The 71,454-nt window shown below is 36.5% G+C and overlaps 6 protein-coding genes across 6 annotated transcripts in view; 5 read left to right on the top strand and 1 right to left on the bottom strand.

Annotated features, from left to right (window-relative positions):
• The first annotated feature begins 2,209 nt into the window (after window positions 1-2,209).
• Window positions 2,210-4,076, top strand: LOC135840723 (uncharacterized). The gene is made up of 4 exons (XM_065357381.1): window positions 2,210-2,479; window positions 2,564-2,797; window positions 2,911-3,135; window positions 3,307-4,076. Exons 1-4 carry the CDS (start codon window positions 2,219-2,221, stop codon window positions 3,424-3,426), a joined length of 840 nt encoding a protein of 279 aa, XP_065213453.1. The 5' UTR covers window positions 2,210-2,218; the 3' UTR covers window positions 3,427-4,076.
• An 8,435-nt stretch (window positions 4,077-12,511) lies between these two features.
• LOC135839093 (fatty acid synthase-like) lies at window positions 12,512-17,205 on the top strand. The gene is made up of 5 exons (XM_065354971.1): window positions 12,512-12,527; window positions 12,854-13,054; window positions 13,169-13,410; window positions 13,496-13,726; window positions 17,101-17,205. The coding sequence occupies exons 1-5, from the start codon at window positions 12,512-12,514 to the stop codon at window positions 17,203-17,205; spliced, it is 795 nt and encodes a 264-aa protein (XP_065211043.1).
• A 434-nt stretch (window positions 17,206-17,639) lies between these two features.
• Window positions 17,640-19,433, top strand: LOC135840724 (fatty acid synthase-like). Its single transcript, XM_065357382.1, has 4 exons — window positions 17,640-17,771; window positions 17,878-18,108; window positions 18,204-18,393; window positions 18,808-19,433. Exons 1-4 carry the CDS (start codon window positions 17,643-17,645, stop codon window positions 19,071-19,073), a joined length of 816 nt encoding a protein of 271 aa, XP_065213454.1. The 5' UTR covers window positions 17,640-17,642; the 3' UTR covers window positions 19,074-19,433.
• LOC135839096 (fatty acid synthase-like) lies at window positions 19,073-27,968 on the top strand. The gene is made up of 24 exons (XM_065354972.1): window positions 19,073-19,084; window positions 19,132-19,439; window positions 19,533-19,677; window positions 19,794-19,910; window positions 20,003-20,111; window positions 20,189-20,461; window positions 20,568-20,732; window positions 20,845-21,008; window positions 21,562-21,720; window positions 21,869-22,105; window positions 22,422-22,588; window positions 22,705-22,887; window positions 22,984-23,050; window positions 23,134-23,310; window positions 23,627-23,815; window positions 23,952-24,153; window positions 24,282-24,471; window positions 24,680-24,795; window positions 24,940-25,199; window positions 25,276-25,528; window positions 25,608-25,888; window positions 25,970-26,203; window positions 26,305-26,529; window positions 27,668-27,968. Exons 1-24 carry the CDS (start codon window positions 19,073-19,075, stop codon window positions 27,785-27,787), a joined length of 4,353 nt encoding a protein of 1,450 aa, XP_065211044.1. The 3' UTR covers window positions 27,788-27,968.
• A 1,360-nt stretch (window positions 27,969-29,328) lies between these two features.
• LOC135838532 (putative fatty acyl-CoA reductase CG5065) lies at window positions 29,329-49,976 on the bottom strand. Its single transcript, XM_065354202.1, has 9 exons — window positions 49,637-49,976; window positions 49,299-49,547; window positions 49,066-49,211; window positions 32,203-32,312; window positions 31,895-32,090; window positions 30,248-30,490; window positions 29,884-30,144; window positions 29,548-29,707; window positions 29,329-29,455 (listed from the first exon to the last, which is right to left on the bottom strand). The coding sequence occupies exons 1-8, from the start codon at window positions 49,832-49,834 to the stop codon at window positions 29,605-29,607; spliced, it is 1,506 nt and encodes a 501-aa protein (XP_065210274.1). The 5' UTR covers window positions 49,835-49,976; the 3' UTR covers window positions 29,329-29,455; window positions 29,548-29,604.
• Window positions 49,977-56,445: 6,469 nt separating this feature from the next.
• LOC135839972 (fatty acid synthase-like) overlaps window positions 56,446-71,454 on the top strand; it is a 25,255-nt gene continuing 10,246 nt past the window's right edge. The window contains exons 1-15 of the mRNA XM_065356259.1: window positions 56,446-56,577; window positions 56,665-56,848; window positions 56,999-57,154; window positions 57,239-57,409; window positions 62,291-62,491; window positions 63,319-63,560; window positions 63,656-63,886; window positions 65,948-66,048; window positions 67,532-67,628; window positions 67,725-67,862; window positions 67,961-68,191; window positions 68,319-68,508; window positions 68,588-68,817; window positions 68,897-69,204; window positions 69,478-69,622. Of these exons, the coding sequence (XP_065212331.1) occupies window positions 56,698-56,848; window positions 56,999-57,154; window positions 57,239-57,409; window positions 62,291-62,491; window positions 63,319-63,560; window positions 63,656-63,886; window positions 65,948-66,048; window positions 67,532-67,628; window positions 67,725-67,862; window positions 67,961-68,191; window positions 68,319-68,508; window positions 68,588-68,817; window positions 68,897-69,204; window positions 69,478-69,622 (2,592 nt within the window). The 5' untranslated portion in view covers window positions 56,446-56,577; window positions 56,665-56,697. The remainder of the gene's footprint in view (window positions 56,578-56,664; window positions 56,849-56,998; window positions 57,155-57,238; window positions 57,410-62,290; window positions 62,492-63,318; window positions 63,561-63,655; window positions 63,887-65,947; window positions 66,049-67,531; window positions 67,629-67,724; window positions 67,863-67,960; window positions 68,192-68,318; window positions 68,509-68,587; window positions 68,818-68,896; window positions 69,205-69,477; window positions 69,623-71,454) is intronic.

The raw sequence follows: 71,454 nt of genomic DNA on the forward strand, positions 1-71,454 counted from the left end.
TATCTATAAGTACTTAAGTATAGATAAGAAACAATATTTAACTAATGATGATAATTATTTTCAGAATTATACCCATTTTTGAAATCACTTTCGTTCGTCATGATTCCAAATAAAATATCAAACTTGCTAGTCAAAATATCGGCAGATGAAAAACAAAACTTGAAAGCTTTGGTAGATGATGGAATCAAAAATGGCGTAGTGGTACCGCTAGAAAGCAATGTACAAATTCAAGGAATGTCTGGCACTAATAACGAGTGAGTATTACTTACCTGCTTATACTTGATGGGAAATATTGGATTAAGTACGAGTATATCTATCCGCGGACACTCCCCAGATTTACTTAAAACTGATTATGCAGGCCAGATTAGATCGGTTCAGATCTAATCAGATCTGTTGGAATGATGATGATTAATAATTTTTCGGTTGCTTACAGGTTTTATAAAAAAAATCACATTAAACAAATTTTCAAATGGTTTCCAAACAGCGAATTGTGCCAAAATATGAATCAAAAGATACGTTTCGATGACAAACATTCTTATATTATTATCGGTATGTACTCATCTAATTAATCTGCTTAACAAAGGTACTGAGAGGAGGTCTACAAAATCAGGAATCAGCAATCTGAAGCTCTTATGGAGACGGTTATTTTTGTGGTTGAACATACTGTTCTGTGTTCTGAGCAGGCTAACAAAGGGAATTTCAATTTCGTCAATCGTCACCTCTGATTCCTTTGAAATTTGGCACGCTGAACGTTTATGTTATCAACACCACAGAACCAAATATTTAGCGAAAGAGGCTGATTATAGCGCTTTCTGGAGTGATTTCAGTGTGCTGAAGAAAAACTTATCTCTGTGCGGAGGTTCCGAATCGTCTTAAAAATGATTGCAATCATTTTGGTAGGTCGACTGCAGTATCCAAACCAAATTTCAGGTTTTTATCTCGTGGTTTAACCACTTTTAGAAAAACTTTGTCAGTAGGTAAATAGACTAGGTACCTACCTATTTCAGCCATTTTCAAAAATTCTTCAAAATTAACAGCTAAAATTTGGTTCTGAGGTGTGGGTGACATGATGAGCTTCCAGTGAGCCAAATTTCAGCCAAATCGGAGGTGACGAGTTGACGAGGTTCGGTTGCAGGCTACAGAGACGGGTCGATTTTTTTTATTATTGATGGATCCTAATTCTAAAAGCTGAAATGCTATATAAAAGATAAAAATAAACTACCTACCATAATGAAATATTATTTGAGTTGAACCTATGTCATCAATCTGTGAGCTTCGGAACCTGTACTAGACCTGAACATTTTCAAAATTCATTAGCAAACTCATGAACTGGATCATATAGGACTTTACAAAAAGTCATTACGTAGATACCTATTCGATTCCATGAGCTGCATTCTTAGAAGTTCGTTGATTCTGCTATCGATAGTTTTCGATTGCGACCTTTTGTGCTTATTTGGTTTAGTTGGTGTTTTCAAAATAGGTAATTATCAAATTTTTTGCAGGAGGTGAAAAAAAGAACCATTCTTGGATTGAAATACTGGAATGGATGATAAGCAAAGGTGCCCGAAAATTCATCGCCGCTGTTGATGATTTCTCCATAGAACCAAACATATATCGATTTTTGAACCAAAAAAAAGCTGCAATTATACTGAGTTCATCTCAACAAACAGAATCTCTTCAAGATGCGGAAACTTTGGTCCTGGATGCTAATAAAATAGCTCCTTTGGAAGCTGTGTTTTTCGCATCAATGGTAATTTTTTTAAGATTTTTGATCGTAGGTACCTTTTGGAATACGACTTCCTAAGACTAATTTCTGGTATAAAATGGTGCTCGTATTTAAAGGAATCTATTGGCATGAAAGTACAAAATATGGATATAGCGACTCGAAAACTTGATCCGAATATCCATCTTGTGAGTATATTTTCCGGTGGTCTTAAAGAATTGGAATCAAGAAGGTTGGCAGGATCGCCTGCAGTTGTGTTCCATGGCAACCGATCATCCCATAAATTATCTGCTGTTTTGCCTCTCATCGACGAGGTTCTGTCGCAATTCGATAATTGTAATTCACCTACGCTTTATCGTTTCAAAAATACAGGTTTGATCAATTCAATAATTTTTTAGTACCTACCTATTTGATCAATTTATTTTAGTATACCTTAAGAAGGTATAAAATACATCTTGAAACGTGAATTTTTCAGAAAGCAAAACAGTCAAGTCAATGTTGAGGAACTATTTACCTCGTGATATGAGTATTATGGAAAAAATAGCTGATGATTTAACGGTTAAATTGGAATTCGTCGAAGTCACCACAAAAACTCCGCGATATTCAAATTTAAAAGATAGTTTTCCTATTTTTATAATTTCCACATTTGGTCCTAAACCCTTGGAAGGTTTGATTTCCAACCTTATGAGTCCAGCATTTTGTTCCAGCATTGGTACAAGTGAATGTCCCAGAGAATCAGCATTAAAGTTGTATAAAGTTAGTACCATTTTCGATGAGCTTATAGTGTAATTATTTTCATAATTAAATATCAGTATGATAAAATATTGCTGCGTTTTTCAGTCTCTGAATCGCATCCAAAGTAAAGCAGGAGTTACTCTATTATCTGAAACCTGGTCCACTCCGATAGTTTTTGAATTAATGAAACTACTGGATAAAGATGGAAGAAAATATCGATTATTCACCTTGGAAGGCAATCCTTTGACTTGGAAAGATCGTATTCGAAGTCTTGGACCGATAAATTCGAGTCAATTTGAAAATAATCTGATCGCCGAATTATTCAATATCAGTTCGGAAGTAAGAAAAGAATTTGAATATCTGTGATTTTTGAGAATCTACAAATAGGTAATTACTAATTACCTAGATTTTGTATGCTCATTGTACCTTACGAATTACGATACATTTTCCAGATCCCATTGGATACCTTATTAGGAGTGAACAAACCATTACCTCAAAAAATATCAGATTACATGTGCAGTCGAAATTATCCGTCGATTAATATCTTCAAGATTTTAAAAATTCTTCACTCAATTCAGCTCGGAGTAGACATGATTTCCAAATACGAATGCGACGATCAATTAATCAAAAATACCATTTGCTTGTCACAGAATCCAAATGAAAGAGAAATATTGCGGGTAGGTTTGCGAAATATTAGGTACATACTCAGTTACTTGAAAAAGAGGAAGTAAAAAAAATATTGAAGAGTAAGAATTTTACTTTCTCATGCTAGTTGCTCGAGTTACAAAACGTGACGAAAATACAATGTACTTAGGTACCTATACCTACATTAGTTGATTTTTTTTCAGATGTCTGTCACGAGTGAAGTGTTTGTGCATGAAGAAGATGATTATCAGAAATTTTTAAGCAGTTATGAAGTTTCGAAAAAAATTAATAGCAACATTTTACACACCGTGTGGTATGACTAGAAACTTTTTAGCCATCCAGAGGTCCGGCGATTTGGATTCTTTTGAATGCAATTCCAGATTCTCCACTAGAAGAATAAAAAAAGAAATCGAGAGTCGTTCCTATGACTATTGTATTGTTCAATTCTCTCGATTCACCATGCACACTCTCGATTCTAAATCACCTTTCTCTACTAAAAACTACAAATTAAATACAGGCAAATGATTCGTTGAATTAATACCTACTTAGCAATGAACTGTGTTCTTTTCTCGTGAAATATTCCTTATGTGTAAGAAATACTACGAATAGAGAGAGGAAAAGATGACGATGACAAGTGTATATAATTGCACAGAAACGAAAGATGTAAGCTATAATTTAAAACAGCTAGTGTAAGCTAGCTACAAAAAGAATAAAGATAGGCAACGAATTCACAAAATCCAAGTAGAACTAAGTAGGTATGCATGATCTAAAAAGTGTAGGCGGAAACTGGATCTCTGGACAATGATAACTGAATAGCCAGGACCTGTAACAGAAATAATTACAGGCGCTTCTGAGTACAGAAACTCAAACTACAAGCACAAATGAACAATCAAATATCACATCAAATATTAACATTCCATTCTCAGGACCAATGTGAAAATAACTGGTACCTACTTACTAGCTGTACTCAACCTAGCCCGCACAAAAAGGCCTTTAGGTTGTCTAGTAAGTGTTGGTCTGGAAGCTGAGTATGAGCACATCTCAGTGTACAAAACTGAGTGCTCTCTCCCTGATGGGTCCACATTATAGCATTGGTAGGGAAACGTCTACCATGCCTAGCAGGTAGCCACCTGGTACTAGGTACCAACCAATAAGAATGCATCACAAATAAATACACAAATTACATAAATGCATATAATAAAATATCTACATAAATATGATCTAAACCTGAAAGCATAATAGAGTTATAAAAGCTGTACTCAGTGAAACACTCACCAGTATAAGGAAAAAAGCCAATCTGAGATATGTGTCTGTAACCCAGCATCATCGCGTGTGGAGGAGGAGGAGTGTGTGCACATTTGACAACCAATCAACAAGCGGGAAGGGTCAGCAAAAGAGATGGTGAGTAGAAGATAGAGAAAGAAGAGTGTGAGACAGATAAAATTGGTAAGTATTTAATATTTCTCTCCTGCATAAAATATTCTCCTTACATATGGATGAATGCATAGTTACAAAAAAGGACCATACGACCAAAAGTGAAATTTCACAGGAGGGGGGTTTAAAGTTTTGCATTATTTCCCTTGTTTTAAGGTAAGATTACAAGATTACGTATGGCTATTCCAACTTCGAAGGTCCTACATACTACCACACATTCACCCACACCCTCCAATGTTCTGTACTGGCCAAATTAGACACTACAAAGTTGATACAGTGAGCAATTCAGTTGATATTATCAAGAATTTTAGAGTCTTAGTTTTGATAAAAATCATTTGCGGCTAATGTGGCAATGTTTTTCGGTTTAACTTGTGTTTTTTATAAAGTTTCAAAATAAAATTAGTTATAAATATTATTAAAAAATACATTTGAAGGGCTAATTGTGAAAGTTGCCTCAGTCAGAAGTGATTGTTGTACAAATCAATGAAAACGTTGTTGTCCTACTTCAATGGTAATGTAAAAACTTTATGGTCAAGTATTTAAAAAACATCATCAACTATCCCAGAATGCATTACAATACTCATTTTTCCCTTTAAAATTGATGAAATATGAAAAAAAATGTTTGAGTTGTGTGAACAAAAAAATGACTAACAAGGTGACTTTCACAATTGGCCCTTCATTTCATAAGTCGATACAGCCCTATTGACAAAATTATGCATAAAAACAGGTGTGTTGGCACAATCATGCGTGAATTTGGACTTTTTTCAAAAAAAGCATGCGATTCAGCCTGCAAATATCATGCGTAAAAGCAATGTTTTCAAGCATATAAAATGAAATAGAAATTAAAAAATTTTTGCCCTGGACCGGAATCAAACCCGGACCCGCGGCATCACATTTTCCGCGTTACCTAACTCGCTTCGCCACTTCGCCGCTTGCGAAGAGTGGAGTTATTTCCGCATAAATGTTTGTGCGTTGTGAACTTGTGAACTTATCAAATTTTTAAATTTTTCTCCCAAGTCCAAAAAGTGCAAACATTTATGGGGAAATAACTCCACTCTTAGCAAGCAGTGAAGTAGCCGAGTTGGTTAGGTAACCCGGAGTATCAGAACATTCGGGTCCCAGGTTCGATTCCCACACAGGGCAAAAAATTTTTTAATTTCCATTTCATTCTATATGCTAGAACATTGCTTTTACGCATGATATTCGCAGGCTGAATCGCATGCTTTTTTTGAAAAAAGTCCAAATTTACGCATGCTTGTGCTATGCATAAAAGCATGCATTTTAGCATGCTATCGCATAATTTTTGTCAATATCTAGGGAGGTGTCTAGGTGTCTGTACTGATGGATCATGTTGCCGGAAGTCCTGGGTTTGGGTTCCGCTACCGGAAAAAATCTTTTTATGATTTTTTCCACTCACATCTTTTTAAAGTCACGAGTTTTTGTAAAATTTTCATTTTTTACACGTTTTTACGTCTTTTTTCAAATTTTTTGCGTCATTTTTCAACTTTTGTGAGTAATAAATTTATGCATGCTTCGCTTAAAAGTAAGGAAATTTGATGAAATTATGAAAATTTGGACCTATGGAAGGTTCCATTCGATTCTCTAAGAGTTCCTACAACAATTTCAGGAAAAATTTTTTTTTCATTTTTTGGTCATAAGGACCCTTTCCGTATGCGCCCTCACATATAAGAAGATCTGCCTTTAATGACAACTGGCGGAATTGTTTTCTCATCTTTCGTTTTATTCACCAAAATTGGTACATATTTTTTTCGCATTTCAGTTGACCCCCCCCCCCCCCCTACAAAACCATTAGTCTCGTCCCTTTTCTGATCTAGACTTAAGATTATATTATCAGCTCACGTCGGCTCCTTGGAATGCGCGTAGTGTATAGTGTATACCTATACTTGCTACCAATGCAGTGCTTTTGATTAATTCATGATCCAGAATTTACTAAATGAAGTCAGTAGGTATGTGTACTTGTATCACTATCAGTACAACGTGTAAGCTAATGTATTCTCCTTACTTCATTGAAATTCATCTAAACCCTATAATCAACCCGATGATAAATTTTTTTAATATTTTCTTCGACAGAAGACTAATTAGTGAACTCTCGCACTACATATTGTATTGATTACCTACGTAATTGACGCGACAGAAATTTTTAAAATGGAGGCAAAATGCGGTGAAATTATTTTATGTATAACGTTGTGAAAGTTGACTCGATTTTTTTCTTTTTAAAGTTGACAGATTTTGACCAAATTCAACAGAGACCTTCATTTTGAGTTGAAAGTTACCCGCAAAAAATATTAGTACCGGAGGTGCCCCCTGAAGAAGTTATTTGAACCTTCACAGAGGAAGCATTTTCGAAAAAATCGTGGGCTTTTCGCTCCAGTCGCTGAACAACCTGTTTTGGAAGAAATGACTCAGTTTCAAAATGAAAGTACTTTGAGTATATATTCTGGGTCGATCTATGCTTGTTTATGTTTACTTACATCAAAATCCAAGACCACTTTTGGTATTCTAATGAGTTATTAAAAATTTTAAACTCGTGTAGGTATTTTTGGATAAATTCGTGTTTTGAATATTTTTTCTTAGTAAGTAAATATTTCGCATTAATTAGGTATGCCAAAATATTGAACCTACCTAGGTAGGTAAATTATTGCTGAAACTGGGGGAATGCAACGCGGTGGTGTCAATTTTTCAATCATTTTTGCCAAGTTCAAAAAATATAAAAAATTTCTTAAGTTTTTGGCTATTTTTTTGAAGTTGTCAAAAATGATCAATAATGTTTTACATGTCGAATCGACTAAACATTGTTTTAGGACGTTTTGGATCCTTCAGCAATTTTTTTTTTAATTCTAATTTCTCAAAAATTTTTATAAAATCCGTCAAAATGAACTTCGGCATCTGTAAACGCGTTCAATTTACGTATGTTGGTGCCCTTTTTGACCCATTACGTCATACCTAATACATACCAAATTTTACAAAATATGAAAATGTGAAAAATTCCCCCCCCCCAGCCACGAATTTGCCAACGAATTGACAAGAAATACTTACTATTTTTCGTACTACATATAAGTTTATGAGTTATAGTCCGGCATATGACAATAGGAGTAATTGCACCTCCCCCCCGCCGATCCTCCGGGACAACATTTTTCTTAAAGGGGACATCCTAAGGAACATTTTAATGCAAAGTTGCCAAAAAAAAGTTGGCCTTACTTACAAAATGGCGGCCATTTTGATTGACAGGTCAGCCGAAATCGCAGATTTTGCGTTTTAACATAGGACTTGCACAAACTTTTTCAAACTTTACAAAGGTAGATCGAAAGATCATGCAAAAATTTATCACCTGTCCAAATTTCAAGTGCTAAAGTGCGTTTTTCGATTTTTGGTGAATTTTTGAAAATCGAATTTAGGCCAAAAATGAGGGAAAAAATCAAAATTTTACCAAATTGACCAAGAAAGCTGAAATTTGGGATATACCCTATTTTCGACATGCCAAATCGACTGGAAACGGTTTCAACCCGTTTTGAGCAGTTCTGGAGCCTCCAGCAGATTTTTGAAACTCGAAATTCCCACCAAATTCCATCAAATTGGAGTTGTAAAGCTAAAATTCATTCTAAAAACTAATTTCAATACGCTACGAAGTACTGCAGGTGAATTTCAAGTCGTTTTGGAGGCTTCAGCGACTTTTTGAAAATTCCTGAAACCTCCATCAGATTTTTGAAACTTTAAATTTTCACAAAATTTCATCAAATGGAGATGGAAAGCTGAAATTTACTCTACATTCCAATTTTAACACCCTCGGAAGACGACTTTAGGTGGGTTCAAGTAATTTTAGGGCCACCAGCGACTTTTTTTGAAAATTACTGGAGCCTCTAGCAGATTTTTGGAACTTTAAATTTTCACAAAATTTCATCAATAATGGAGTGATGGAAAGCTGAAATTTACTCCACACTTCAATTTTAACACCCTCTGAAGACGATTTCAGGTGGGTTCAAGTCATTTTAGGGCCTCCAGCGACTTTTTTGAAAATTACTGGAGCCTCCAGTAGATTTTTGAAACTTGAAATTTCCTCAACATTAATTTATCAAATGGAGTTTGCAAGCTGAAATTTACTTCGCAGACTACATGGTGGTTTCAAATGGTTTTGAAGCTTCCAGCTACTTTTAGGAAATTTCAATTTTCCAAAAAAACGTCATACAACCTTTCAAAAAGTTGCTGGAGGCTCCAAAAATGCTTGAAATTCACCAGCAGTCAACTTCGTAGCGTATTGAAATTAGTGTGCAGAATGAATTTCGACTCTCCATCTTGGTTTGATAACATTTTGGGGAAATTTCAAGTTTCAAAAATCTACTGGAGGCTCCAGTAATTTTCAAAAAAGTCGTTGAAGGCTCTAAAATGACTTGAAATCCACCAGAAGTCGTTTTCAGAGGGTGTTAAAATTGGAGTGTAGAGTAAATGTCAGCTTTCCATCTCTATTTGATGAAATTTTGTGAAAATTTAAAGTTTCAAAAATCTGCTGGAGGCTTCAGGAATTTACAAAAAGTCGCTGAAGCCTCCAAAACGACTTGAAATTCACCTGCAGTACTTCGTAGCGTATTGAAATTAGTTTTTAGAATGAATTTTAGCTTTACAACTCCAATTTGATGGAATTTGGTGGGAATTTCGAGTTTCAAAAATCTGCTGGAGGCTCCAGAACTGCTCAAAACGGGTTGAAACCGTTTCCAGTCGATTTGGCATGTCGAAAATAGGGTATATCCCAAATTTCAGCTTTCTTGGTCAATTTGGTAAAATTTTGATTTTTTCCCTCATTTTTGGCCTAAATTCGATTTTCAAAAATTCACCAAAAATCGAAAAACGCACTTTAGCACTTGAAATTTGGACAGGTCATAAATTTTTGCATGATCTTTCGATCTACCTTTGTAAAATTTGAAAAAGTTTGTGCAAGTCCTATGTTAAAACGCAAAATCTGCGATTTCGGCTGACCTGTCAATCAAAATGGCCGCCATTTTGTAAGTAAGGCCAACTTTTTTTTGGCAACTTTGCATTAAAATGTTCCTTAGGATGTCCCCTTTAAGAAAAATGTTGTCCCGGAGGATCGGCGGGGGGGAGGTGCAATTACTCCTATTGTCATATGCCGGACTATTAAACTATTAAAAAAATCCATCAGAGACCTAAAAAATGAATACAGTATTTTTGCATTTTTGAAATATTTCGCCAATAGTCCAATATGTAGATGGACATGTGTAAAAATCCCCCCTACCCCCTCACCATTTGCTAATGAATTTCCGAGAAATAGTACCTACTATTTTTCTGGCTACGATTTTGCAAGTGACAGGACAAGCGAAAGTATGACCTTGAAAGATCTGATTGGCAAAAATATAACAGTTTCAGCGGCATTATACTCTAATATATGTACCTATGTTAGTAGGCTAGGAGAAGTTTACAAGCAGGTCATAGGTGGTACTTTTACACGATATAATTTTGTTGCAGCAATTTTACACGCACATTACGATTTCCACAATGGTAATAAGGCTAAGATGATGTTTAAAAAGCTCAATTATGCCAAAAAAAGGTGGTAAATACAACGAATAGTTGAATACTCTGGTGAATACTGTTGTAGGTACATGCAAACTTTTTTTGACCTACCCAAATAAATTGGCCAACCACATTTTTGAATTCACTAATCTTTTTCTACTCGAGCCTCGAGGAATCCGACTTTATACTGATTGAAAATACTCATATGTATATTTTTTTCGATAGTTCAGTCTTACAGATCATTTTTTTTATTTTGAAAATAATAATTGAATCTCTTGATTTTGAATTTTATCTAAAGTAGGAACGTGTGCGGTGTGTTTGACGGCGTGATATTTTAGAAGTTGTTTTTTTTTTTTTGACAAAAAAATAACTATGACATCCAGCATGGATGATAAATTTGAAACGGTGATTTCTGGTGTTTCGGGGAGGTTTCCAGACTGTGAAAGTGTACCGGAATTCCAGAACAAACTGTATGCCGGAAAATCATTTATGTCAGTACAGCACAACAGGTGGCCGGTAAATTACAGATATCAATGTAAGTAAATTTATCTATTTAAGTAAGTAGGTACCTATGAATACAAAATACATTAGAATGAATGTGGTAGGTACTCATAATAATTAAAAGCCACGTTCTGATGAATTATTGCTCGTTTTTAATTTATTCAATATCAATTTCAAATTTAAAAGTTACAAAATGCATAAGCTGTAATCTTTAGGTACCTACCTTACTAGGTAATAGTTAGGTACCTAGGTACCTGCGAGTAAACATGTGCGCACATATTTGTATGCTTCAGACACTGAAACAGTACTTCCATCTGCAACTGGGAAGCTTAAAAGTATCAAAGAATTCGATCCAGTGGTTTTCAAAATAAATAATGCTGTAGCCGAGTGCACCGATATAATTAATCGTAAAGTCCTAGAACCAAGTTTTGAAGCTGTTATGGATGCTGGTAAATCTTTTGATTTTAAAACAATGCCTATCTAGTACCTAAGTAGATACACTTCACTGATTGAAACTGGATGAGGGGCAAACGGTATAAATTATGACACAGTTTTGGTTTTTCGGCTCTATCTACTTGAGTTTATATACCTACTCATTTTTTTTTTGAGTGCGCTATTCGAAAAAAGGAACATTTCTATGCAAAACGAATTTCGGAACTTTAAAAAAGGGTTGCTGGAAGGCTTGGCATTTTAATTTTTTTTTAAATCTCGCACAGCTTATCTGCAATTACCGACTTTTTGAGGATCTAACACTTGACATAGGTACCAAGAATACAGGGTGTCCCGGCTCAGAATAACGCCCTTTTGCTAGTACCTAACATAGGCAACCCATTCTGAGTACAAATATGCATGCTTGCCTACCCTGGGATTTGAAGGGGTCAAATTTTACTCATCACTTGAAAAATTTTTGTTTTTATTTTTGTATGGCAATTTTGACAGTTGCGCTTTGTGGTGTTGAACTGCTCGTTTTGTTCGGAATTTTTCCACGTGGTCTAACTTTACACTAGGTGATCAAGAAGGGCTATGCCAAACTAGAAATCTGAAAAAATGTGTTCAAAAGTTGATTATTTTTATTATTGTTTTTTTTTTGAAAATTTTTTCAAAAAATGACCTCTTTACATACCTAGGTATCGTCATTATTCATGTTTCTTGAAGAAAAAAATCCTCTTTCTAATGGCGCAACCCCCATTCTTCTATCTTGATTAGTTAAAAAAGGATAATCAATCTAAAAAAATACAAAAAAAATTTGCCTTAAAAAATTGAATAAAATGTACCTACTTAAGTATAAAAATGATTAAACTTATAGGTAAATGTTTTACTCATATTGAGTTCTTTTATGCGTGCATGAAATTGAATAAGAAGAAGAAAAACACAAAAATTAATCGCACAACTTGCATTCGAACCTGAAAAAAAAACAAGACGAGAAAAATTCTTAATGGAAGGGGGTAACATTTTGAAGGCTCCATTTGGTGCATCCGCCAAGGGCCACTGATTGGGAACACACCCAGTATAGCCCATACGCACTCAGTGGTGCTGATTGAGTCAAATTATCTGAATGCAGTAGGTAAGTACCTCAAAGTGCAGAAGGAATCACTAAATCCACTGGAAAAATAGAGATTCTAGTTTGGGTTTTGATTTTGGGTTTGCGCAGATCAGTTTGCTCCTAACTACCGGGTCTTATTAGATCTACTGGTATGTATTTCTGATTTATTTTTAAATATCCCAAGGTATCAATCCATATGATTTGAACGGCAGACATATCGGAGTTTACATGGCATGTGATCACAGCGATAACGATGCGAATGCAGTTACTGTAGTAGGTGAAGGTCGTCTTTGGGTGCTCGGTTCTAGCAAAACAATGATGTCGAATAGAGTTTCATTTGCATTGAATTTGACAGGTGAATTGAATACTCGTATATAAGTGATGTACTGATGATAATACATTTAAGTAAGTACATATAGGAGCACCTTTTTTAAAAGGTCAAGACTAAATAATAAAATATAAATAATTCTGGAGCCTCCAGAGATTTTAAATTTTTCTCCAAACACTTCAAATCACTCTGGAAGGGCAAAAAATAAACTTTTTGGAAACACTGAATAAGAATAGATATTATTCATCAACTTATTTCTTTTTCTTGATTCGGCTCCTTCAACGCACTGATTTGCTTTGCAGTTTTACAAGAATGCTAAATTAAATGCATTTAAAAAGATGAACTGATGTACTTGAGAAAAGAATGATCATCACGTTCCTAATGCGTTATTTTCTTGTTATAGGGCCAAGTTTCACTTTCTATAATGACCTTTTTGGTAACTTAACCGCCCTTCAGGAAGCATATAAAAATGTCTCCGAAGGTCGCGTGGAGGCAGCCATTGTTGGAGTAGCTGCAGCAGTGCAAAATCCTACCTTCGGTGTGAATTTATCTAAAATGAATGTACTAAATGTGGATGCTATGACTCGAGTATTCGATAAAAATGGTAAGTGCTTTGTAATATTATAATTTATGATTATGTACCTAACTCTGTAGGTGGGTAAGTATACGTAGGTATTTGATAATAGGTATGTCTAATGGATTATTTATTGTTATGAAGCCGATGGTTATGGCAGAAGTGATTCGTTGGTTGTTTTGTTCATACAAAGAGCCAATGACGCTAAACGAATCTACGCCTCGATTGATTTCACCGGGTACACGTATTTCGGTTCAAATCCTAGTTCATTATTGAATTTCAATGAAGAGTTGTTGAAAAATTCCATGAGTCAGTTATACGAAGAAAACGATTATGAACACATCAAAAATGTGTCATTTGTAGAAATGAGCGCTTGTGGTCTGAAAGTAAGCAGTTAATATTACAGGTATAGATCAGTTTACGATTTAGTAAACAAAATTGTGATTTTGTGTTTATTTCTTATATGTGCAGAATTATGACAGAATTGAATCAAATTTTATTGCTGATACTATATGCAAAAATAGAAATTCTCCTCTATTAGTCGGCTCAGTCAAGAGCAACGTGGGTCATTCTGACGGTGCAGCCCCATACGTTGGTTTGATCAAGGCTTTGTTCGCTCTAGAATCAGGCATCATAGTTCAAAATCAAAATCTGGATGAAATAAACGATGGTATTAGGGCATTTAATGAGAACAAACTGAAGGTAGGTACTTGAAGTATGTACGAGTATCTACGAAAATTGGAGCATTTTAACCGAATCAGTGAAGGACCTTCATTCTAAGTTGAAAGTTGTTCATTGTCAGAAAAAAAATTTAAGCTCCGATGGTGTCCCCAGAAGCGTATCGGTTTCAAAAAAAATTGTGTGTTTTTCACTCCAGCCCCCCCCCCACCTGTCTGAAAGGTACCCAGTATTTGAGATTCTGTGTCAACTTGAATGGCAATACCGATCGAAAAGTTGGCACCACTGTGTCCTAAAATATTTTCCCAGCTTCTGAAATTATGTTTGACGATGTTTTGGCCTCATTTATGCGAAGCATTTGTGAAGAACTAGTTCTTGAAATGAAATCCGAATTTACCCATAAAATAAGCGATTTGCAAATTTCCAACTGCTCAGTAGAACCCTAAGATTTTAAATACCGAGCATCTTTTGAAACTGTGTCATTTTTTCCAAAACACATTGGATAGCGGTCAGAGCGAAAAGGTCACGATTTTTATCTTCCTTCAGGAGGCGGGGGGAGGGGGGTTACCTTCGGAGTTGATATTCATTCCTGAGTGACTTTCTGACTGTCGCTTTCTTTGAAATTTAAGGGACAACCAAGCCTTGAAAAAAAAAATGAGAAAAACGTATTTTTGACCTTGAGAATGGGTGGTGCTTTGGAAACTGAACAAATTTTGCCTTTATGAATTTTTGCAAAACTTTGGAATTAAAGGGGTCAGAAATATTTTGAAAGAAAATAGTTCAAAAGAAACAGATAGTTCTGGCCCCTTCAATTTCAAAGTTGGGCAAAAATTCATAATGACAAAAATTGTTTGGTTTCCAAACTACTACCCATTCTGAAGGTCAAAAATACGTTTTTCTCAATTTTTTTTTTCTTTTAAAATGTTTATAGCCCCTTCGCTCCGCGAGGGCACAGGTTGTTGTCGCTAGAGGTAGTCTCTAGGTAGTAGCTCTGATCATCAAGAGGAGGCAGTCCCCCAGGACAGATGAGAAGGCGAAGACAACACCAGGGGTATTCTGCGCGTCCACGTCATTCGGAGTGGTAACATGTTGCTGTTCGATGGACTCGGAATCGATAAACATGGCTAAAGCAGAATTCTCCAGTTGGTGGCACGACGGGGAGGAGTGGCAAGTCGAAGGCCAAGCCTCTACATAAATACGGATTACAATCAAGAATGCATAAGATCTGCAGAACACCAACAACTCACTCATTCCAGCCCCAGGGAAGTGTAAGAGCTTCAGAGTGAGTAGGCGAATACCAGCGCCTAAAAACTGGCAAATTCGGCTAAGGGAGTAAACCCCAACAGAAAATCATGGTGGAAGGCAACGGGAAACCAACACCATTATATTTCCCTAGAATTATATGGACATCAATTTAGCAACGGCCCTAAGTCTCCGTCAGGCTGATCCTCATCCGCCAAGGCAGCCGGATAGGGTGCTAAGAATACACGGAGTCAAAACAAGGCGGAACAACATCAACGTCTCAACCTGGAATGTAGGCACTTTGTATAAAATTGGACAACTTGCTAACGTAATTAAAGAAGCCAGGAGGTTGCAAATCGGCGTGTTAGGAATAAGTGAGACCTGATGGACTGGCAGGGTTGCGGAACGATACCGATACCGAAAAACCAATACCGGCAAAACCGCCTAATTTTTGAAAAAAATTGAAAAAACCGAAAACCGATACCAATAAGTTGACAAATGAAAAACCAATTTAGAAAATACCAATATAATTTCAAAATCGGTACAAAATACCGAAAACCAATACCGAAATTATTTTAAAATCTGTATTTTGGTACTCATTTTTGCATATTTCTGCAAATGAAACAATTCCAACATCAAACAAAATGAGTTTATTCATTTCAATGATCACTTTTCTTTGTTGATTTTCCTCTCATTTCATTCTCATTTCAACTTTTATACTACTACTCTCTCAATTTCTGAATTTTAAGCCAAAGTGTTCTGTAATTAGCTTGATTTTTGGGTGATAAAATACCAATACCGAAACTGAAAACCGAAATAAAATTCACAAAAATTGGAAAAGCCGATACCGAAAACTGAAATTTTGAGGTAGAAATTATTGATGAAAACTGAAACACCAATACCGTTTTAGCCACCACATTTGAAATACCAATACCACATACCAATACTGTTTTGTTTTATTGTTCCGCAACCCTGTGGACTGGAAATGGTAGAAACCGGGTAAATGAAGAATTTGAAATGATCTACACTGGGAAAGACACATACGAACAAGGTGTGGGCATATTAATACATACCAGAATCAGAGATAAAATCAGTGCCATAATTCCAAAATCAGAGAGGATACTACTCGTGAAATTGGAGGTCAAGCCAAAACCGATTGTGATAATTCAAGTGTATGGCAGAGATAATAAAGAAATTAAATCACGGATTGGAATGGCAAAAGCCGCTTTCAATAACCTTGCCAATGTGCTGGGAAATCGAACGATGAGTGTAGATCTGAGGAAGAGAATTATGCGATGCTATGTATGGACTGTTCTGAAATATTCCTGCGAAACATGGACCATGAGTGCAGAATGTGAGAACAAAGTATCCGCTTTCGAGATGTGGTGGCTACTACGAATCTCATGGAAGGATGACTTCATTACCAACAAGGAAGTATTAGCAAGAATAGGAGAGGAGCGGAAAGTCGTAGTTGAAGATATCAAAACTAGAAAGCTAAAGTATTTAGCTCATAAAATACGAGAAAATGGTATTTTCATGCTAGCGGTACAGGGGAAAATCCAAGGAAGATCGACGAGAGGGAGGAAACGATTGGAGCTGTTAACAACAAACTCACCAGCCAACTCTCCCTGTAAGACCCTGAAAGAAACTATCAGATACGCTAGATACCGGCTAATATAGATGGACATATACGCTATCTCCTGTAAAGGAGCGCGACTACGACGACGACGATAGCCCCTTCAATTTCAAAGTTAGACAAAAATTCATAATGACAAAAATTGTTTAGTTTCCAAAGTACTACCCACTCCCAGAGTCAAAACTACATTTTTCTCATTTTTTCAAAGCTCGGTTGCTCCTTAAATTTTAGAGATAGGCAACTTGTCCATGTATAGGCTATCGTTTTTCCAAGTCGTATCCGGTTAAATCCAAATCTGAAGTTTTGATATCCCCTCACCAGACACCCTGTATAAGCAGTTTGAAACTTAATCGCAATGAATTAACAAACAATTATCTAAAATGAAATCATCAAATGGATAGGTAAACGCATATCTCTGATACCTATGTATGTAGGTAAATAACTATAGTATAGATAGATACCCATGTAGGTAAAGTACTACAACTGGAAAACTTGTGTAGGTAGTCATTTTTTCCAACAGGTTGTTACGAGGCCCACCAAACTATTGAGCAATAAAGTGATGGTTAATTCAGTCGGAATTGGGGGTGCTCTCAGTCAAGTTATATTGAGACAAAATCCAAAGTAATGTATATCTATACCTATAGACTAATTTTTAGCGAGTGAGGGAGATTTTTTCAATTTTGGTATTGTTCATTCCTTTAATTACTCGTACTTGCATTAGCCTACCTATTTAGTATTGTGTTGGCAATTATTGAGTAATTTTCACAATTTGAGCATATTTTCTTCTTTCATTAGGGAAAGTAAACTTACATCCGTTGCGGTAGATGCCATTCCGAGACTAGTACTAACTTGTGCAAGGACCGAAGATGGTATTTTAAACAATTTGAAAAAAGTGAGCATATAAATTTTTAAATATTTTTGCACACTGAATGCGTTTGCCACGCTTGTATAATAAATCAAATATTGTGGATAAAAAATAAAATTTTCATAATTTTTTTTTGCCAAAAATATTGTAAGTAGGTACTTATAATCTTACACCTATTTTGATTTCAGTATGAAAAGATGCCTTTCAATGCCGAATTTATTTCGTTGGTAAACGATGCATTTGGTACCGATATGCCCTATCATGTATTCCGTGGTTACACAATTATTTCTTCAGAAACCTACCACGAAAGGAAAACTTCGTTTGATGTATGTACGAGTAGTTTTGTCATTTTTACACTTAGATGTCAGGCTTTCAGGCTCAATATATTTAGAAATAGCTTATTACATCATATCACCACCACTGTCCACACAGACAAAAGGAAATAAAAATCGTCCTATTTGGTTTCTGTTCTCTGGAATGGGCTCGCAATGGAATACTATGGGTAGAGGACTTTTAGATTTACCAATTATTGCAGAAACAGTAGAAAAATGTCATCAAGTATTGCAAACCAAGGGAGTCGATATATATCATATTTTGACCTCCGAAGATCCCACTGTATTCGACAATATTATGCATTCTTTTGTTGGAATCATTACAATCCAAGTACGATACATAAGTAAAACATTTTCAACTACATATTTAAAAAAAAAAAAAATCAACACCTAAGACTTATTAGATAACTTTGTTCGATTCTTCAGATAGCTCTAGTCGAAGTTCTAAAAGCATTGGGAATCAAACCAGATGGTATTATTGGTCATTCTGTGGGCGAAAATGCATGCGCTTACGCAGACGGATGTCTGACTCTGGAGCAAGCGGTATTGTCATCATATGCTCGAGGAATGGCATCCATAGAAACAAAAACAATACGAGGAATGATGGCTGCAATAGGTAAATTCAACTACAATATGATGGTGAAGGTGTCCGAGAAGTGATAATACAAACTTCAGATTCTGGTATAACCGGGTATGAGTAAAAAAAGAAAAGGAAGATAAACAAGTTGCCTATCTTGAAAATTGAAGGGGCAAAATACGTTTTCAAAATCTGAGAGCCAAAATAGTTTTTGGAATTCAAAAAATGTTGATTTGCTAAAAACCTTATTACATATTATTAAATTGACAATTTTTGAATAGGTAATCTCTTTTCTTGGTTGTAAGTATGTATGTATCCATTGTATCGTCCGTATCCGGTTATAGGTATCCAAATCAGAAGTTTGTACCACCACTCCCCGGACACCCTGTATACACAATGCATTCTACTTATATCATAATCGCGTTCAATTTATAATGTCGCTCGTGCCTATAGGTAAAGGATACAATGAAATCAAGGACACATTACCCGAAGGTATTGAAGTAGCTTGCCACAATTCGTCTACCAGTTGCACGTTGAGTGGGCCTACAGACGACGTTGAAAAATTCGTGAAACAACTTCAAGACCAGAAAATATTTGCCAGAGCTGTTAACGTTGCCAATATAGCTTATCATTCTAAACACATCGCTCCTGCTGCACCTAATCTTTTACGTCGTTTGCGAGAGGTTCCAATTCAGATAATAATTTATGATCTAAACTGATGGTCTCATCAGCATGAACTTTTCTAAATTATAAGCCTACGGTAATTCCGTATTTTAGATAATTCCCGAACCTTTGAAACGTTCGTCAAGGTGGATAAGTACTTCGATTCCAGAAGCAAATTGGGGAAAACCTTTGGCTCATCATTGCTCAGCGGAATACCTAACTAATAATTTATTGAGCGCCGTTTTATTCGAAGAAGGCAGCAAACATATACCTTCTGATGCTTTGGTTATCGAAATAGCTCCTCATGGATTACTGCAGGCCATCATGAAACGATCTTTATCAGAAACATGTGCCAATGTTCCTCTGACTAGGAGGAATAACGAAGGAAAAAATCTAGAAAATCTTTTAAATGCTATTGGAGGGTAGGTATGAACTATTTTTCGTTGGGGGGAAAAACTATGAAATAATTATTCCGATTGTAGGTACTTTTTGTACATATGTAGCTTTTCTTTCAGATTATATATTGCGGGATGTGATCTAAATGTAAATGCTTTATATCCTCCTATCCAGTATCCTGTTTCTAGGGAAACTCCTTCGGTAGCTCCATTAGCTAATTGGCAACATTCTGCACCAGATGCTGGAGTATCCTTTTTTGATCCGGTAGGTACCTATCCAAAAACACGCATTTAGATATAATTTAATAGGTTAAGAATTAATGCTACATATTAAAGGACTATCGCTGAACCTTTGGAATAATTTTCATAACAACTTTTCAGGTTGGAAGTCACAGTGGAGATCCTATAGTAGTTCAGGTCAACGATGATTCGCCATATTATTATCTAAAAGACCATCAAATCAATAATCACATCATGTTACCTGCATCATTCTATTTGGTAAAGTGATTCGAATGTTTTCCACCTCTACAGAATTATTTACTTACCTATCGGAAGTGTAAATTCGTAAATTATTTTAAATTTTCTCACAGTACCTTACCTGGTGGGTGTTCTCCATCAATAAAAATATTACCCTTGGTTCATTTCCGATTGTTTTTGAAGATGTAGAACTATTCAAAAATTTGACCATATCGTCGAGCAGTAAATTGATACTAATTACGCACCTATTCTTTTGATCGTTCGTATGACACGTTCTCAAACGATTTAATTGATTGCAGATCCTCGAAAGTTCACCGTTTTTATTCAAAAAGGAAGTGGAAAATTTGAAATTTTGAAATACAACGAGTCAAAGCCGAATAAAACGACAAAAATAATGACTGGAGTACTTTATCAAGCTGATCCTACTTCAAGAAATATTAATAATGATGAAAACCTTCACGATATCAAGCACACTATTTCAGATGACGAGTTCTATAATATTTTCAAGAAAGTAGGGTATGAAATGAAAGATTCATTCCGTAGTTTGGAGGTATTGAAATACAAAGATAATGGTAAGTCGAAGTACCCAGCTACTTTTAGTTCCAACTTTCATCCCTCTTGTGCATTTACTGTACCTACGTATTATCTAACTGTGTATTTGGTTTCATATTTTAATAGATTATTATGCGAAGATAAAGTGGCAAAAGAATTGGGTGACGTTTTTAGATGCGTTGCTAAAAGTTTACATGTTTTCTGAAATTAAAAATGAAACCGACCTGTTGTATACTCAAAGGATTAGAAGACTAGAGATTTCTGCTGAAGAAATTTCATCCATAGAAGAAGGTGTATATCCATCTATCTGTGTATCTTATCTATACCTACCTAATCTACGCAGTATGTGCATGCATACCTACTTAATTGCGAACATCTGACGTATTTGAATCATTTTCTGCAGGAACAACGTTGTTATGTCATAAACAACACAGTACAGATATATTAACTTGCCCTGGTCTGACAATGTACTCGGTAAAACACCGAAAGTTCGAGCAAAAAAAGCTGAACGCAGACATAAAATTAGAAAAATTACGATTCGTTCCTCATAAGAATCCAAGATGTCAGGTGCGTATTTCAGAATGTATATATAGAGATAAAAATCTAAAAAATATGTATTTCACATCGGTACTGAAGCTGACACTCTCCTCCCCCTCTCCCTAATGATTGTCGCCATTTTCGAGCTAATTTAGAGCCTCCAGCAATAGTTGAATTTTCCTCGGGTGTTTCAAATCGTTCTAAAAGGTATTGTACCTAATAGGTACTTATTTCGATATCTAAAAATTGAATCCTGCCATTAGTTCAACCATTCCAGTAAATCTGAGTTAATGATTGTTGATTGAAAAGTGTATTTTTTTGCCAGTTGAAAATTTCAAATTTTTAAAAAGTTTCAAAATCATCGATTTTTTGCTATAAATTATTCAAAACTTATTCTTCAAGTACCTCCTGAAGTCAATCATCAAATCAACTGCGACCATTATCAATGCTATACCTATCTAGGTCTAGGTATAGAGCCTCCAGCAGAAGTTGGCGATTTTGAAAGATCTATAGGCACTTACCCTAAAGTAGAGATACTTTGTGACAATTTCATAATGCAGGTATCTCTGCAATAATGTTACAGAGTGTTGAAGAATTGTGTAAATTATGTTTGGAAATAGCTGCTGATAATTTTAGCGTCACGTCCCAAAAACGTGAGACGAAGTTGAACATCATCATGGAAAATAATTTGGAATGTGCTACTTTATTGAAAAACGTTGTGAAAAACTGTGATACGTTGAAGGTTGGTATTTATTTGAACTTGAAACACCAATCAATTAGGTACATATTCCTGCTGCCTACCTACTTATATTCATAAATTTACTGGGTACAAAAAATTTGATTAATTTTATTTATTGCCTATATTGATTGATGAAGGTGTTGTTTTTCAGACGAAGGTTCTTTTCTATGAACAGAAGCAAGCGTTGTTAAATAAATACAACTCGAGGGATGAATACTTTATGCTAGTCACTAATCAGCTTTGCGATGTTGGAAAATATTCAGCTAATGCTTTCTTTGTTGTTACCTCAAATTTTGAGGACAAAGCCCTGCCACCAAAAACTGATGAAGTTATTGAAGAAGTCGTGCGACAGAAACTTCATGATAAAATATTTTATCTATTTAAAAAGGTGCTTGTTTATCTCAATTTATTGCTCCTGTGCACATACATTCCTATCCACTTAATCAATAATAATAGAAATATAGGTACAGGTAGGTAGGTGCTTTATATGTAATTTGATTTTATTGAAAATTGATTTGAAATTCTTGATTAAAAAATTATTAATAAAGGGAAAATTATCATGTTTTAATGTATTTTTTGTTAAAGGCATAAATAGCTTAGATACCTATTACTTATGAATGCTACAACATACATACCTTCTTATAATGAGTCTTATTGGTATGTTATCTTAAAATTTATTTTCCAATATATTCTATTTGTTTCAGAAATCTATATTGAATGGCAAACGCATTCAAATTACAAATGGAGATAGTCCAACTGAATGTTTTCCAGAAAGCAGTAAATCTGAGCTCATGTTCGTTGTCAAGCAGAACATGGATTCGGCTGATTTATCGAGTATGCTTGAGGATCACAAAAAACCTTCGGATCCAAGGTAGGCAATCTCTTTCCAAAACCATTGTGTAGCTGAAAAAAATGATGGAAACAAAAATAGACTTACTTACATATCAATTAGGTCCCTAATTCAAGTTGTACTATTGATTGAAACAGGTATTTGTTTGTTATGGATAAAAATATACCAAGCGAATCAGTTCTAAAAAGTGAACTTACTCGAGATTCTTCGATATCAGTGCTTCAAAATGGAGAATGGGGTTCATACAAAAGTATCTCAGAAAATCACTCAGAACTGAAAGAAAGTTCAAAAAATATCGTTGACATTCCTGGAGATATTCAGTGAGTTCGAAATTCTAAAAAAAATCACTGCTCAAATTACCTACCTATTTTTGAAAGTTCGGTATTTGATCTCAAATATATTTATTATGATGTCAGGATGGAATCAGTGTATTTGCAATATCTTGGCTGTGATGAAGAAATTGAACAATCTGAAGATAATAAAGTACCTACTTCATTATACTCTTCACAAAGAAAAATTGCATTAATTCTGAAATTATTAATTGATGATTAAAATTATCGTTACAGATTTGGAATTATGGAGTTGAATACTCCGGAGTTCAAGATACTGGAGCAAGAGTAATGGGTTTGGCTGTAGTCAATTCCAACGATCCTATATCTAAACCTGATTCTATTCTGAAATGGACACTGCCGGATGATTGGAGCTTGGAAGATGCTGCCACTGTGCCTTTTATTTATACACAAGTAAAGCAGCATATAAAAAATAGTTTCCTCTTATAATACCTACCTAATGAATGATGTTCTGGTACAACTCCAGTGAATATAAGTGAAACAAAAAAAAGAAAAGAAAAACTGTTCAGAAAGAAAAAAAAATAGTCTTAAATAACAAAAACAAAAAATTATTAAAATACAAAGAAATTTTTGAGCATCTCATAGTTGAGTTCTTTTCACCAGTTTGCTCATTCTTGATTTTTATCTCGATTTTTGTTCGTGGAGGTTCTATCAGACTTAGGTATCCTGCTTTGGTGTATTTTTCATAATTTTTCTTATGTTGTTGTAGGCGTATTACATTCTGGATGCACCAGTAATTCGAGGCAAACAGTACCTGAGTTCGATTTTGATCAACGTTAGCGACGAAGTACCTTTTTGTCAAGCTTGCATTTCAATATCCCTTAGTAGAAAGCATACAGTCTACGTTACTGTGTCCAGCGATGAAGAAGCTGTTTTAATAAAGAAGAAATTTCCAGAAGTAAGCGTACTTATAATTATGTAGTTGATAATTATACTTTGATCAATATTTGCTCTGTGAGTAGGTCATAAATTGACAAATAGGTATCATCATCCCTCATCGTATAATATATACAATGTACATTATTTTTTCTCAGATTGACGATAGGCGAATATTCAACTTGAAAAAATGCTCGTTTCAAGCCGAAGTATTGAAAATGACCAAAGGTGTCGGAGTGAGCCTTGTTGTGAATTGTTTGCCTGGAATCGAAAGTATTCGAGAGTCGTTGAATTGCACCAATGATCAAGGTTACTTTATCCAAATTGGTAAAACAAATGGCTGGGAATCACAACAATTAGGTAGCGTAAAATTGAAAAAATAGTTGTTATGCTTAATATTTCTGAACACCTAGTAATCGCAGAGTATACCTACCTATATGTACCTAGATAGCAAACGAAATTTACCTAATGATGATAATTATTTTCAGAATTATGCTCATTTTTGAAATCAATTTCGTTCATCATGGTTCCAAATAAAATATCAAAATTGTTAGTCAAACTATCGGCAGATGAAAAACAAAACTTGAAAGCTTTGGTAGATGATGGAATCAGAAGTGGCGTGGTGGTACCATTAGAAAGCAATGTACAAATTCAAGGAATGTCTGGCACTAATAACGAGTGAGAATTTCTTAATCGATGACAAATAATTAACACTGACCTGCTTACTAAATGGGAACTGATTGGTAATCAATGGATTGGATTATATCCGCGGATATTCCCCAGATCTACTTAAATCTGATCATGCAGATGGGATCAAGTAGATCTGTTCAGACCTAATCAGATCTGTTGGAATGATGATGATTAATAATTTTTCGGTTGCTTCCAGGTTTTATAAAAAAAATCACATTAAACAAATTTTCAAATGGTTGCCAAACAGTGAATCGTGCCACAATATGAATCAAAAGATACGCTTCGATGACAAACATTCTTATATTATTATCGGTATGTACTCGTATACCTAATTAATCTGCTCAACAAGGTACCTACTGAGAGAGGTGTATAGAATCAGGAATCAGGAGTCAGCATCTTCGTATTGTGCTCCGGTTTAGTTGGTGTTTTCAAAATAATTATCAACATTTTTTGCAGGAGGTGAAAAAAAGAACAATTGTTGGTTTGAATTACTGGAATGGCTGATGAGCAAAGGTGCACGAAAATTCATCGTCCCTGTTGATAATTTCTCCATAGGATCGAACACATCGCATAAAATCAACAGATTTTTGAAACAAAAAAAAGTTACAATTATACTGAGTTCATCTCAAAAAACAGAATCCCTTCAAGATGCGGAAACTTTGATCCAGGATGCAAATAAAATAGCTCCTTTGGAAGCTGTGTTTTTCGCATCGATGGTAAATTTTTTCAGATTTTTCGTACCTTTTTCGAAACACGACTAAGACTAATTTCTGGTATAAAATGGTATTAAAGGAATCGATTGGCATGAAAGTTCAAAATATAGATTTAGTGACTCGAAAACTAGATCCGAATATCCATCTTGTGAGTATATTTTCCGGCGGTCTCAAAGAATTGGAATCAAGAAGGTTCGCAGGATCACCTGCAGTTGTATTTCATGGAAATAGATCAACCCATAAATTATCTGCTGTTTTACCTCTCATCGACGACGTTCTGTCGCAATTTGACAACAGCAATTCAGCTACTCTTTACCGTTTCAAAAATACAGGTTCGATTGAAGCAATCTTTTTCAAGAACTCGGCTATTTCTGTATTGAGAATGTTTCAACTTATAATTTCAACTTTCAGAAAACAAAACTGCTGAGCCTGCGTTGAGGAATTATTTACCTCACAATACTAGTATTTTGGAGGAAATCGCTGATGATTTATCGGATAGATTGGAATTCGTCGAAGTCACCACAAAAACTCCGCGATATTCGAATTTAAAAGACAGTTTTCCCATTTTTATAATTTCCACCCTTGGTCCTAAACCATTGGAAGGCTTGCTTTCCAACCTTATGAGTCCAGCATTTTGTTCCAGCATTGGCACAAGTGAATGTCCCAGCGGTTCAGCATTAAAGTTATATGAAGTTAGCACCTTTTTCGATGAGCTTAGTGTAAATATTTTCATAATTAAATACCGGTCTGATAAAATATTGCCGCGTTTTCAGTCTCTCAATCACATCCAAAGTGAAGCAGGAGTTACTCTGTTATCTGAAACCTGGTCCACTCCGATTGCTTTTGAATTATTGAAACTACTGGACAAAGATGGAAGAAAATACCGATTATTCACCTTGGAAGGCAATCCTTCGACTTGGAAAGATCGTATTCGAAGTTTTGGACCGATGAATTCAAATAAATTTGAAAATAATCTGATCGCCGAATTATTCGATATCAACTCAGAAGTAAGAAAATAATTTGAAAAGCTGTGATTTTTGAGAATCTTTTCCTAGATTTTTTATGCCTCTTATATGTACTTGTACTTACCTTACGATAAATTTTCCAGATTCCATTAGATACCTTATTAGGAGTGAACAAACCATTATCTCAAAAAATATCAGATTACATGTGCAGTCGAAATTATCCGTCAGTTAATATCTTCAATATTTTAAAAATTCTTCATTCGGTTCAGTTTGGATTAGACAGAATTTCCAAATACGAATACAACGATCAGTTAATCAAAAATACAATTTGCTTGCTACAGAATCCAAATGAAACCGAAGTATTGCGGGTAGGTTTCCGGAATAGTGCAATATACAAATCAGGGTTGTTGTGATCCGGATCACATTTGAGTGATCTGTATCCGTGATCCGGATCATTTTCTGCAGTAGGAATCGTGATTCGTGATCCGGATCATTATATCACAAGGATTCGTGATCTATGATCCGATTCAAAATTTTCCACAGATCATTTTTTCACGGATCATTTTTTTCCACCAGTAGGTAATGCTGCATTGCTGCCTGTTTTTGCTATGAAAATTCGATTTTATTAAAAATTAATGAAGTTGAACTCAATTTTTTGGATATTGACGTAACAATCGACGTAATGTCATTGGTTTTTCGTTAGGATGCTTAGTTTTCGATTTTATTGACAAAAAACAAAAACTTTTTGAAAAGTGAAAATTTCATTTTTCAATTTCTGCAAATTTTCAAGCTGAGGCTGACTTTTTCCCACCTCTGTATAATGTGTTATTGCAATTTTTGAAAATAAAATGGAGATTGTTTCGTTTTTTCACGTTTTTGTTCAATCTTTAATTCAAAAAACCAATTTAGTACCTTATATGTATAGTACAATTTCCTTGAAATGATCCGAAAAATGATCCGTGAAATTTGATCCGGATAATTTTTTTCTGGAGTGATTCGTGATTCGGGATCCGGATCACAATTTCCCAGGAGATCTTTGATCCGTGATTCGGATCACAAATTTCTCAATGATTCGTGATCCGTGATTCGGATCAAATTTTCGTGATCCGCAACAACCCTGATACAAATACATATCTTAATAGGTAGAGGTACCTACTTGAAAAAAAGAAGTAAAAGAAATCTCGAAGAGTAAGAATTTTTACCTTCTCTTTGCTGGTTGCTCGAGTTACCTACAACCGTACCTCGGACCCGGCGGTCAAGACTCTTTTTTTCGAAGAGGGTACTTACCTTTATGTGAGTAAGTTTTTTTTTATTTATCAAGGGAGAAAAAGCGTAGCTCCTATTTTCAGGAATGAAATGATTAGCGAAAGAAAAAAAAAGTAGCGTGTTACTTCCTGGAGGTATTATAAGGAAAATTTGAAGTACAATTAGATACATACTCGTGAAACGTGATGAAAAATAGCTTATACTTAGGTAACCTACTTATATTAGTTGATTTATTTGCAGATGTCTGCCACGAGCGAAGTGTTTGTGCATGAAGAAGAAAATTATCAGAAATTTTTAAGCAGTTATGAAGTCTCGAAAAAAATCAATAATGACATTTTACACACCGTGTGGTATGACTAGAAACTATTTAGTTAGGTATATCCGGAGGTCGGGCGATTCTTTGATTTTGCGAATCAGATTCTTTTGAATAGATTCCTGATTATCCACTAGAAGAATAAAAAAAGGAAGCGAGAGTCGTTCCTATGAAGATTGTTCAATTCTCTCGATTATGAATCACCTTTTTTTTTTTTTTTTTACTAAAAACTACAAATTAAATATAAGCAAATGATTCGTTGAATTAATACCTTACTTAGCAATAAACTGTGTTTTTTTTCTCGTGAAATTTTCCTTATTTTCATTTCTTATGGGTGAATGCGTAATTGCGTATTTTACCTACACTTCACGGATTAAAAACCTCCTCGATATAAAAATTACCAACAAGCGCATTATAAAATCTGCGAATTTTCCTCATGGAATAACGAGTAAGTAATAGGTAGGTATGTATAGGTAGGTATTTATAGTAACAAAAAAACAACAAAAAAAATACGCTTATCATCCATTCGGCAATGTTGAAAATATACTTTGAGTAAAAAAGGTACAAAAAGTTGTCACTAGAGAACTAATTTATTGTCATAATACGTACGTATTAAGAAACAGCTTACAAGGGAGGTGCCCCAGATGACATGCACCGATTTTAATGATTCTTGCACCATTGGATAGAGGACATCGAACATAGTCTACCACAAAATTTTTAGCGGCTGAAGTTGATATTTCGATTTTTCAGAGAAATTTTTCGATGTTCACACAGCAATTGTGAAAATAGAGAAATCACCCTGGAAGGGTCAAATATCAACTTCAGCAGCTGAAAATTTCACCGTGGGCTAGTCTTATCATATGTATTGAAATGCTCAAATAATATGGAAGGTTTCGGTATGCGACCTCCGCCGACTATTTTTGGCCAATGTTTTCAAAATTGCCATTTGAAAATCGAAAAATTGCCCTGGAAGGCTCAAATATCAACTTCAGCAGCTAAAAATTACACTGTGGGCTAGTCTCATCATATGTATTGAAATGCCCAAAGAGAATTGAAGATTTAGGTATGCGACCTGCGCCGACTATATTTGGCCAATTTTTCAAAGTTGCTATGTAAAAATCGAAAAATTGCTCTGAAAAATCGAAATATCAACTTCAGCAGCTGAAAATTTTGTGGTAGACTATGTTCGATGTCCTCTATCCAATGGTGCAAGAATCATTTAAATCGGTGCATGTCACCTGGGGCACCTCCCTTGTTAGTAAAATGCAGATTACAAATTTAAATTTCTGAATTTAATCGCACCGTAGAGTGTATACATACAGGGTGTCTAGTGAGTGGATGTCAATACTTCAGATTTGGATATTACGGGAGTAGGTAGGTAGTATAGGTATTAGGTAGATATCCAATATCCATTACATGCAATTTCAGAGAAATCCAAAATTTTCTATTTCTATTTTACCTAACTGTGATGATTGATAAGAGCATTTTTAAAATTGTAAATGAGTAAAAAACAATTTTAGTGAAATCGAAGACTATGAATTTTTTCCGATCCATCCTAATGTATGAGTGTTTACGAGTCGATAAAAAATTTTCCAACTGATTTGAAATTTTATTTCAATTTAAACATTGAAAAAATGTACAAGAAAATACCAACAGCACAGGCGAGTAAATCTTTGTACAAAAACAATCTTTATATTCGAGACTAACCCGAGGATCTGCAAATAACAATTAAATAGGTATCGGTATCAAAATAAATATAGGCATCTGCCTTTGCTTTAAAAAAGTTTATAGTGTTGGATACCTATACCTGAATTTGTTTGTTCCTTGTCCGTATAGTTGAACTGGGTTTCATAAAAGTATCCCTCTAATGATAAAATAATTCTAAGAACAATTTATACGTGAACATGAGGATTTTCCATAAAACAACGTATCTCAAAACTTGAGTGATTTTATCCACCACATACATTCTGTAAATGAATTCACACAAATCATCAGTGCAGTACTGCTGCTACTACGAGGTATCTACATTAAATCATACTCAATATCAAGGATTCACTTTTTATCCTATCCTTCCATAGAAAGAAAGAAGGAAATTTGGGATAGTTGGTTTGGTAAATATACTTAGGTACTTAGATAAACTCACATTTTTAATGTTCTTTTCGCTTTATCATTGTCCTTCAAATTTTCTTTTAAAACGTGAACTTTGATTGTTAGTGCCATATTATCCACGTAGCTCTGATAATCCTCTATATGCCTGGTATTTATCAAAAAAAGCTGTTTATCAGTATCATTCAACCGTTCTTCCAGTTGCAATAATTTATCGTGCACAAATGTCCACTGTCGTCGAGTGAAATATCTCAACATTTTTTCAGCAAGTCTGATTCTGTCATGAACCCGAACTAAGCTACAATAAAATCACTGAATTACTAATTCTATTTGATATGTACTTAGATGCGAGAATCTGTTGCTATTCACGATAAACGTGCCTTTTCACCATATCAACTTACAAAGGTTTTTGACCAATTATCAATAAAACAAAATCGATTAGGTAAGCTGGTAAGTAATGCAGGAAAATACATTTAATCGCGTATATAAAAATATTATTGGTGCTTGGGTTGAAATTCGGATACCAGAGAATCGTATCAGAAGCATACTTTGTACTTGTATTTTTAAGGCATTCTGTTATGTACGCCCAAGTGACATTTTCCTGTGAATTTGGTGAAATGTTGTACACACTAATTTGTCTCAGTCTGAAAAATAAAAATAATCGAGTATGTATAGGTAAAATGAAAGTGCCTCATTATCTAATTCAATCAAAGTACCTATAGGGCTATTTGAAATAAAATAAAGTCAGCTTACGAGCCTGATAGAACCACGCATATAAATCTTACATATAGGTAGGTACAATAAAGAAAAATTGAAATAATTCTGTTAAAAACTTTTTGTAATAAAAAAATACATAAAAACACACTATATTTTTCTATTTTAGTTAATGACGTTAGAAATTTGTCTCTAGTTTAGATATACATATCTATGAACTGACAAAATATATATATGGACCTAAGTATCCTCGACGTCACCGTACATAAACAGTACCTTTTGGTCACCAGGCTTTTAAATGCCTCCGGAGGTGTATTTACTTCATATTCGTAACCAGCACAGTGGTAATAGTGCTTATATTCTTTTCCCCCACTTGATTTACATGCTTTAAGTTTATACAAAAAAAATTTACGAGAATGGTACCAATTTGCCTCCGATTATAAACTGATCTCTTCCGTGACCTTGTGTATTTAAAAAGATATTGACTATACCAAATTGTCACCTGCTGCCTTGCCTAATAGATTACAATACGCTGGCTACGAATACGAAAATATAACACAACTGGAAGCATTTAAAAAGCGGTGACCAAAAGGTACTGTTTATATGCGGTGACGTCGAGGGTATGTCAGTGTTGATGGAACAAAATTTTTAAAATCTGTATACAGTAGGTGTATACATGACCTTTTCGTCACCGGACAAACTTTTCCCCTTTTACGTTTCAGGGGAAAACAAACCGTTTGGACTTGGTATACACAGGGAAACGTCTTCGTCACCGGCAAAACGCCTCCGTCACCGATTTCGGTGACGAAGAGAACGCGTGAGTATATAAAAGGTGACGTAGAGGTACCGTTTGCATATGTATACAGTTGTTCAGGGCCCAAGTGGCATCTTTTTTTGTTGTTGAATGGTAAACTGGCATCTTTTTTACAAACTGGCATCATTTTGCGGATGCCACTTTAACATTGCTGTTATATGATATCCTACAGGTCTGTACATTCCAAAAATAGGGTTAGTTTGGTGATGCCACTTTACCTGATAATACAACCGCCCACACCCCTCAGGTTCAAAGACAATATATGGTAATGTGGCATCTAGCATGTTTTAAATGTCATGCGCACGTGCGGAGTAGTGCAGCTGTACTATTACTTGCCGAAAAATATTTTTGAAGGTGAAGATTAGTGAAGATGCCAGTCTCCTGTATATATTCTTGGATGCCAGAATACCGTCGAACGACTATTCATATACACGAGTTACCCACCTACGTAGGTAGGTCTAGGTACATTAAGTTATCAGTATTATTGATTAAAAGGCTTGGTAAATTCTTAATAACTTACAATTTTTCTCGCGGATTTGCCCAAGGTAAAAGTAAAATGCTATTAATTGCCATATCAACTGGTATTGATTCAGATTTTGCATCTGATTTCAACATAGTGGTACGGAGTACACCCTTTCCTGCTGCCACAAAAAATCCCACAGGTCCATTAAACGTATCATTCCATCCCGATAAGGGCTCCTTAAAAGCAGGCGTCACTGTAACATAACATATCAAATTAATGCCACTCTTATGAATGTTAGGTAGGTAATAAGAATGAGGGATCTAAAGTCTAAATTCTAAGTGATATGCAAGCATTTTAATGAGTACCTATACTGGGTCTTGCCACTATAATGGGAACTTTGGACGCGCGATCAGACAATACAGTTTCCGTAAGCCGTTTTGTATAAACATATGTGTTGGGTGATGGATCAATTAATCTGAAAATGAATAAAAGATTATTAGTCTACAATCCACGGAGCCAAAAGTACGTTAGAAATTGATTTTACTGAAATTTTTTGCTCACCAAAAAAATCATTCCAGCAAAATGTAAAAGGGACCCCCGAAAACCCGAAACGCATGATTTCAATATTTCAAACTTGCACAATAGGGGGCTGGAGCCTTAAAGGGGTGTATTTCTGAACGTGGCCGGCACAAAAAAAATGAAACGTGGTCAAGAAGGGTACTACCACCCGATACCGAATATGTGTTTTTTTCTGTTGGGCAATAGCACAAACGGATTTTGTTGCACTTTGAATGCAGTTTTTATGCATTTTTGAGGGTTAAATTGTTCTGTAGTCGTAAGTATGAGCGGCAACCGAAAGATTTTTGTGAAATTAGTTCGACAAGATTATTTCCAACCGAACTGAAAAAAAAAAACGGTTGAAAAATACGTGCACAATGATGAATTATGGGGCAGTGAAGTTGTCCAGAGTTACCCCCACTCCAGAATTTACATTGACATTTTTTCTATCAAAGTACCCGTGCGACCTATCAAAATGTGTTAGCACCGGAATATTTTTATAAAACACTTGTTGAATGTTGGGGGAGGGGGCACAGAAGGGTTGAAATTCAAAATTGGTGAGATATTGGGACTCTACGCAAAATTTTAATGCATTTTGATTGGTCACACTGGAATATTCATGAACAAGTTGTCGAACTACACATTAGGGCGGAGGGGAGGAGCACAGAAGAGTTGGAATTCAAAATTAGTGAGATATTGGGACTCTGCGTAAAATTTTAATACATTTTGATAGGTCACACTGGTACTTTGAGAGAAAAAATGTCAATGTAAATTTTGGAGTGGAGGTAACTCTAAACGACTTCACTGCCCCATAATTCGTCATTGTGCACGTATTTTTCGACCGTTTTTTTCAGTTCGGTTGGAAATAATCTTCGTTGAACTAATTTCACAAAAATCTTTCGGTTGCCGCTCATACTTACGACTACAGAACAATTTAACCCTCAAAAATGCATAAAAACTGCATTCAAAGTGCAATAAAATCCGTTTGTGCTGTTGCCCAACAGAAAAAAACACATATTCGGTATTGGGTGGTAGTACCTTTCTTGACCACGTTTCATTTTTTTTTGTGCCGGCCACGTTCAGAAATACACCCCTTTAAGGCTCCATCCCCCTATTGTGCAAGTTTGAAATACTGAAATCATGCGTTTCGGGTTTTCGGGGGTCCCTTCTACATTTTGCCGGATGATTTTTTGGTGAGCAAAAAATTTCAGGTAGAGAAACACTTTTACGTGTATGGATTGTAGACTATACACATAAGTAGATACTTACTTGAATGGTATAATGAGCTGAAATTTAAGTTGCATACTTATGTAGGACTATCAGCTCATTCGTTCGGTAACTGCGATGTTTGTGTGGTGGGTGGGGAGGGGTACCTTCCACTTGATTAATTTGAGCATTTGAGGTCATAATTCATTTTGTTAAGAGTAAATGTGAGTAGTAAAAACGAAAAACGAAACCAGTACAAAATTCTACCCAATTTACTTCTTTACTCAAAATACATATGAGAACAAAATTACAAAATCTGACTCCATTTGACATTTAACAAAAACTGATACACGTACGTAACTGCTACATGATATGCTGAATCTAAGACCATAAGATGACAACTAAATTAATACAGGTAAGAAATATCTACGCTAACCTAACATATACAAAAATGACTACGTGACTGTACAAATATGAAAAAAGTCGTAGCAGTCTGCCGCTACGTAAGAGCCAAATTTTTGTGCAAGAAACATTGAGGGCTCTTGAACTACTCGCACCCTCGCTTCGCTCCTGTGCTTCGCCTGTATTTGGGGGGACTTTGTCCCCCCTACACCCACCTTGGGCTTTGCCCAATTACCTCCTGCTAATGTCTTTTTTTCGTGTTCTGCGCTTCTCCTGAGCTACTCGCACCCTCGCTTCGCTCCTGTGCTTCGCCTGCATTTGGGGGGACGTTGACCCCCTACACCCCCCATGGGCTTCGCCCAAATCACTCCTTCCGCGATTTCTTTCTTATGTTAGCGGGGGGACTTTGTCCCCCCTGCATCCCCCTTGGGCTTCGCCCAATTACCTCCTGCTGATGACTTTTTTTCGTGTTCTGCGCTTCTGTTGAGCTACTCACACCCTCGCTTCGCTCCTGTGCTTCGCCTGCGTTTAGGGGGACGTTGTCCCCCCTACAACCTCCATGGGCTTCGCCCAAATCACTCCTTCCACGATTTCTTTCTTATGTTAGCGGGGGGACTCTGTCCCCCCTGCACCCCCCTTGTGCTTCGCCCAACTCTCTCCTTCCGCTGTTTCCTTCCCATATTCGTGGGGGGACTCCGTCCCCCCTGCACCACCCTCGGGCTTCGCCCAACTCTCTTCTTCCTCCTTCAAAAAATGTGGTAACAAACCTGTCTTGACCCTGAAACAGGTCAAATGGGGGTGGAAGGTTGAAACTGGCAAAAGGCACTTCGGGTACATCCTCCAACTGTACTGTGAAAATTTGAGCCATCTAGGTCAATTTGGAGGGGCTGTAGGCTTGGCTAAAGGTCAAAATTTTCAAAAAACACGTAAAATCGATGAAAAAAATCCACTTTTTTGACCCTGGAGAGGGGTCAAATGGGGTTGGAAGGTTGAATCCTGCAAAAAGCATTTAAGGAGCACCTTCTTATTGTATGCTGAGAATTTGGATCCCCTAGCTCAATTTTAGGGGTGAGGGGGTCAAACATAGGGGTAAAATGTGGTTTTTCCCAACTAAAATGGAGTGGGGATGACCTAGGAAGCTGAAATTTGGATATGTTGATCACAATAGGGGTACTGACCAATGGTATGAATTTGGACCCTTTTCATTCATTTTGGGTCATATTATTCCCCTCCAAAAAAATGACCTTTCTGTAAAAATGGGGTTGGACGGTTGAAACATGCAAAAGGCACTTCGGGTACATCCTCCCATTGTACTGTAAAAATTTGGACCCTCTAGGTCAATTTGGAGGGGCTGTAGGCTTGGCTAAATGTTGAAATTTTCAAAAAAACACGTGAAATGGATGAAAAAATCCACTTTTTTGACCCTGGAGAGGGATCAAATGAGGTTGGAAGGTTGAAACCTGCAAAAGGCACTTCGGGTACATCCTCCCAATGTACTGTGAAAATTTGGACCCTCTAGGTCAATTTGGAGGGGCTGTAGGCTTGGCTAAACATCAAAAAATACGCAAAAATCCACTTTTTTGATCCTGGAGAGGGGTCAAATGGGGTTGGAAAGTTGAAACCTGCAAAAAGCACACAAGGGGCTCCCTCTCATTGTATGCTGAAAATTTGGACTCCTAAGGTCAATTTTAGGGGTGAGGGGGTCAAAAATAGGGGTAAAATGTGGTTTTTCTCACTTAAAATGGGGTGGGGATGACCTAGGGAGCTGAAATTTGGATATGTTGATCATAATGGAGGTACTGACCTATGGTATAATTTTGGACCTTTTTCGTTCATTTGGGGTCATATTATGCCCCTCCAAAAAAATGACCTTTCTGTAATTTTTAACTTTGACCCTCCCCACTGCAGGGGCCAACTCTAGCTCCCAAAAGAACCCTATTCTCCAAGTTTCATCTCATTTCATTCATTAGAACGTCTCTTGATTAAAAAAGTAAAAAATTCAAGTTTCGGTGAAACTTCTATATATCTAAACATATAAACATATCTATATGGAACTTGCTTACTATCCGAGACCCTGTACATCGTACTGACGATCCGAGGCCCGCGTCTTTGACACTTAGAAAAATTTCAAAGAGTGCCTGGTATATTCGTTCGCGCATGCGCCTTGCTAGCGGCTATCAAGCCTGGTCTAGAGGCGTTGGTGCGATCTCCAAGGAGTGATTTATATAGGAATGGCACGAGTATGAAGTTTCTGTGTGGGGTGAAGTAAGGTAAGCTGTATATACTGTAGGTATGATACCTACTTTGTGAGTCCCAGACAAAAATTTGTCTATAGCATCCCTGAAGTGTGTACATCATGAAAATATAGTTTTTAATAGGAAAACGTTCCGAGACCCGCTAACGGGCCTCGGAACGTCGCGTCGGGTCTCGGATAGTCGATGTCACTTCCAGAAACGGGCCTGTATAAGCTGTAGCAAGCCTGTATAAATATATATATAAAAACTGACACACCGGGAATCGTCTAGTCTGAGCTCAAAACGTCGAGAACTATCAAAATTTTTGACCCCCGACCTTTTTATCCAAAGTTGGGCCTACCGCAATAGCCATCATTTTTTACAAAAATTTGGCTAAAAAGGGGGAACTGTCAACGCCGCAACGTTGCTGCTGAACATCTTACTCATACACGGCCGAGGCGGTGAGAAAACAGAAATACCAGCGGCTGCCTGTATAAGCTCGCTGGAACACCGAATCTAAAAATAGCACCAAGAGGCGAGATGTAGGGCTATCACGATGTACAAAATCGTATTCGCGCCTCGCATCTACACTTCTCTCAACGAGTATATAACTGACGTATCCAACCAATCTATATACACGTTGCAGTGCAAGGTATGGTGAGAACTCCGAGCCGAAAATGCGTGTTTGGAGCTCGTCACCTACCTACTTACCTGAACCTATCTACCTAGACATCCCGCCACCGCCGATGGAGTCAATCGTCAACAGCGTTGACAAATGGGATCAACTTGGACACTGGGCGCTGAAGACATGCGCTGTTACGGGTGACTAGATCGACGACTCAAATTTGGCCATTGCTGGCTGGAAGATCACCCATGAGAGGAACTGATGGTGGACGACTGGAAAAACAGATGCAGCATGCGCATGTAGAGATGCATTGGCGAACTTTAGAAATCACGTCACTGACAAACCAATATTTTGATCGCAGTATATTGGCGGTGAAACAGTTTCCGCTGTGGAAATACTTGATGTGGATGTGACGAACAAGTAGAATATCAAGTCGGTGGGTTGAATGCAGGATGATTGGGTGCTTCTGGTGGAACGGCAATGCTGAATTCTCGAGCCAACCACCGACACGGAGCACGCCATTGTAGAGTCGGGGGTCCAAAGCACGCAACTGACTGTTTGACCCGACCGATCGCTGCAGACATAACTGGGTAACGTCTTCTTGGAAACAATGGGCTTGAGCGACTCGGATAAGCCATGTTTCTGCCTTAACCATCTCCTTGATGGTCAGAGGGCCCTTGGGAATTGACTGCTTCCGGACTTAGGGATGGAAAATGCTCGCGCATGTTGTTTTGCGTGCGCGCATTTGCTCAAGCACGCGAGCATATTTTACTATTACGCACCCCCTTACTTGATACACATTATGTAGAAAGTCATTACACAAAATAAGTGTAATCTAATACAAATCACAATGAAGATCAAAAAGTTGAAAAATGCACTAAATTTACCAAACAAAGGCAAAAATATCGAAAATAAGTAATAAATATCCGAAATTTCTGAAAATTTCCTTATTTTTTCCTTGAAAATGCTCGTGCTCGAGCAAATTACCAAAGTGCGTTCTCGCGCATTTGAGCAAATGCTCATCGTGCTGTTGCGCGCATTTGAGCATGCCATCCCTATCCGGACTCGACTGGTGAGAACGGACACATACCGGAACACATGGGCTGCAGCGTGCTGTAGACGATCGTAATGAGAGACAGGTGCGAAGACGTAGTTGAAAGAAGCTATCTGAGCTTCAGGCGACTGGCGACAAATACTGGCCCTGAGTGAAACCAATGAGATGCTGGCTGTGACCGGAACGGGGAACATAATGACTGGATCTGACAGGAACTTGGGGCCAGAAATCCACAGAGACGCTCGAGACTCGAATTCGGCGAATGATTTCCGGCGAGTGGCCATGTCTGCTGGATTGACTTCACTAGGGACATGGCGCCATTTATTGGACTGGAACTTGGTAATTATCTTTTCCACACGATTAGCAACAAACGTAGTCCAATTGCCTGGCTCCTTAGCCAAGTATGCAAGGACGATGGTGGAATCTGTGTAGGCAAAACAGTGCTCTGGACTGCACCCCAAAGTGGCTGCTACTGGATCGAACAATTCGACAAGAAGAGCTGCAGCACAAAGCTCTAACTCTGGTATGGTACGCGGTTGTTTCTGCGGCATGACACGAGTTTTAGACGCGACGAACCTAACTATTAGTGGATCGGTTCCACTGACGATTTGTGCATATATACAAGCAGAGTACGCTTCCTTACTCACATCGGCAAAACTGTGCAATTCTAGACTAAACTTCGAACTACCAACAAAACGAGGAAACTCAAGATTCGCTGAAGCAGCGACATCAGAAAGAAAACGATTAAAACGACCTTGGAAATCTGTGGAGACTGTCTCGTCCCAGTTGAGATTGTCAGTCCACAATTCTTGAATCAAAAGCTTACCAGTTATTGTAACTGGAGCAAGAAAACCTAACGGATCGAAAATGCTAGAAACCTTAGAAAGCGCTGAACGCTTTGTGAGAACCTTATCTGATGATGCGAAATCAACCAACGATGAAAAACAAAAGAAATCACCAGTGGAGTTCCACTCAACTCTGAGGGTGCGCCCTACTGAACTACTATAGAGGGGGGTTTGGGCAGCCAGCTCGGTTGAGAAGCGCCATTTACTCAGCTCCATACTGGTGGTACGAAGGAGAGCTACTAGTTCATCGATTAATTGCTTTGGGGCTTCTAGGGAGTCTGCACCGCTGAGAGTATCGTCGATGTACGTATTTTTCAAGATTACCGCCGCCGCCGCTGGAAACTGCTTCTTGCCATCCTCGACAAGCTGGAACAATGAACGAACTGCTGAATGAGGAGCGGAGCTGGTACTGTAGGTTATGGTGTTTAGTCGGCAATCGGCGATTTCGCCATTTTCAAAGATAACAATGCGTTGAAGGTCGAGGTCTTCATCTGGTACCCACATCTAGTGGTACATCTTGATTATGTCCGCAGTGAAGGCGTAGAGAAACATTCAAAAACAAAGAAAATGATGAAGAGAGGAGCTTGAAGAGTTGGACCAACGAGAAGAATGTCATTGAGCGAAACGCCATTCGTTGACTTCATGGATGCATCAAAAACTACTCTGATTTTCCCATTGTGGTGAACTGAATGATGAGGAATATAATATGTGACTTGGCCTGGAATGGGGGGAGCGCAATGTGTCATATGACTGAGAGACTCATACTCACAGAGGAACTCTCGATACTCTTCAGAGACACGGGCTGGTTTCAAACGATTGATGGCCAACTGGCGCGACTCCCCCAAAACACAACCTGAGCTCTTGGGTAATCTAACTATGAATCGACCAGAAATGGGATCTCGTTTGTGCGTTTCAGCAAAAATCCTTTCGCACTCGATTTCGTCGACTGACCTACTGTCCTTACCACGCTGGGGTTCGTTGACCCCAAGAAACTCTGGAGATGGATTCAATTTCGGGGTGAGAAAGCGTGGAATGTGTTTGACGATACTTCAAATTCAAACTTAAAAGGATTTGTGGATCGTAGAAAATATCAAATTAAACCTTCGAATACATTTTCCAACTTTTATTAAAACTTTGCGCCATACTAGACGACTTCTACTTACAAACTATGAACGAAGAGTAATAACTGAACTCACAACAAGTAAGTATAGCTAAACAATCTTAAGTTTACAACGTACCAACACTGAACGATATTATAAGTATGGGCGAATTGATTCACCAACCTGACATGCCCCTCTGAATCAAGAGCCCATTTTTAAAAACTAATTAAACTTACAAAAACTATAAAATGAATTGCGTAAGCATTACGCAACACTAAATGCTAAATTATTAAACGCTATTAAATCTAAAATCTAACAAACATGTGAACATTAACGAGCACTGACAAATACGGATATACTTAGCCTAAACTGACGAATACGAATACTATCACTAACTAATACATACAACAAATTACTTAAAATGAAACTAAAATCTAATTAAAACCCATAAACCTTGGTCGATGACAGCAGTGATGGCACATACGTGGACATTACTTCTGTCGATTTTTCTTGACTTTGAGTTTGTCCTTGAGCGGATGCTTGATGAGCTTGAGCTGCCGATTGTTGAGCATGAGCCGACGTTTGAAATTGAACTGACATTTGATTACCATTGTCGTTTCAGCATGTTTCTTTTGTATGACCCCATCCGTGGCATTTCTCTCATTTCGAACGATCTTCCGTATATGTTGGACAATTCCTTGCAACATGTCCAGCAACTTTGCATTGGAAACAGATTGGACCCGTTCGAGTATTCGTATTCAAAACAAAAGCTGTTGACACGGGAGGAACAACTGCGACTTTCGGAATCTTCGGCGCTTCCACTATAATCATGCTTCGAATCGTATTAAAATCAGTAAACTTGATGTTGGCTTTTGCAGCCGCACTGACGTAATCAAGTTCTTTCGGCAAACCATTTGTAAGCCAAATTATTTCTTCAGCTTTTAATGTTTCAGCACCAGCAGCACTCAAATTGAAAAGTAATGTTTCAATTTGGTCACAATATGCTTCTGCATTCGGAAAATCTGCCAACTTCACTAATGACAGTTTCTTCTTGATTTCTACTACCGCAATCGCATCTTTTTGACCATACTTTTCTTCCAATTTGTCCATAAATTCAATAACATCATCGCCATCGATTCTTTGGAGTATATTCAAGCTAACACGTGAGATGACGAAATCGAATGCTTTGTCCCTCATTCCATCGGAGGCTTTGGAATCAGGCTCAAGTGAGTGTGACCACGTTTTCGCTTTTAATCCAAGTATGATTCTTCTTTTCCAAACGCCGAAATTGGACCCATCAAATACGAGGTGAGACGGAATTCTTTCTTCCATAACGAATAAATGCGGTTAACAACGATTCAACGAGTAACAAACTTTTTAATACCACGTGCTTCGCCTTATTTCACTCACGTTAGCTACGCATACGAATACAACAAAATATGATTTTCTAGAACCACGCTCTGCTACCATGTTCGACGATACTTTGAATTCGAACTTAAAAGGATTCATGGATCGTAGAAAATATCAAATTAAACCATCGAATACGTTTTCTAACTTTTATTAAAACTTTGCGCCATACTAGACGACTTCTACTTACAAACTACAAACGAAGAGTAAAAACTAAACTCACAACAAGTAAGCATAGCTAAACAATCTTAAGTTTACAACGTACCAACACCGAACGATATTATTAGTATGGGCGAATTGATTCACCAACCTGACAGAATGAAGACAGCGCACGCTCGTCTCCATAGATGAAGTGGAGTAAGGACCAGCGAGAAGCCAACCTAGCTGAGACAAAATTAAAGTGGGACGATTAGGATGAGTGATCATAGTAGGCTGAAGAATACTGTACAGATGATCGACACTGATCAATATGTCTATGACCTTGGACTTGAAATACTGAGGATCTGTGAGATCATAACGTTGAGCGCAATCCTAGTCATCAGGTGGAGTGAATGAAACTGGTGGTAGGGGGTTGGTAATCGCATCAACCACTACTGCATGCAGCTTGGTGGAGTATTGACCATTATGCGAGGTCAAGTTAAGTGTGGTTGTCGCACTGGCTGAGGAACGACCGCCACCGAATCCGCTTATGATGACTGATGACCTGTGGAGCTTCAAATTGAGCTGCTGCACGATCGCCTTTGTGAGCATGGTCACGTGCGATCCGCAGTCTAGCAGCGCTGTTGCTGTAATCTGGTGCGTTGAAGATGCAAGTTGGACGCTTGCGGTGCTGAGTAACACATCATGGAGCCATTGCCGAGTGATGCCAGAGAAAACTGTAGCCTTGGGAGGAGCGGTGGTACTCGGAGGACTCGCCTGTGATGTGATAGACTGAACTGAAGGAGGGGTCGCCGCCGCCGGTGACTGGGGGGTTGGCTGAGCGGTATTCAACCTAGGATTGTGTAATAATGTGTGGTATGACTTGGAACATTGTTGACACTTTGATGACTTGCAAAACTGGGACCAGTGTCCGGGCTTCAGACAGTTGACACACACTCTAGATTGGCGGACTATCTGATACTGCTCTGGAATGGAGAGGCTCTTGAACCTTTCACATTGGTACAACTGGTGTGGCTGCTGACAACACAGACAGGGCTGGATTTCTAATGCTGGAGAACTGACTGATGAATTGGTTGAAGAATTAAATGCTGGTGTACTTGAAGGCCGAGTAGCAGGTGCCGGCTGTGTAACGAGAGTAGCGGCATTGCAAATGCGATGAGGAGGTCTAGGTTTTGAGGTCGCCGCTGTGGAGCTCGAATCTATGAAAACTGATGACAATACCTGAATGCGTTTCTCCAAAAACGCTGTCAGGTCGTTGAATACATCCTTAGTGTCGTCCTCTTCCTCATCTTTCTTGAGTGTGGGAGTAGTCTCGGCGAGTAAAGTTTCCCAAAGTTGGCGGCTTCGGGAGTCGAGCTTGGAGACTACAAACTGGGTTATCAACTCATTTGATAACGCTTCACGATGGAAACCGATATTCTCTACAGCCCGAATATTGATAGTGGCGGTGTCGACCAGATGACATAGCGAATCGGCGTCGTTCTCCTTAACACCTTTCAAGTTGAAAAGGTGAGAAAGATACCGTCGTAAATTGAGCCGTCTGTTCTCGTAACATTGCCTGAGCACTTCGACTGCCACATCGTAGTTCCCAGAGAGGATATCGATCCCCTCGACACAAGCTGCGGCGTCTCCCATGAGGCAACTATAAAGGTACTCCTGCCGATGAATGTCTGGAATGGCAGGGTCCTTGAGAGCAGCCGAAAATCGCTGCCAGAAACTGATCCAATTTTCAGTGGGCTTCCCACTGAATTCTGGCAGGGAAAGCTTTGGGAGACGTACGTTGAAGTGATATGGCTGCTGAGAACAGGTATGCATGGTGCTCGTCGTGGTGTGGGTGGACTCTCTCGGTTTGAGCTGGTCGAGCAGAGTTTCTGCCTGGGCAACAGTGCTGATGTAGAGGTTCTCGAGCTTGATTGCTACTTCGCCGGTTTCGTCAGGATCCTCGAGTATTAACTTATCGTTGAGCCTACAAGCTTCTTCGTGTTGTTGCTCAAGCGTAGTTATACGTCGTTGGAGTTCACGAACGGTTTTGGCGGAGTCTACGTTTGCCAGCCACTGCTGCGTGGCTTGAAACGTCTCTTTAATGTTGTCTCGCAGACGCCTGATGGAGTCTGGAGTGCGAGCTGGAGCCATACTAAATAACGAAAAGTGACTTGAAACTGAACTAACTGAATACTAAACTGAGAAGGGCGGCGTACAACTGCACCTGCGCAAATTGTTACCAGAGAGGATATAAACGAAACTTGAAACTAAACTGAACTGAACACTAAACTGAGAAGGGCGGCGTACAACTGCACCTGCGCAAATTGTTACCAGAGAGAAAATAAACTAAACTGAACTGAACACTAAACTGAGAGGAGCGGCGTACAAATGCACCTGCGCAAATTGTTACCAGAGAGAAAATAACGAAACTTGAAACTGAACTAGCTGAATACTAAACTGAATGAGATCAATCGCTGCTGCGATTGTTGCTAAATGAAACTGAACTGGGGTTACACCTGTGTAACCGAAAGAAAGAAATGAAACTGAACGAAACTAAACTGATAAGGACGGCGTACAATTATTATCTGAACAATTGTTACCAAAGATGAGACAAAACAAACTGAACTGCAACATATGGAGGACAATTATTATCTGAATAATTGTTACCATAGAAGGAAAATGAGAGAATTGGAGTACAACTACCATTGAGTACTGCTATCAGACGAAAACTAAACTAAAATAGACTGACCAGCATCACTGCATACTTGTAACCAAATGCTAGTCTAACTAAACAAAACTGCGAGAAAAAATACGAAACATCTAATTCGACACAGGCGAGACCTATCTAAACAAGTCCCTATGTACAAAAGAAAGACTCCTTTCTTGAGAAAATCTGTCACTAGATTTCCGTGGCAAAAAACAGCGATTTCTAGTGCCTATAGATTGTTCAAACTTTCGATCGTTTCCTTAATTTATAGAAATCTGTACCTCAATCGAAATCATTGAACAACCTAGTTTGCCTGCCTGGAGGAGGTGCAAAATCTAGATTATCTACGAGGAAGAGGTGCACATCTACATTGACTAGTCGGATGCATATGCGGGACAAAAAACCAACACACTCAAACAACTAACGAATGAGGATGAGGCGCCAAAACCACAGCAAATATTAGCAACCAGCCACTATACCTAAACACAAAGAGAAACCCTTAACTGACGAACACCACTAGTGTACGGATATTATTCTTGCATCGAGAACAAATACCTGTAAACTAGGTGTGAAAAACTGAGACACGCAAATGCACTGTGTCAAATTTGTACTGACGAATTAAACACAGGTCCACAGGCGCGAAAACAATCTGCAAAAGGAGATCACCTCTGATGATATTTCGAATTCTGAGGAAAACTACAATATCATCATCTCAGCCACTAAAATGCTACCTACTAAACGCGAGAACAGAAGACACATGAATGCTAAAGACAGAAACTAATACGCAACTTGAAACTAATGAATGAAAATGAGAAGAACACTGAATAACTTACGTGACAATGACACCGGAAATACACATACTAAACAGGGTGTGGTCACGAACTTGAGAACTACTGAACATGAAAAATGACATGAGTTGAATTACTGCTGTAATTCATTGCAAAACTTATGTAACAATGAGAACTGCGCCATAACTACCAAAATATACACAAGTTACTAAAAAACATGGCAGAGCACATTATCATGAAAACGAGACGAAAAATCAGAAAGTTGTGAGAAAAAATCACGTTGGACGGGTCACCAAAATGTAAATGTGAGTAGTAAAAACGAAAAACGAAACCAGTACAAAATTCTACCCAATTTACTTCTTTACTCAAAATACACATAAGAACAAAATTACAAAATCTGACTCCATTTGACATTTAACAAAAACTGATACACGTACGTAACTGCTACATGATATGCTGAATCTAAGACCATAAGATGACGACTAAATTAATACACGTAAGAAATATTTACTCTAACCTAACATATACAAAAATGACTAGGTGACTGTACAAATATGAAAGAAGGGGGAACTGTCAACGCCGCAACATTGCTGCTGAACATCTTACTCATACACGGCCGAGGCGGCAAGAAAACGGAAATACCAGCGGCTGCCTGTATCAGCTCGCTGGAACACCGAATCTAAAAATAGCACCAAGAGGCGAGATGTATAGGGCTATCACCATGTACAATCTACACTTCTCTCAACGAGTATATAACTGACGTATCCAACCAGTCTATATACACGTTGCAGTGCAAGGTATGGTGAGAACTCCGAGCCAAAAATGCGCGCTTGGAGCTCGTCACCTACCTACTTACCTGAACCTATCTACCTTAACATTAAGCTTGCGTGAGACTAAAATTGATGTACTTAAAGAACATATTTCATACATATCATGACTCATATCGAATAACCCCCTATATATTTGATTGACGTATGCTCTATTCTCCTTATAGGGAGACGAAGAGATGTAGAACATCTTTCATGGACGGCCATTTTTGGGCTAGGACCGCAATTTTGGGAGGTGGAAGTGAACCCCCTCTAAAGAATCTCATTCGTGATGCCAAAATCCATAATTGGGGGGAGCTCACTAGGGACAGGTGATGGACATCAAGGATTCGTGTTCAGGGTATAAAAATAGGCCAGTATATCAAATCTTCAGCTTGTACTGGAGCGTTTCCCTAAGACTTTCTATTTTTTCTTCATTTTCTTACAAGGGAACTAATTGAGGTGTCACCCTCCAATTTGAACGGGACTACGATTTTTGGAAAGAGCGTCGTCTAAAAACCCCTAAGACCAAATTTTCAGCTGCCCAACTTCATTTTTCGATATTTGGCGAACGTTTGAAAATTCAAAATTGACTGTTTTTGGTGATTTATGCTTTTTTTAAAAAAAAAATACGTACAGGGTACTTGATCAGTAAAAATGATCAAAATACATACGTCCTAAAACTAATATTAATCCCCCAAATCCAAATTTGGCCATTTCCAGCCATTCTGGAGCCTCCAGCGCGATTTTTCAATTTCTCCAGAATTTTGAATACCTACCAGCTTCAGAAGGCGTGAATATCGAGCTGGACAGCTAAATATCGAGTTGTATGTGTTATACTCGACCTTTTTAACGAGTTTATCCACACTTGGGCAGATTTTGGAAATAACACCTCAAGAGTGGTTTTTTGACCACCACGCCACCTTTTCAATAATAAAAAGTATCCAAAAAATCAAAAGTTTCCCGTTCGCGAGGAAATTTTGGAAATTGGCACGAATCGCTGTATTGAGTTCAGATCCACCCCCTCCCTCCCAGTACAAAGTTCGCTGTTTCAAGCCGTAGATTGTTTGGTCCTTCATTTTAAAAAATCTGTTCTTTATAAACTTCTGGTCAAAAAATCATTCTTGAGGTGTCCTTCCCAAAAATCGGCTCAAATGTAGAATAACTCGTTAAACAAGTCGAGTATAACACACAACTCGATTTTTAGCTGCCCAACTTCATATTCACGCCTTCTGGAGAAAATTCAAAATTCTGGAGTAATTGAAAATCGCGCTGGAGGCTCCAGAATGGCTGGAAATGGCGAAATTTGCCCTCGGGGGGTTAGTTCTGGACAAAATAAGGTAAAGTACCAGTTATGGATAGGTTTTTTCAACAATTTTTTTGGGCTCAATTTTGAACCTTTTTTCAATCTGATGGTTTTGTACGTGTAAAGAGAAGCTTTCTGCACAAAATATATAAAAAACAAATTTTTTAATCGAAACCTCTATTTTACAGAGCCAGTAAAAAACCCCTCAAACGACTTGTGGCCCGATTACGGATAATTCAACCATTTCTTACGAAAAAAACACACACAATGAATACACTCTAAACTATCGTACCACCTTGTCCAAACAGAAAAAATTTTTTGGTTCCAAGTTTTTCAAAAAAAAAGTACCAATTGAGGATAGAAAAATCCATTATCCGCAACTGGGCCCCATATCTGGAATAAGTTCAAATTTGGTGCTATTTTGCTAAAAAAAAAAAAAAAAAAAGGTAGGTATTTTATTGCAATTAAGAACAATCAAGGCTGTAAAAATTAAAAAAAAAAAAATCAAGAAAAAATTGTTCTTACAACACTAAAATAAGTGAGTAAATCAGCATTCTCTGTGATGAACATCAAATTTCAACTGGCCATATCACCCAAATGCGTCTATTTTCTCTAAATTAATTGAGAAAATAAAACACCGGTTGAGGATAGGTCCAAACTAATAAATTTCAGGCCTGGTTGCGGATAGGTCCCGCTTGAGGATAGAAATTTTTTTTCAAATTTAGAAAAAAAAATTAACGGAAATACAGTCTACACCATAAATAAATAATGTTTAAGCCACACTAGTAGTTACTCCAAATTTGAAAACATGCTCATTATCACACATTTTATACATCGTCAAATAAGCATCTACCAATGTGACTATAAACATTCGCAAAAAATTTTAAAAACCCCCAAAAACGGATTCTTTGACTTATTTGCTATCAGAATAGTCCATCAACCGCAAAAAATAACAAATTTATTTACTTTTTTCCATTTTTTCAAAATTTTACAAAATGAAACACATCGAAAATCACCGAAAATTTTGCACTTTTATTTCAGGATTTTTTTTTAGGACTTCGGAGTTGATAATCACGATGTAAAGTTGTACACATGTTAACCAGATGACAAAGAAAAAAATATCCTTTTTTTTTTGACACCTGAGCGTCACAAAATAATTACCCATAAGTGGTGTCGATATCCGCAACTGGTATGTACTTTACCTTACAGCGATTCGCGCAAATTTTGAAACTTTCCTCGCAAATGGAAAACTTTTGATTTTTTGGATATTTTTGTTAATAAAAAGCTGCGGTCAAAAAACCACTCTTGATGGTGTCACTCTCAAGATCTGCTCAAATGTGGATAAATTCGTTAAACAGGTCAAGTATAGCACACAACTCGATTTTCAGCTGTCCAGCTTAATATATTCACACCTTTTGGAGCATACTTATTCTAAATTCTGGAGAAATTGAAAAATCGCGCTAGAGGCTCCAGAATGGCTGGAAATGGCCAACTTTGGATTTGGGGAATTAATATCAGTTTTAGGACTTATTTTGATCATTTTGACTGATCAAGTACGTCCTTTAGAAAAAAAAAAAATATAGCATAAATCACCAAAAACAGTCAATTTTGAATTTTCAAACGTTCGCCAAAAATCGAAAAATGAAGTTGGGCAGCTAAAAATTTGGTTTTGGGGGTTTTAGACAATGCTCTTTACAAAAATCACGTTCCCGTTCAAATCGAAGGGTGACATTTCAAGAGGTTCTTTTGTTAGGTTACACTTTTATTTGTTTTATGCAGTCACAACATCGGGAGATGTACCTACAGAGAATGTGATCGTGTACCTATATACGAGTACGAGTATATAGGATGGATTGTGCGAAAAAAAATGCACTCGCCTCATTTTTAATTGAAAGTCACTTTTAAAAAATTTTAGCTTTAGAAGCGCCCCTAGATAGGAGATGTGGTTTTTTTTCAAAGAAGAGTATTTAAATAAAATTGCTACACCCGCTAAGTACAATTTTTAAAGGCTATCGCCGTTGACACATACTAATACAAAGTTGTGCGTACTTCGGTGTTATTGTTTCCAATAACTTGGGATCCATCCATTGAATGAGATTAATTATGTCGGAAGGATTGTGCTTTGAATCATAAATTCTCTCTTCAACTATGTTATTTTCACAGCAACAATATGCAGTAGAAACGTAGACAAATGCCTAAAAATAAGAGAGAGATGTTTTTTAATTAAGAATATCCAATTGCAGATTTTACACTAGTAAGTAGGTATTTATTACTGCTTATACCTCCAATTTTTTCATCTGTTGGGCCATATCCAGCATCCTGATTGTTCCAACGGTATTTACATTAACAGCAGTTTGTAAAGGGGAATTCATTTTCAAAACAGCAGCACTGTGAAATACAATGGATACTTCGTTAACCAACATATCATAATCTACCTCTGACAGTCCTATTCTATCTTCTCCAACATCTCCCGATACAAATACAATTTTTTGGAGTATATTAGGATTATTTTCTTTGAAATTGTTGAAAATCTAGAAAAACAAAAGGGAAAGATTAATTTTATATGCAAATACCACTTCGTGATAATTCGAACGTGGTTATAAAGTTTATGAATCGTTACCGGCGAGTTAAATAATTCTTCCTTTCGAGATTTCGCACATTTACCATGTTTAGAGCGCGTCAACACAAATATGGTATCCAATGCGGGACAACTTTGTAATAACTTCCATATTAACACTTTACCCATAAATCCAGTGCCTCCAGTAACGAGGACTTTTTTAAACTCGTAAAACGTCGAGATCTGCGATGCGATAACCATTTTGAAAAAATTACAGCACTCCAACCACGGAAAAAATTATGTTCTGTAAGTAGGCGCTTGATTCAAACATAGATACAACGTATCTATTGAGCTTTCATGGTCATATAAATGTGAAACTAATTTGCACAACTGTACATACAAATTGTTTCAAAATTAGGTACCCATGTACCTAACAGCTATTCATACATTTTCATGAACAATGCATCGTTATTACAGTAAGTACCTACCTAATGGGCCACTAGGTTAGTGGTTGAATTAATACATTTTAACGAGAGTTTTAAAAAAGTTTCTTAGAGTTACGTACCTACTACTTTTTTTTTCATTCTGTTCATGACTTGATTGACTTTAATTCTTTTGAATGTAGCTTGGGTTATTTATCGTCTTACAAGAAAAGAATCTTACCCGATAGAAAAATTCTCGAACAGGACGATAAGCTGAAAAAAAAACATGTCAAGATACATCACTATAGTTAAAATTCTAGGGGCTTACATTCATTTTTTAATTTTTGGTAAATTTTACCGACTTTTCCATGAGAAAAGTCAAGTATTGTATTTGTCATGAAGGTTCAGGATTTGGGTGGGGGTCGGTTTTCTTGACGAATTGAAGTGTGCTGTACATGATAAGACATATGGCACCAAACGAGATAAGTTTATATATAGCCGCATACAGGTAAACTCATAACGTTTTGTATAAAATACAAACTCACGTCCCACCTATAACTTCGTTGCTGTGCATGCGCTCGACGCGTCACCCCATAGGCCTGATAGTACTCGATGTTAGGCCGCGTTATATTCGTTAACTTGATTTTTGGGTGACTTGTGGAGAGGTATCTCATTGCCGAAACATCAATTTTTCAGAAAAGCTTTTTTTTAAAAGTCCCATACGTCTCTGTTTTTCGCAAATAGCTTTTTAACAAAGCATCCCTCAGAAAAATAACCAGCTCTGAGCAGAAAGAAAATTTTATTCTCTACAATTTCCTTCACAGCATTTTTTTCCTAGGATGCATACTTTTCCCATAAAATCACTGTTTAGACTGAAAAACACGAAAATTCGGACCTGTATAATCAACTCTAAATTAAAATTGAGCAGTCAAAAATTTATTTTAGACGATTTTTGACCACGCCATGTGAAAGAGGACATCTTCAACCACCAAAATCACCAAAAAGAACGTAAAAAACGTAAAAAATGATTCTTGGCAATAAACACCTTTTCCTCATGTCCTTGTACATAATACTTAGGCTATGCACTCATTTGAAAATTGAGTCAAAAGAGAAAGTGTATAAACGGCAATCTCACGTCCCTGCTCAAACTTTGCCAGTAGACTCCCCACACCTTGTAGATTCATATGGCACCTCATCGAAAAGTCACGTCCTAAAAAGGTTACGAGTTTGTCAAAACGTTATGAGTTTGCTGGTTAATCTATAAAAAAGTTACGAGTTTACCCCCTAGAATATTTATATATATATATTTGCTAGCGACCAGACATGTCAACTATGCTTGGCATATATGCTGAAAAGTGAACAAAAGTTTAAAATTGGCATAAGTTCTGTTCTAAATCACCTATCAAAATTTTATTTGCAGATTCAATTTAATATTAAAAAAATCTAGGTTTTGAAAAAATTAATCAGATTTTCAGGCTAAATTTTGAAGAAAATTTTTGAAAATGGGGTCTAAGTAATTTGAATTTTGAGAAAGTTAAGACACCAAAAGAAAGCTTAAACAGCATAAAAATTTTTGATGTTTTTAAATTTTCCATGGGCCAATAAAATACTGAAAAATTTCAAGTCAAATTTGTTGTCGTGTACACTCAGGATCGATGTATTTGCATACATCTCCACCAGCACATCACATTCTACTCACTACAAATTGAATGTAGACCCTGCGTTCGTCCTCGCGCCTTGATTTCTAAGCCATGCGCCCTCTGGTGGAAGTTTCTGAAAACTCATAGTTGACTTGTATAGTAAAATTAACCCATGACTTGTCAACTATAGTTGACAAGTAGGTCAGTCCACTTGTATAGTAAAATTAACCCATTCAATAGTTGACATGTCTGGATACTAATACCTATATATATATATATGTGTACTTCTACGTCAAAAGGGCCCATTTGGTCGGTGCCGAGAAGGGTATAGATTTTATTTTTCAAACATCAAAATAAGCTTCCAATGTTCTCCGGTGGATTCCAACAGTGTTTCAGTGTGAAGCTGTCCATGAAAGCTTCACGTTCGCGCGCCATTTAAATCAATTGGAAAACTTTGGAAGATTGTACTGATTTTTGAAAAATAAAATCTACACCCTTCTCGGCACCGACCAAATGGGCCCTTTTGACGTAGAAGTACACATATATATGAGAGGGGTTTTGCGATAAGATCCCTTGTGGTGATATTTCGATTTTTTCAGGAGAAAAAAAACATCGAATCGCTTCGATTTATTTTTTTTTTTTTTGATTTTCGGGTGCAGTGTTGTCTTGCGCATAGGTTGGATGGGAAATTTTGACGAAATTTTTTCATCATCGCCTGTTATCCGTGATTTAGAAAAGGGACCTTGTGGTGAACAGCCGAATTTACACATCGTTACAGACTACCCCGCAAAAAAATACCGAGAAATTCGGATTCGCCATGAAATTTTACATAGGTAACAACAATAAAATAATTTTTCCATCGACATTTTCTTCTTTTTTTAAAAAAAAATCAAAAACAAACAAAAACTTAAGGTTTTCGATTTCCCAAAAATGTGAGTTTTTGAGTATTCATGTTCAAGTAATTTTTAAAACGAGAAGTTGATGAGATAGGCGAAATGTGATTGCACCATTCAATTTCTCGTGTAAAAGTAAGTCGGAATCACCAATAATAAAAATTTAAAAAAATAAAAAAAAACATTGAATCACCACAAGGACCCATATCGCGAAACGCCTCTCATATACAGAGTGCCCAGAAATATCGAGTACACCTAAAAAAGTTTTCTTCTAAAATACTTTGGTTGGTCACAATGATCGCACATGATTGGTTGTTGGACTGGAGAGATAACATTCCACCAATCATATGCATCTATCTCACATTGCCAACCTATATTTTTAATGAAATACTTTCTTTGGGGTACTCGATATTTCTGGGCACTCTGTATGTAAGATGAGTATGGTAAAGATGTTTTGGTGCAGTTTGGGTTTTTATAGTCATAGTGGTGCTTGCTATATTAACTTGGTTACATACTTGTGGTGCCCGCCTCAAAATTTTTTTCACATTTAGAGTGCATGACATATCAGCAATCTCAAGTACCCTCTGTAATTCCGTGTGGCTGTGCATGCGCTCGACGCATCGTACCCCATAAGCCTGATATCTAGTACTTGATGTTCGGCCACGTTATATTCATTAACTTGATTTTTGGGGGCCTTGTGGAAAAATTGCTTATTGCCTAAACATCAATTTTTCAGGAAAGCTTTTTTTTTCAAGCCCCATACATCTATGTTTTTTCCAAATATATCTTTTGAACAAAGCATCCTAGGCCTACAGAAAAATAACCAGCTCTAAGCCGAAAGAAAATTTCATAAAATCAATGTTAGATGTTGAAAAACACAAAAATTCAGACCTGTATAATCAACTCTAAATTAAAATTGAGTTGTCAAAAACTCATTTTGGACGGTTTTTGACCACGCTATGTGAGAGAGGAGCTCTTCAACCACCAAAATCACCAAAAAGAAGTTGAAAAATGGTTCTTGGCAATAAACACCTTTGGACATTTGCCTTAAGGTGGCGTCATTGTATGGAAGTCCGAATACTCTCTAATTCGCTTTATCTAATATAATACTGTGTTGTGTGTAACATTTGACAATGAACTACACAGAGGCCAGAGCGTCTTGTATGTAGATGTAGGTGTTCGTGGAAGTCCCGCCAACAGGTCGTCGGTAATAAATCTATACTATAAAGCTGCAAGAAAAATAAATACCTACCCAAAAAATACCCGAAAAATCAGAAAAAAATTCCCAGCCCGCTCTATGGCACCTAGAGAGCTAATTTTTCTTTTAAATCGACAGCCCAACTTCTCTAGACTAGAATATAAGGAAAATACGCGGGGGCAAATATTTTGGAATTGAAGGCCCCAAATTTTGGGTTAAAATGGGCAGTTTTTGCCGTTTTTTCGATTATTCAGAAAGGTGGTTAATATCTCATTTTAAAGAGCATTAAATTCTGAACATTTCCCCCAGTTACATTACCTACCCCTGTAGGATTTTTAGTTTTTGAGCTATTTTGAATCCAAATTTGAATTAAATTATCTCAAAAACTAAATATGCTAGATGGGTAAGTACTGTAAGCGAGGGAAATGTTCGAAATTTCATGCTCTGTAAAATGGTGAAAACAGATCAGCAAAAACTTGATCAGATCGTGCGATTTTGATCGTTTTTTACGGCATTTTAAAACAAAAAACCATTAAGATAATGCGTGTACTTATTCACCCACACAAGCACATATGTACACAACAACCAACTACGCGACGAGTCGTCGCGATACATGTCGTTATGCCAGGCGAAATGTGTGCGCGCATGCAGGCCTCCAACTCCTCCAAAAATTTTTAACGTTGAGCATTCAGTTGGAGTGAGTGGTGTGCTTTCAAGTGGCGAGTTCCTCGAGTGAGGAACGAGCAGTCGAGCGCCGGAGCGAAGTGAAGGCGTGAGCCGGGGGTTGGGGCCGCCAGTAATAATATATAGAGCTTGGATTTTTATGCGCATAAAATATGCATTTATTTTGATCAAATTATGACAAAATATGCTCTTATCCATCAAAATAGGTATGCACTTTTATGCAACATCAATATGGGTATCTGTAGAAAGGATTTTTCATTTTAAAGGCGAAGAAAAGGTTAGAAAATTAAGAAATTCAAAAAAAAGAGGTTCAAGTCTTCAATTTTACATTGAATAATCAATTCTAGGTCAACATACTACAAAATCGCCTCTACGGGGTGAAAAAAGTATTTACATTTTTAATGAAAAGTACTGAGTACCAAACAAGGATTTTTGGACAAAATTTCCAAAATATAACTGAAAAATGGAAAAAATGGCCATAATATGATGAATATGCGCTTAAAATGTCTAAAATATGCCAGGGCTGGTGGAACGGAACAGAACGGAACAAATAAATGGAGCAATAAACAAATCAGGAAAAAATCCAATTGAGAACGGAACAGAATGGAATGGAACAGAACAAAATGAACAAAACCAGAACGGAACAAATAAGATGATGAAGAATGGAACAGGATGGAACAGAACAGAACAAAACAAATTACCTACATTATTAGCCAACTCAGCAGAGTGCAGTGGGGGGGAGATAGTGTGAATTTCAGCTTTCCAAATTCCATCTTCATTTGGTGAAATTTAGTGGAAATTTTGATTCTCAAAAGGTCAAAAATTTGCTGGAAGGTTGCAGAAAATGCAGAATTGCTCAAAATGGCTGAAAATCATTTTTAAATAGCATATTCCAAATTTTACCTTTTCAGATAAATTTTGTAAAATTTTGATTTTTTTCTCATTTTGAGACCAAATTTGAGTTTAAAAAATTCATCAAAAAATGAGAAACAAAATGCACTTTAGTTTTTGAAATTTTCAAAATTTTGAATGGTGTCAAATTTTGCATGGTTAATTCGATGATTTGATCTAGCTTTGTCCAGTTTAAAAAATTTTCTGTCAGGTGGGATACCCACCCCCCTCCCTGTTAGAAAAGAACGGAACCGAACAGAACACAAAAATTATGAACAAAACGGAACAGAGCAGGAAAATGCGAAGTGATTTGTTCATGAACGGAACGGAACAAAACGATTGGTTCGGTCACCAGCCCTGAAATATGCATTTAAGTATATGCATTTATGCTTAAAATATGCAAAATATGCGCTACCAAGTTGGGCTCATTTTACTCAGAATTGTATGATTCACAAAAATCCATAGGATATGCGCGATTTTCTGTGATGAATGAAAATATGACAAATCATAAAAATCCATAATGTATGACAATTATTTTCAATAAAGCTTCAAAAAGTTGCGCTGCGAAAAAATTGTTGGATGGAAATTGCTGATTATTCAAAATAATTTCGATTAGGAGTTGAGTAAAGAAGTACCTATACCTACCTAGTATTGATTCAACATAGAAAAACGAAGTGTTCGAAGATCCTGTTTTAAATAAGAAAAAAATGAGGGTAATTGTTCTCATCTCCTTAGAAAGTTTTAAATTATAGATTTCCATGATTTCGAAAACACGCTGCAACCGTAGGTAATTCATTTGCTAGGAAATAAAATCTAGTTGATTTCACGTTGAATGAAATTTTTGTAAAAAATATTGATGTCAAGGTACGATAGGTCAAGTTCCGAATATCTAATAGGTATAGGAATACATTGTATGTGTAATGATACGCTTAATTGAGCATTCCAATCGGTTTGTAAAGCAAACCAATTAATCAAACATTTTAAATTATTTCAGCATATTAGCTTTCCACCTTTCCGCCGATTTTCCTAGGAAACAAATTGCCCCCGAGGCCCGAATTGAATATTAAGTATTTCGTATGTAGCAGTTTTTTGGAATTAATTTAATTATTTGAAGTACATACTTGCATATATAATAGCATGCAAATCTGAATACGATACTTACTTCATTTTCTGTATTTTTTATTTAGTGATTCGCGAATACTTGGTTACAATTTCGAAATTGAGTTCTGTGTGATTTTAGAATTTTTTCTGGACAGGCTCTGCGTTATAATTTCAGGTCAGTATGATTTTCTTAGATGAAAAAATGCATACCTAGGTACTTACTTCTTCATCATTGTTTTAATACGCATTAAAAATGTAATAGGCATATATATATATAAGGTGGATTCGCGTCAAGATGGAGAATAGATTCACAACTGTAATTTCCGGAATTTCTGGAAAATTTCCAGATTGCGAAAGTGTTACTGAATTTAGTTCTAAGCTCTACAGTGGAAAATCTTTCATGTCTTTAGCACCCGACAGATGGCCAATTAATTACAGATACAAATGTAAGTACCTATATAAACTTACCTATAGGTACTCGTATAATGTGCAGCTTACCGCAGCTTACCATCACATGTCCACGATTTTATTTCAACTCTTCTGCGCAAAAGAAAAGTACCTAACGTATTTGTGCATGGAATAATAATATTTTCTAGATACTGACATCGTGCTTCCACCAGCCACTGGCAAATTTAAACTTCTGAAAGAATTTGATCCGGTGGTATTCAGAATGAACAAAATCACAGCCGAATGTACCGATGCAATAACGCGTAAAATTCTAGAACCATCATTTGAAGCTGTGATGGATGCTGGTACGTTGAGTACTATCTATACTTGAGCTAATCAATGGTATGATGAGGAAAAAGCTTGATTTTTGACTTCTTTTTATTTTTCAGGACTTAATCCTTATGATTTAGATGGTAGAAACATCGGAGTTTTTATGGCATATAGTCATAGTGACTCCGAGTCAAGAGCGATTTCTGATTCCTGCGAAGGTCGACTTTATGTGCTTGGCGCCAGTAAAACAATGATGCCGAACAGAGTGTCATTTGCACTAAATTTGAGAGGTTTGTATGCATAGTTAAACTGGATACCTACTTGGTTAGTGATTGTAAGTATTTGTTATTCAGCATAAAACCCAAGTTATACCTACTTAACACTCTTAATTACCTACACGAAGAAATGGGAAAAAGAGGAATAAACTTTCAGTCGCAAAACCTCAATTTACTCAGCAACTTAATAGATATGTTTATTTTACACGGAATTTTTGGAAGGTAGATTTCGAGAGTTTGAATTTTAGACATTTTTAGACTTCTTTTTCAACGCTTTTTAGATTCCATTCACCAATTTTCAAGAACTCATGTCTTCTTTTTTAAAAGTGAAATCCAAAATTAATTTTCAAACATCTGTACTAATAATGGTTGAAAATTGTCAAAAAAATGATTTTTGTTTTTTAAAATGATGCATATTAAAATTTACATCCACCACTGATAATTCTTGAATCTTATCCAAGTCTTAACTACATTATACAAAGTACAAACTTTTACCATTGAAATTATTATTTTAATAAGGTAAGCCACCCTATAAGTACACATTGCGTTTTTCTCCGACGTGGTTGGGTTTGAGAAATAAGTGGAAACTAATGTTGCTTGCACAGTAATGCGCAACATTATAGGTATCAAAAAATCTTCGCCCAATTCAAACATCCGGCTGAGAAAAATGTAAAAAAGTGATTACTGATTTTGACGATTTTCTAAAAACAGGGGTTTAAAAACGTGAAGTTGTGTGAAGGACATTAAAAATTATCTTTATTGCATGTGAAGAGTCCACGGAAAGAACCAGGTAAGTCACTTTTTCAAACTTTTGAGTTATGGCGTTTTAAAGTATCAGAATGCTCCAATTTTGTAGCGAATTTGAATTTCATCAAGGTAATGACTGGAAATACATCACACAACATCCCACAAACACAATTCGAGGCATTGTAGAAAAAAATGAAGAGATGCGCCAAACACGACTTGAAAAGTCACTCTTTTCGTGAAAAAATCAAGCAAAAAATCGAAAAATCAGTGTTTTGCTACAACTTGAATTCGATAAAAATCGATTATTATGATGACATAATGAAAAATTTTCGTATTCTAAATACTTAGTTAACGATATTGAAATTTTCTTCCTGTTGCCTCACATTTGGTCTCGGCTCATTTTTCTCCTCTCCTCTTTTTTTTAAAGGCCATTTTAACCACAAAAAATCGATTTTTTTCAAGATCTAAATGAACTACATTTTTCTACTCCTCAGTGTGAATTTAATTCAACCTTAAACTCATTTTTGAAAAAAAGTGACTTACCTGGTTCTTTCCGTGGACTCTTCATGTGTTCTTAAAATAATTTTCCTAAAGTTCATAAAGTTGTTTTCAAATAAAATTGAAGATTTTAATTGTTTTTACTGAGTGCGTACTAATAGGAAGACGTTTGCATACGTATAGGACCCCCCCCCCACCCGTCTTATAGGTACATATTTGAGGTGTCTCGAAATTTTTAATTTTACAAAAAGGGGGTGGGGGTTGGGGCAAAAGTGTTCAAGGCATTTTGTAGCCAAGACTCTATTAAGGTATCTTTTGCCAAAAAATCATCGCGTTATATCAACATGGGTAGGAGCCAGAGAGATTCTTCCATCTAAGTGCGTATTTATAGGCGGTCTACCTTACCCATTTAAATAGAAAAGAAAGGCCTCCTCTCAATGAAATATTGTTCAAACTTTGAACTTTGATTATTATCCATTATTATAGGAATTTTTATCCTCCAAAAAAACTCTTCAAAAAGAATTACACCCCGCCCTCTCCACGATTCCTAATGAACCTACTCCATGAACAAAAATTAAAAATTTCAGTAAGAAAATGTTATGATATCATGGTGGAATCCGCCCCTAAGAAAAACAACCTACCACTTCACCATTTATCATATAAGACAATCTATGAAACAGCTAATGAGCCAAAAATTTGGGGGCTGACAAATCTTCCACACTCCAGAGTCAAGTTAGATTACTAAACTTATTTGAGGGATCTGTCCGCCCAAATTTTTGGCTCATTAGCTGTTTCATAGATTGTCTTATATGATAAATGGTGAAGTGGTAGGTTGTTTTTCTTAGGGGCGGATTCCACCATGATATCATAACATTTTCTTACTGAAATTTTTAATTTTTGTTCATGGAGTAGGTTCATTAGGAATCGTGGAGAGGGCGGGGTGTAATTCTTTTTGAAGAGTTTTTTTGGAGGATATCAGTACTTTTTTTTCTACAATTATTCTGATGAAGTGTTTAATCTAATGAATGAAAATAGCATTGGTGGCAGGAGCATGCAGAGAGTGGACATATTACTGGACATTTGTCATTAAACTGACTGGAATAAAAACAGTGGGTTTTCAAGAGTGATGGGGGAAGGGGTTGACCAAAAATTCACCGATCAGTAAAAAAAAGACTTTCAATTTTGTCAAATAAAATGACAAGTAGCGAATATAAATTTCTAAAATGAAATGAGAGATGAAATGACAAGTTTACCAATAATTGATAAAAATACCTATTAAAAAATTATTATTTTCCTTTTTGAATTTTTTGAAGTTTCAAAATGGAATTTTTTAGTTTAGGAAAAGGATAGAAAAAATAGCTGAGTGATGCGAGTGAAAAAACGTTCAAAAATTCAAGAGGTGAAAAACAATTATGTTTTTCAGGTTCCATTTTTTGCCTTCAAAATTTTGGAATTTAAATGTCAACTTTTTAAAAATTTAAATTTTGAAAATGAAAACCAAACAAACCTGAACAAAGTAAAGCAAAACGTCATTTTAAGAAGTAAAAAAAAAACATGTTTTTTCAGGTGAAAAAATGTATCTTGTTTGTTTTAAATAAATTTGCGTAATGAAATTTTTTCCATGTTTACTTTTAAAAAAAACAAGGGCAAAAGAAAATTTGTACTTTAGGAAGTGAAAAACAACGTTTTTTTACAATTTATTTTTAAAAATTGAACATGTTAAATAAAAATCATATTGAAAAAATCAGCTTACAAAATTAAAAATTGAAAAAAAAAATTTGATTCTGATGGGGTTCGAACCCGAGTCTACTGCGTGGTGAGCGGAATCTTAAATCATTCAACCGCTAGGCTGTTCAACGTTTTAGCGCATTTCAACTGCATACAACGCCGCCAACACGTGTTGTGCTTCAAAGTTAACGTTCATTTTGATATTGAGCATTTTATGCACAATAATAATAATTATTGCGCATAAAACCAAAGCTCCGTTTACTTTGAAATTAGTAAAAGGCACTTTTACCATGTTCAGAGTATATTTGAACCAGGGATGGAAGAGCCGGGAGTGAGCCAGAGCCAGAGTCTGAAAGAGCCGGATTTTTTGAGGAGCTAGAGCCAGAGCCAGGAGCCAAATAAATGAAAGTGCAGAAAAACATCAAGAGCTCTCTTGCAAAAGAGCTCCTTATTTTACTCAAGAGAGCCATCATCATAAGGAGTCTTTAACCTGGAAAGAGCCAGAGCCGAGTGGGAGCCCACAAAATTTTTCAGGCTCTTTGGCTCCCAAAAAGTAGAAAAAAAAGTTAAAAAAATGCGCAAAATTTCATCAAAAATTCAACTTTCAACTCACATTTGTGAAGAAAATGAAGAATTTCTATGTTTGTTTTCTCATTGAGAAATAAAATGAAAATAAATGCAGTATATTTTCATTTTTTTCATGATTTTTCACGAATTTTATATTCTAATTTAAAGAGCCAAGAGCCAGAGCTGGAGTTGGAGTGGGAGCTGAGAAATTGGAAGAGGGAGCTGAGAGTCAAAGAGCGGAGCCAGAAGGAATTGAGGAGCGAGCAAGGAGCCAAAGAGCACATGTAAAGAAAAAGGGCCAAGAGCCAAGAGCGAGCCAGAGCCAAAACTTGTGGGGAGCTGAGCCAGAGCCAAGAGCTGGAGCCCTGAATTCAGGGCTCTTCCATCCCTGATTTGAACAAAATTTCAGCGTTATTGGTGCAGTATTCGAAGCTGTAGCTTTGTCTAAAGAATCAAAAATGGCGAAAATTAGTATTATAAATTTACTGTTTCTTTAGACAAAGCTACAGCTTCGAATAAGGCACAAATCACGCTGAAATTTTGTTCAAATGTACTTTCAACATCGTAGATGTGCCTTTTGATGTACGTACATCTATCCCAGCTTTGGTTTGATTGTACTTTGGATAAATATACTGCTTGTTTTTTCAAAATTTGCCATTTTTCAGCATCTTTAGACTCCACTCAAGCTTGATGTAATTAGGCTACAAAGCTCAATTTTTGCAGGAACATCAAGTTTGTGGTGGAGAAGTGCCTTTTGATATTTTGGGTCAATTTTGAGAATTTTTGGGGCCCAAAAAGGGGGGGTGCAGGGTCAATTTTGAAAAAATTTTACCTTATTCAGTAATGGTTGACAAATCAAAGCTGTATTCCAAATTTCATCAAAATTGGTTCGGCCAATCCTTCAAACTTTGAGTAAGTGTTGAACAAGAATTTCGCCAAAATGACATAAAAGAGGGTAACTTGAAACTTTGCGACTTTTTATCGTACAAAAATTATTCTTATATATTCTGAAAGGTCTTTGAAAAATAAGAAAAAAAGTATCTGTGCGTTTTTTGAATAAACGCATAGTTTTTGAGAAAATTGCGTTGGAAATATTCTGGGCTAACATTATGAAATGATTTGAGAATATAACTCCGTCTGGCGTTGCGCCGCCTACGGTAACGCGTTTCATGACGCGTTTGAAACCGTGGGAGGGCGGGGTGGCAACGCTACCGCGTCGCCTGATTCCAATAGGAAGACAAAAATGAGGATAAAGTATTCTCTCTGATCGTTTTAGTCTAAAAGTAATATTATAATCCGTTTGCTTGTACCAACCTACTACCTACTACACATCCACATAACTATCTTCATTTCTAGGACCAAGTTTCACATTTGGAAACGATATATTCGGTAATTTGAGTGCACTTAATGAAGCTTATGACAGCGTGTCAAAAGGTCGTGTGGAAGCTGCTATCGTTGGTATTTGTACATGTGTGCAGCATCCTATGTTGAGTGTGAACTTGACGAAAATGAATGTCCTCAGTCCGGATTCAGAGACTCGAGTGTTTGATAAAAATGGTAAACTCACCAACGTCAAAACGCGTACCTATCTGGCTCTTCTGCTATTTCGAAAAATATTCTTACAAAGGAACCTCTCGAACTGGCACTCTCCGATTTGAACGAAGCCACGCTGGATTGAGAGAGCATGTTCTAAAACCCCCGTAATCAATACTGGTTTTAATGCGGGTTGAGGTGAGAATGCCCCCCCCGGATTCAATATTTTTTACAAACGATTTTTGATGGTAAAATATGGTAATTTTCTAAGCATTTTTACGCGTTTGTATCGCTGGTACAGATGCCGATTATACGCCTATGTCTGGCTTGTTCTAAGTCATCTGTGTTCAAAAATGGAGAGACTTTAGTGACTGAAGTATTCCGAGTAAGTAAATAGTGTACGAATACGTATGTATGTATACTTAGGTAATGTAAACTTGAGAAGAAGAAAAAAGCCTCTTGCTCTCAAAAAGATGAAAAAATGAAGTGATATGCGCCCAAGTGAAAGAAGGACTCGAAATTTTGAAGAATTTTCTAAAGTAAACCAATTTTAGAACAAGCCAGACATACAGCCCATACAGGTGTGTAATCTCCGATTGGCATTTGTACCACTAAAACAAAAGCGCAAAAATGCTTAGAAAATTACCACTTTTTACGATCGAAAATTTTTCCAAGAAAATTGACTCGGGAAGGAGGGATTCTTATGCCAATCCCCCCTTAAAACCATATTATTGATTACGTTCGACCTATAGCTTGATTTAGGTACATAGTTCAAGTTCGAGAGGTTGCCTTGTTAGTAATTTACTCTTATAGGTAGGTAGCCTAATTTACAATGTCACCAATATTTACAGCAAATGGCTACGGTAGAAGTGATGGATTGGTAACATTATTTATTCAAAGGGCTGATGACGCAAAACGTAATTACGCAACAATAGATTTCAGCGGTTTCACTTATTTCGGATCAAATCCTAATTCGTATTTCAATTTTGATGAAAATTTATTAAGAGATGCAATAGATGATTTATACAAGCGAAAAAATTATGAAACTACCGATGACATATCATTTATTGAAATGAGTGCTTGTGGTTTAAAAGTAAGTCATTGCCCAGTTTTAATAAGTATATGCTGGGGTGTGCGCGGTGTGACTGTATACATATTAATTCGTACTCACTTTGTTTCTGTTTCAAGATGTACGACAAAATAGAATCGAATTTTATTGCTGATACGTTATGCAAAAATAGAAAAAATCCTTTGCTTGTCGGTTCAGTAAAAAGCAACGTTGGCATGACTGATTCCACAGGTCCTTATGTTAGCGTAATTAAAGCTATACTTGCTTTAGAATCCGGCATCATAGCTCCTAACCAAAATCTCAATGAGATTAACGACCAGATTAAGGCATTTGCTGAGAATAAATTAGAGGTTGGTGGTCAACTATAATCAATTTAGTGTACATAGGTATTTTCGTTTATGTACATAATATGTAGGTAGTTACTTAAGTCTATAAGTCATGGAGACACGTAGCGAAATGAAACATACCTAGATACCTCTAGTACCTACTGATGTACCTACTCAATTATCTATCATGAATTTTTATCCAAAACGCAGAAAATTTACTCATGGTTTGGAAGTGCCAATTTTCAACCCTTTAGGTTACCATTTTTCAACGCATCTAAATGGAAAGTATCGAATGTTGTTCTTTGTATCTGAGTTCTAAGTAGGTGCATCATTAGGTAGGTATATAATAAAGCTAAAGCTATTGACGAGTACTTGATGCAAAAAACTATTGCGAAAGCCAAGTTTTGATTTTCAGGGCCCCGAATTCAGGGAAAGGCGCCCTAAAACCAATTTTTAAAAGTTTTGAAACAGTGTTTTCTTCCAAATCACATTTTGAATCGAATCCCAAAATTTGAACTGATTTGGTCCCATACACGGAGATATATGCCCCAAAAACCAATTTTTGGGCTTCCTCCTCCAAATTTTCGAAAAATGAACCGATTTCGCTCTTTTTTTAAAAATGTTCCTTATGACATGTAGATATGTTATGAAACATTTAGAATTCAAAAGTTTTTAGTTTACACCTAAAAAATTAAAAATTAAAAATTGGAGCGGCGGAGCGTTTTTTTTTCAAAATGTAACTCAACATGGAAGACTGGAATCCTTCCCTTTCCTACAACTTTGGCGGTTTTCTATTTTTGTGGGGCACTTCCGACTCGAAATGAACTACCTCAGTAATTTAGCCAAAGTGCAGACCAAATATCGATAACATTTCAATTAAATTTGCCAAACAGAAGCATCACTAAAAATTACCAGTAAATGACATTTGCCAAAAATGGATGAAAAAGGGTTAAAAACTTGTTGAAATACCTACTTACTTAATATAAAAATAGGTACCTACCTAATCGAAAAATTATTAAAATCACTGTAAATTAGCAAATAGATAATAATAAAATCTCAGTAAAATTCCATAAAATGTGTCAAATAAATGCATAAAGTAGATATAGTTTGAACTCGGTTCAACACAAGTAAAAGTAGGTATTAGAAACGCTGTAAATTTCCAAAAAGTGAAGAAATTACAATAAAATTACTCAAAAATGCACGAGAAAGTGTTAAAAACATGTTGAAATGCTGTATAAATACTCGAAAAACACTGTACCTACCTATCTAGTTGTTCGCTCATAGTTGTGCACGATATTCCCGAAAAAAATTCAAAATTGGTTAGTTATCTACTACAAAACAAAATATATTTCGTTTTTGGAGTGACATCTTTCGTTTTTCACATGTTGGCCATCACGCCTTTCTTGAACTCAATTATATTTTCAACTTATTACTCATTAACATAGGTAATCATTTAATGAAATGTCTTTTATCTTATCGTATACTAATCTACATAGGTACCAAAAAAACTTGATAAAAAGTGATCGCTTCGCCTTTTTTTTTGATAGCTTTTCCCAATGAGGTATTCACCCCGATTTCATAATCATAGTAAAAAGTAAAAATCACTTTCAGTAAAAAATCAGCATCAAAATTTTTCAAATAGAGTCAAGATCATCTAACAATTGGTCGATCATCATGAAACTTTGAACATAAGGTCTATAACAATAATTTTTACCACACCTCCAAAAAAGCTCTTCTGTTAGCCTACTAACTGGAGAAAGTTCCAACTTTGCACTATTTGGAATTTTCACGTTATGTAGATATTCAAGAGAATACCCATATCCCTCCAACGTGCTTCAAACACACCTGTAGAACTATGATCTTCACCATTCGTCACCTCATCTCTGATTTCTCATCAAGGTCTATTGAAAATTGGCATGAAAAAATAGGTAGCTAAGTATTTTTAAAGTCTTCAATCCCGAATGAAAAAAACCTCGGCGGACAGCGATTTGACATAGAATGACATAAATGAAACTTCAGGCAATTGCGCCCTTTTAATATTTTTTTCATCTGCTCATTCCTCATACGTTCCATTGTTCTTGTTAGGTTGTAACTAAACCTACGCCATTACTCAGCGATAAGATTGTAGTCAATTCAGTTGGGATCACCGGTGCCTTGAGTCAAGTTATACTGAAACAAAATTCGAAGTAATGTAGTATTCGTTTTGTGTTATACTCTAGTGCATATTTTTATCATAAGCTACATAACTATAAAATGGGACTTCTTTATTGTTTGTTCTCCCAAAGATACTTTTGCAGTTTGCTACTCCTGCCTTTCAGTGTATTGCACCCCTAACCTATTTTTGGCTATCAACTGTTTGCGCTTTTCGTAAATCGTTCTCGCTTTTATGTATCAATTGCGCTTTTAGAAAGTAGGTAGGTTAGGTATAATACAGTACTACTTTCAGAATCATGTACCTACTCGTATAAGGTACTATTTGTTCAGTAGTTCAGTATCACTCAGTATGACAGTACCTGGAAGTAGTAATGGTATTTTCAACACCCCCCCTCCTCATCTGAAAGTAGTGGTCCTGGGGAAATGGACTTATCCATATAATATACTTGAAGAAAACAAATCTTTCGTCTCAGATCGAATTCTTAAAATGAGTTGGTTATCTCAACAGGACTATTATGTGTACCATACTAGTACAAACTATGTCAATAAAATTTTGTTACATAAGTTACCCATTTCTGTTTATATGGGATTTTGATCGTTCCTTTTTTATTTTCTCATGTTGTTAATTGTTAAAGTTTGAAGGAATATGAAAGAGGCCTTAAATTTTACAATAACTCCTGGCAGCGGTAAATTCAAAATTAAAAATTGAAAAAATCGAGTCGATTCGTACTTATTCCAATTTGGAAAATTGTAGAGTACTCTCCTTTTGGTACCTATGTTGTACAATATACTCTAATAAAAACCCTGAAAATTGCATACAGATTGGCTGGTTACTTTTTGGAAAATACACTGTCAAAATGAACTTTTACGTAATGAATAAAATAATTATAGGTGTTTAACATTTTAATGCTATTTTTGAGAAGGAACACCTGCTACTTATACTGACGAAATTTTAGGAAAAAAGGGAAAAGAAGTATAGGTATTATTTTTCAATCGTTTGCGCTTCTGGTAATGCCAATCAGAATGCAAACGATTATTTGCCCTAGTTTTACATCATTTCCAGAACTATACAAATTGATGAAACTATGTACCTATGTTAACATTTGATTGGCATTTGTTTTTTTATTTTTATTTTCTTTTTTTGTTTCGATAAAACTGATGTTTTATTTATAGAAAAAAATTTTAAATCATAACTCGTACTGGAATGGTGAAATTTAACATTTTTTAAGATCGGGTATGATTTTTTCAAGGGAAATAATGCATATATTTCTTCAATTTGCCTACCTATCTAGAATAATGTTTGGAAAATGCAATTTTTTAATCCTTATTACCACATGTTTAATCATCATTGATGTTTCGAAAAATGGGGCGTTCAAAAGTTATGAACTTTATAGGACATTCAATCAAACTTATTTTTGATCCCCCTGCACCTTTCCAAAAAAAAACATCTGGACGAAATACATATTTAGTTGCATTTATTTACCTATCTATCAACACGTTTTATAATTCATTTAGGAAAATGTTGGAAAATACTTCCTCCGCTGACGACCTTCCCAGATTGGTTTTAGCTTGCGCGCGTACGGAAGTTGGAATGGAAAATTTGCTTAAAAAAGTAAGTTAATACCTAATTTTACAAAATTACTGCAATAGTTATGAGGATCTTAGTCATTTTAATTTGTACCTACATACCTAATGCCTTCAATTACAGTTGGAACAGATCAATTTTAATGTGGAATTCATATCAATGGTAAATGACGTATTTTGTAAAGACATGCCTTATCACATATTTCGAGGGTACTCCATCGTGTCGTCGGATATCACCTACCAGAAGAAAAACTCATTTGATGTACTTCAACGATTACCTACCTTTTTTAAATACCTAATGCACAATTTTTCACGTTTATGAAAAGTATAATTACATTTATATAATTTGTGTACTCGCAGGTTAAAGGAAACAAAACTCGACCCGTATGGTTCCTATTTTCTGGTATGGGTTCCCAGTGGAATGGTATGGGCGAAGGTTTGTTGAAAATTCCCATCATTGCAGAAACTGTGAAAAAGTGCGATGAAGTGTTGCAAAGGGTGGGTGTTGATATATACCACATTTTGACCACCACTGATCCAACTATATTCGATAACATTATGCATTCTTTTGTCGGGATCATCACGATTCAAGTAAGCAGAATTTTAAAATGCTTATAGGTTCGAAAGTGTACTTATATGTATTTTTATTCGTGGAAATGAAAAGTACTGTATAATTATGTATAATTATCCTTTTGCGTTATTTCGTTCATCATTTCAGATCGCTCTCGTTGAAGTTCTAAAAGCATTAGGCATCAAACCAGATGGTATAATTGGCCATTCTGTGGGTGAAAATGCTTGTGCTTATGCCGACGGATGTTTGACTCTCGAACAAGCTGTGTTATCATCGTATGCTCGAGGAATGGCGTCCATCCAAACAAAAACAATACGTGGAATGATGGCTGCAGTTGGTATGTTCAACCACATTTATCTACGAGTATTTCATAAACTTAATTGGAGTAGCCCTACGTTGACTGTGTTATTTTATAGGGAAAGGATACAATCAAATAAAAAATGACCTACCTGAAAGTATTGAAGTCGCATGTCACAACTCAGCTACCAGTTGCACATTGAGTGGACCTACAGAGGACGTTGAAAATTATGTCAAACAATTACAAGAACAGAAGGTATTCGCCAAAGCTGTCAACGTCGCTAATATAGCCTACCATTCCAAGCATATTGCTCCTGCTGCTCCTAATCTTTTGGCTCGTTTAAAAGAGGTATGTTTTGCTTTGAAAATTCAATAACCGCGGCCGTAGTGGGTAGATGTTTTTTATCGTCGAGTGTTCAATTTTATAGGTGATTCCAACTCCAATTAAACGTTCGCCAATATGGGTGAGCACTTCGGTAGCGGAATCGGATTGGGATAAACCTTTGGCTCAGTATTGTTCGGCGGAGTATTTGACGAATAATCTTTTAAATTGCGTTATGTTTGAAGAAGGTAGCAAACATATACCACCAGATGCTCTAGTCATTGAAATAGCTCCTCATGGCCTACTACAGGCCATTATGAAACGATCGTTACCAGAGACGTGTTCCAATGTCGCTCTCACCAGAAGAAATGCAGAAGGACAGAATATAGAAAATATTCTTTCTGCTATTGGAGAGTGAGTTCGCCCGATCATTATGCATTACATTGCGAAATCCTCGCTTGGAAGTGATTACTGATTAGGTACCTTATACAAGTTTTCTAACTTACCCCAAATTCCAACTTCCTCCGGTGCACCGTATGTTCATCATTTGAAAACTTTAGTACTCATTTATACCTAATTCAAAGTTACATTTTAATCAATAGGTACTTGCCTGTCTATGTAACCGCTATGCAAATTGCTTATGTGTCTAGGTAGTTCCTTGTCACTTATTTTTCATTTTTGTTATAGAATGTATATTCATGGATTAGATGTAAACGTTAACGCATTGTATCCGAGCATAGAATATCCTGTTTCACGAGAAACACCCTCCATCGCACAATTGGCAAGATGGCATCATTCTACTGCAGATGCTGGAATTTTCCGTGTTGATTTGGTAAGTGGTTAGGTTCGGATTGGTGGTAGACAATAAAGCTATACTATTGTGGGAAGGTCAGAGATGGAATGTTTACCGATTATAATTGATTATTCGGGTCCGATAAAATAACCGGTGCATCGTCGATTAATCGGATCTTTTATTTCAGGCTTTTTGATTGGTCAATGGTACCGAACGCCCCGCATGACGTCATGTTTTGTTGGCTGATTTAATCGACCGATTATTCGACGATTGGGAATCGAAGTGTGACGTCACAATTACGTCACAGCGCATTTTTACGGGATTTCACGTTCTCATTTGGTCCCAAACAAAACTGTAGTCCCATAAGAAACCATGTAAAAATGGCATACTTGTCGTTCAAATTTCTCAATGAATAAGACGCTTGTTGATAAAAAACTTATTTAAAACAAAAATTTAGACTTTCTAACATATCATATTATAAAACTAGCTTTTTTTAACACAACATTTCAGAGAAAATTGAAATTGAAAAGTAGCAAATTTACATGCAATCTTATGGAACGCTTCCGCAGGTTGGGACCAAATGAGATTGTTTACTTACGCACACATACTTGCGTTTTACAACACACAAAGATCCGCTTTGATGCCCAATTATGCTCAATTATTTTGAGAAAAATAATCGATGTAGCATCGATTATAATCGATTCCATCTCTGGGAAAGGTTGCGCGTTGCGTCGGGCGTCGGGCGTCGAGGAAATAGTACATTACATTACTAGATTAATAAAGTGGGTGATTATGAACGAGTGCAAAGTTACTGCGCGAGTCGAAGATGAGCGCTGTAACTTTGCACGAGTTCATAATCACACACTTTATTAATCGCGTAGTGTAAGGTGCTTTACATAATAAACACTCGTAACCTCACCATTTTACACTTCTGTTGTTTAGATGCAAAAAATGTGCGTCTATGAGTGACCAAACTTCACCGGTTAAATTTGTTAAATTATGTCCAAACGTAACACGTACGTAATGGCGAGTTTCGCGGCGTTGCCACATAACACTAGGGATATAATACGCTCATAATGACGTACATTTTGCATCTAGCGACAGAGATTACATAGGTAGATTGAACGTTCAATTCCAATCATAAGCAATTACCTACCTAATGACTTACTCTTTCGATTGATGTGGAATCTTTTTTTTTAAGTCTCAACTATACAATACATCTTCTAATTATGAAAAATTCAAACATGCAGATAAATTAATTTTTCATCACTTTCACAAAACTGGAAACAAGGTTAGTTTATCACAAAATCACACGGGGTTGCCAAAATTCTCCTACTCCACCCAATAGTATACCATAACGCACAACCCCTAGAGTGTGCAGCTGGTCACCACAGATACTCTGAGGCAGTCGCTTTCGAATTCAAAATTATACATACCTAGTTCTGTTCGCTTATAGTCTACACAGCCTTAATCCCGTCACTTTCACTGGTGTATGCCTTGTCTATATTCACTAACCTACCTGCGTACTTATGTAAATTGTAATCTTTTTTCTACGTATATCTACTAATAAAACATAACGCATGTAGGTATACTTAATATAAATGTTAGGTACTTACCAAGTTCGAAATTGCACAATTCGGGATTGGTACAGACAATTTAGTATACAATCTCCGAAGTGTTCGGACCAAGCATGAATATTACTTTTTGGGTGTGATTTAATACCACGACAAAAAAGGGCGTCAGCACGACAAACATAGTCACTTTCACGCCAGAAAAATCATTACCACGACTTAATTGGAAATTCCCGACAATAAATAGCTTACCCCGACATAAAAGGTACTCCAACGACAAAATAATGTATCAAACGACGA

Source organism: Planococcus citri, chromosome 3 (assembly GCF_950023065.1).
Source record: "Planococcus citri chromosome 3, ihPlaCitr1.1, whole genome shotgun sequence".
NCBI classification, from domain to species: domain Eukaryota; kingdom Metazoa; phylum Arthropoda; class Insecta; order Hemiptera; family Pseudococcidae; genus Planococcus; species Planococcus citri.

Excerpts from the sequence above, each read along its gene's own strand:
- LOC135840723 (XM_065357381.1), top strand. The coding sequence starts at position 2,219 with ATGTTGAGGAACTATTTACCTCGTGATATGAGTATTATGGAAAAAATA. Across the intron at positions 2,480-2,563 it reads CAGCATTAAAGTTGTATAAA|TCTCTGAATCGCATCCAAAG; the intron begins GTTAGTACCATT and ends TGCGTTTTTCAG. Across the intron at positions 3,136-3,306 it reads ATGAAAGAGAAATATTGCGG|ATGTCTGTCACGAGTGAAGT; the intron begins GTAGGTTTGCGA and ends ATTTTTTTTCAG.
- LOC135839093 (XM_065354971.1), top strand. Across the intron at positions 13,055-13,168 it reads TCGAGTATTCGATAAAAATG|CCGATGGTTATGGCAGAAGT; the intron begins GTAAGTGCTTTG and ends ATTGTTATGAAG. Across the intron at positions 13,411-13,495 it reads TGAGCGCTTGTGGTCTGAAA|AATTATGACAGAATTGAATC; the intron begins GTAAGCAGTTAA and ends TTATATGTGCAG.
- LOC135840724 (XM_065357382.1), top strand. The coding sequence starts at position 17,643 with ATGCCTTTCAATGCCGAATTTATTTCGTTGGTAAACGATGCATTTGGT. Across the intron at positions 17,772-17,877 it reads AAAGGAAAACTTCGTTTGAT|ACAAAAGGAAATAAAAATCG; the intron begins GTATGTACGAGT and ends CTGTCCACACAG. Across the intron at positions 18,394-18,807 it reads AGGAATGATGGCTGCAATAG|GTAAAGGATACAATGAAATC; the intron begins GTAAATTCAACT and ends TCGTGCCTATAG.
- LOC135839096 (XM_065354972.1), top strand. Across the intron at positions 19,911-20,002 it reads TACCTGCATCATTCTATTTG|TACCTTACCTGGTGGGTGTT; the intron begins GTAAAGTGATTC and ends ATTTTCTCACAG. Across the intron at positions 24,472-24,679 it reads ATGTCTGGCACTAATAACGA|GTTTTATAAAAAAAATCACA; the intron begins GTGAGAATTTCT and ends GGTTGCTTCCAG.
- LOC135838532 (XM_065354202.1), bottom strand. The coding sequence starts at position 49,834 with ATGGTTATCGCATCGCAGATCTCGACGTTTTACGAGTTTAAAAAAGTC. Across the intron at positions 30,491-31,894 it reads GCAAATCCGCGAGAAAAATT|ACTGAGACAAATTAGTGTGT; the intron begins GTAAGTTATTAA and ends TTTATTTTTCAG. Across the intron at positions 30,145-30,247 it reads ATAATTGGTCAAAAACCTTT|CTTAGTTCGGGTTCATGACA; the intron begins GTAAGTTGATAT and ends ATTTTATTGTAG.